This window comes from Sarcophilus harrisii, chromosome 4 (assembly GCF_902635505.1).
Source record: "Sarcophilus harrisii chromosome 4, mSarHar1.11, whole genome shotgun sequence".
NCBI classification, from domain to species: domain Eukaryota; kingdom Metazoa; phylum Chordata; class Mammalia; order Dasyuromorphia; family Dasyuridae; genus Sarcophilus; species Sarcophilus harrisii.
This window is the reverse complement of record NC_045429.1, coordinates 413,197,750-413,268,565: the sequence shown is the minus strand read 5'-3', so window position 1 is coordinate 413,268,565 and position 70,816 is coordinate 413,197,750. Positions and strand designations below refer to the sequence as shown.

The 70,816-nt window shown below is 38.1% G+C and overlaps 2 protein-coding genes across 3 annotated transcripts; both read right to left on the bottom strand.

Moving 5' to 3' along the window:
- Positions 1 to 16,753: 16,753 nt before the first annotated feature.
- On the bottom strand, positions 16,754 to 36,900 carry CD53 (CD53 molecule). 2 transcript variants are annotated; one of them, XM_012549607.3, is made up of 8 exons: positions 36,778 to 36,900; positions 25,990 to 26,069; positions 24,555 to 24,743; positions 22,574 to 22,648; positions 21,845 to 21,940; positions 20,874 to 20,954; positions 18,837 to 18,920; positions 16,754 to 17,892 (listed from the first exon to the last, which is right to left on the bottom strand). In XM_012549607.3, exons 2-8 carry the CDS (start codon positions 26,050 to 26,052, stop codon positions 17,746 to 17,748), a joined length of 735 nt encoding a protein of 244 aa, XP_012405061.1. In that variant the 5' UTR covers positions 26,053 to 26,069; positions 36,778 to 36,900; the 3' UTR covers positions 16,754 to 17,745. The 2 variants fall into 2 exon arrangements, with proteins under 2 accessions (XP_012405061.1, XP_003769809.1); XM_003769761.4 differs by having other exon boundaries at positions 16,754 to 17,817; positions 36,778 to 36,894.
- Positions 36,901 to 47,025: 10,125 nt separating this feature from the next.
- On the bottom strand, positions 47,026 to 48,309 carry LOC100914214 (olfactory receptor 11A1-like). Its single transcript, XM_003769771.2, has one exon. The coding sequence runs from the start codon at positions 48,300 to 48,302 to the stop codon at positions 47,358 to 47,360; it is 945 nt and encodes a 314-aa protein (XP_003769819.1). The 5' UTR covers positions 48,303 to 48,309; the 3' UTR covers positions 47,026 to 47,357.
- Between the last annotated feature and the right edge of the window lie 22,507 nt (positions 48,310 to 70,816).

Genomic DNA, 70,816 nt, shown 5'->3' with positions numbered 1-70,816 from the left:
CAAATATCTGAAAACTATCCACTCACTTTTTGTTCCACTGTTGCCAACTCTGTGTTGGCTCAGCTTTACCTTCAAGTTAGTAATGAACACTTGGAGAAATGCTCTAATCTGTTAACATTAAGAACATTGTCTTGCCTTAAGATTGCCACTTTCCCATTTAGTTTAGAAAAGATAAATCTATCACTAATCCAGCACCCTGTGCCACATAGCACCTTCATTATTCTCACATCCTTGTTATCTCTTCTCTTTACAGTGATATAATTTATTAAATGCCAATATTTTTCTGTAAGGGTGAATACACAAAATTATTGCATTTAGTTAAATGGAAGATAGTATTAGTAATTGGAATTCTGGTCATGAGACTCATAAGTCTTTAGTAGTAAGTGACCATTGCTGTTGCTGTCTCCAGCTCCATTCCTCCCAACAACTCCCTACCATGATAGTCTCTGCCTACTTAGGTGTTAAAGTCATCCAGAATTATAAGCTTGTCATCTCTTGGCACATTGGTGATGATGGCCTCTAGGTCTTCATGGATTTTTTTTTTTTTTACTTCAACAGGGTTTGTCATGATTGGAACATACACACAAATGATGGTAGTATGGTGCTTTCCTGCAAGTGGCAATCACCTTGTCATGAGACTGTTGTTCATTCTTTTTGGGGAAACATACAAGCTTATTGATCAGATTAATTTTGAATGAAAAATCTATGCCACTTCATGGCTCTCCCCATCTTTGTGGCCACTCCAGAGAAAAAATGTATATCCGGTTCCACCTTTGGAAATTTGATCTTCATTTACCAGTCTTGTTTCACTCAGACTGCAATTTGGATGGGGTAGCTACTAAGTTTTTTCTCCCAAGAGCTGCTCATCTTTCAGGTCTACAGGATTTTATGTTGTCCATAAACGTGCACATATTCAATGTACTGATGGTGAGTAGAATTATCTTTGCAGAAGTTTTTGTACCTTTTTTTTTGGTATTTTGACTTCAGGTGGTATTGTCACCTGCTGTGGTAAGCAGCCCAGAGTTGGGTGAAGCAGGCAATTTTTAGGGAACTTTTTCCAGCTCTTTTCTCCATGCCATAAGTTGAGCAGTGCAGACCTTTAAAAAGGCTGCTTAGACACCCAAGGGACTGTTGAATCCTACTTCTGCTTTAGCCACTAATAACAACCCTGTAGTTTGAACTGTCTGGTTGTAAAGTTGTGACTACAGATCCCAGTGTATCTGTACCTGCTGCTTCATCACTTGCCTGTTGCCACAGGGCTTTCAAGTGGGTAAAAATGGCATGGGTGATGACTTTTGATTCATGCATTAACTGGATTTAAGTGAGGCAGAGTTGTGCAAAATTTGTTAGATTACTAGTAATCTAACAGAGATTTAAGTGAGGAAGAGTTGTGCAAAATTTGTTAGATTACTAGTAATCTCTCCCAGTCATTAGAGTCCAGTGGCAAGACACAAGAATAAAAATGATTGGCAGTAGCCTGAGATGCAAGAATGACTCGGGCTTCCTTAATGAGCTTTGAGTGCTCCACAATGCCTGCTTCAGCTGCCTCCATGACCAGTGGAACAAATTGTCCTCATCTGCCCATTCTCCCAGGGGAAGTCTATACATGCTTGAGGGAGACACCCCCTTAACTCACTGATGGATTTGAAACCCCTCAGTTATCCTTAACCTAGTTTAGCCTGTCTGCCAAAATGGTTTCCAGGTTCTCACTGCTGTGCATCCTATAGCCTCTTGGAGCCACAGGTAAGAGTTGGGTGAATCAAATGAACACCAGAGGTGGAAAACAGCTCTAAAAAGGTCGCCAACTGACCTCACATCTCACAAGGTGCTAGTTTTTCCTGAACACCCTATACTCCAGTCAAATGGTTTAAAAAAAAAAAAAAAAGGCTCAAAAATCCATTGAAGAGAAGAACATCTTAAAAAGTAGAATTGTTCAAATGGAAAAGAGGTACAAAATGTCACCAACGAAAAGAGCTCCTTGAAAAGCAAAATTGGTCAAATGGTAAAAGAGGCACAGAAATCTACTGAAGAGAACTTCTTGAAAAGTAGAATTGTCAAAATGGGAAAAAAAGGTAAAAAATCTTACTAAAGAAAATGATTCCTTAAAAATTAGAATTGGGCAGGGGCAGCTAGGTGGCACAATGTATAGAGCACCAGTCCTGAAGTCAGGAGGATCTGAATTCAAATCTGATCTCAGACACTTAACATTTTCTAGCTGTGCCTGGGCAAGTCACTTAACCCCAATTGCCTCAGCTCCCTCCCCCCCCCCCCCCCCCAAAAAAAAAAAATCAAATTGGGTAAGCAGAAGCTAATGACTCAATAAGACATCAATAACCAATAAAACAAAGTCAAATGAGTGAAAAAATAAGAAAATGTGGAATATCTCATTGAAAAAACAACTAATTTGGAAAATAGATTGGGGAGAGATAATATGAGAATTCTTAGACTCTGCAAGTCTTTATCAAAGAAAGAACCTAGACAAGATATTTCAAAAAATTATCAAGGAAAATGATCCTGATATCTTAGATCCAAACACTAATGCAGGAACTGAAGGAATACATTGATCATCTCTTGAAAGACATTTTAAATTGGGATGCTAATGAACTGGTGGAATAGTGAACTGGTCCAACCATTCTGGAGAACCATTTAGAACTATGCCCAAAGAGTATAAAAGTCTGCAAACCCTTTGATCCAGCAATATTACTACTAGATCTGTATCTCAAAAATGAAAGAAAAAGGAAAAGGAACTGATATGTATAAAACTATATCAGTTCTTTTTGTGGGGCAAAGAATTGGAAATTGAGGGGAAGCTCATTAATTGGCAAATAGCTGAACAGATTGTGGCATGTGATTGTGATAGAGTGTTATTGTTCTATAAGAAGCGATGATAGGGTTGGTCTCAGAAAAAATCATGGCAAGATCTATATGAACTGATACAAGGTGAAGCAAGAAGAAATGAATAAATGCAATAAATTAATGATGATCAACTGTGAAAGACTTGGCTATTTTGAGCAATACAACAATTCAAGACAATTTCACAAGGCTTTTGATGAAAAAATGCTAAAAACACCCAGAGAAAGAATTGATAACTCAGTGCAAATTAAAGTTTTTCACTTTATTTTTCTTGCCTTTTTATATATGGCTAATATGAAAATATGTGTTGGAGGGTGGAGCCAAGATGACAGAAAGTAGACAGGTCTTTGAGCTCTTCCTGGCTTTCCTTAGAATCAACAGCAGATGAAGCCTCTGAACTGGTTTTGGAGTAATAGAATACACAAATATTTGGATTTAACAAGTTTCCAGCAGAAGGTTATTTTGGAAGCACTTTGGGAAAAGTCTGTATCAATTGGGCTACAGAGGGAGGCACAGTACAAGGAGACCCAGGGCAGAGAAACCTCTACACACCAAGGGAATCTACTGGAAAACTCTTAGCCAAAATACAGCAGTGTTAGCTACTCTGTCCTGGTTCAGAAGCCAGTGGATAAGCACACGAGCTGTGAGACCTCCAACACAACTACCAAAGGAAAATAGTGAGCCCCTGAATCCCAGCATAAGAAGTGGGACTTGGCCATGCCCACTCAACTTGGGAAGGGAACCAGCAGTACCAGCCCTCCGGGGTAGTGTGAAGCCACTGTCGCCTGTAAAGGATACTTAGAACAATTTTCCCTTTGCCCTAAGAGCACACCTCAACCTTTAAAATGAGCAGAAAAGCAAAAAGAGCTCCAAGGATAGATAGATATTGTGGAAATAGGGAAGAACAGATCTCACACCCTAAGGACACTAAGGGAAAAACATCTCCAGATGAAGCCTCAAAAGGTGATACATGTTGGTCTCCAACTCAAAGGATCTTTTGGAAGAATTCAAAAAGAATCTTTAAAAAGATTTGGAAGAAAAGTGGAGAAAGGAAATGAGAGTTTTGCAGGAGAGTTTGGAAATGGAAACAAATTATTTGAAGAAACTTTTAAAAACACATTTGGTTAAATGGAAAAAGAAAACAACTCCTTGAAAAATAGAATTATATGAAATAGAAACACAGAACAGCTTCCTAAAAAATAGAATTGGTGAAATGGGAAAAAAAATGAACAAAACAACTCATTTAAACTTCAGTTGGCTAGATGCAAAAGGACAAAAAAAAACTAACTGAAGAAAATTATCCACTGAAAATTAGAATTGAACAAATGGAAATGAATGATTTAACGAGACTTCAAGAATCAGTCAAATAAAAGAAAAAAAAGAGAAAAAATAGAAGAAAATGTAAAAAAAAACTAACTGGAAAAACAATTGAGCTGGAAAATAGATCCAGGAGATGTTTTTTTGTTTGTTTGTCTGTTTGTTTTTTATCATGGTTTTCAGGTAATCCAGTAATTCTTAGATTGTCTCTCCTGGATCAAAAAACATTTTTCAAGAAATCAAGGAAAATAACCCTGATGTCCTAGAACCAAAGAGTAAAACAGCCATTGAAAAAAATCCAATAATCTTCTGAAAGAGACCCCAAAATAGAAACTCCAAGGTATATTGCAACTAAATTTCAGAATTGTTAGATCAAGGAAAAAGTATTGCAGACAGCCAGGAAGAAACAATTCAGGTATCAAGGAGCCACAATCAGGATTAACCAGGACCTAGCAGCTTCCACTTTAAAGGATTGAAGGGCCTGGATATGGAATCCGGAAGGCAAAGGAGCTTTGGACTACAAGAATCAACCGTTCCACAAAATTAAGCATTATCTTTCAGGCAAAATTTTAATTTATTTTTGATGAAAAGACAGTTGAACAGAAAATTTGATTTTCAAATACAGAATTCAAGAGAAGCATAAAATAAAAAGGGAAGAACAAGAAAAACTTTTAAAATAAAAAATGTTTTATATATATATATACATATATATGTGTATGTGTGTGTATACACACACACACACACACACACACACACACACACCTATATGTATCCCCATATAACATATAAATCTCTATATGGGAAAGATGATATGTTTAACTCTTGAGAACTGTATCTTTGTTAAGTGTATATTTAGAGGATGTAGGTATGATTTGACTTTAATGTGATGATATAAAAAAGAAACTGGGAGTGGAAAAGGGATTGTACTGAAAGAAGAGGAAAGGAAGAATAAAATGGGGTAAATTAAATCACACGAAAAGGCAAAAAAGAAAAAAAAACCTATTAAAATTGAAGGAAAGAAGGGAGGGGTTTTGAGCATCATGTGAATCTTAATCTCATCAAATTTGGCTCAAAGAGAGAATATTAGTAATATTTAATTAGGTAGAGAAACTTGTCTCACTCTATAGGGAAGTAGAAGGGGAAAGGGAAAGGGGAGGCTAATAGAAGGGAGAAGAAAAATAGTAAAGGAAAGGGATAAGAAAGGAAGGGAAGAGGGACTGTAAAAGGGGAGAGCAAATGGAGGGAAGTTGTGGTCAGAAGCAAAACACTGGGGAGGAGGGAATGGAGAAAGGAAAGAGAAAAGTATTACTTGGGGGAAAATAAGATGATGGGAAATATACAGAGTTAGTAGTTTTAACTATGAATGTGAATGGGATGAACTCTCTCACATAATGGAAGCAGATGGCAGACTGGATTAAAAGCCAGAATCCTACAATATGTTGTTTATAAGAAACACATTTGAAGTAGAGTGATATACCTTAAATAAAAGTAAAAGACTGAAGCAGAATCTACTATGTTTTAGCTGATGTGTAAAAAAAAAATGCAGAGATAGCGATCTTGATCTCAGATTAAGCCAAAACAAAAATAGGTTAAATCAAAAGATAAAATGAAGGAAACTACATTTTGCTGTAGACAGGTACCATAGACAATGAAGTAATATCAATACTAAACATATATGTGCCAAGTGGTATAGCATCCAAATTCCTAGAGGAGAAGTTAAGAGAGCTGCAAGAAAAAATAGACAGCAAAACTATTTTAGTAGGGGATCTTACTTTATACCAGAACTAGGTAAATTAAACCACAAATAAGAAAGAAGTTAAGGAAGTAAATAGAATTTTAGAAAAGTTAGGTATGATATACCTTAAGAGAAAACTGAATGGGGACAGAAAGGAATATACTTTTTTTTTCTCAGTGGTACATGGAACCTATACAAAAACTGACCATGTAATAAGGCATAAAAATCTCAAAATTAATGCAGAAAGGCAGAAATAGTAAATTCATCTTTTCTAGATCATGATGCAATAAAAATTACATGTAATAAAGGGCCAGGGGAAAATAGATAAAAAATTAAAATGAAACTAAATAATCTAATCCTAAAGAATGAGTGGGTGAAACAACAAATCTTAAGAGACAGTCGATAATTTCATCCAAGAGAATGACAAAAATGAGACAACATACCAAATTTATGGGATGCAGCTAAGGCAGTTCTTGTGGGAAATTTTATCTCTAGATGCTTATTTGCATAAAATGAAGAGATCAATGAATTGGGTGTGCAACTAAAAAAGCTAGAAAAAGAATAAATTAAAAACTCCCAATTAAATACCAAATTTGAAATTCTGAAAATAAAAGGGGAAATAAATAAAATTGAAAGTAAGAAAACTATTGAACTAATAAACAAAACTTTGGTTTTATGAAAAAAACAACAAAATAGATTAACATTTAGTTAATTTTATTAGAAAAAGGAAAGAAGAAAATCAAATTGCTAGTATCAAAAATGAAAAGGATAAACTTTCCACCAATGAAGAGGAAATTAGAACAATAATTAAAGAGTTATTTAGCCCAATTGCATGCCAATAAATCTGATAATCTAAGTGAAATGGATGGATACTTACAAAAATATAGATTGCCCAGCTTAATACTGGAGAAAATAAATTACTTAAATATCCCACTTAGAAAAAAATATTGAACAAGCTATTAATCAACTCCCTTAGAAAAAAATCTCTAGGGCCAGATGGATTTACAAGTGAATTCTACCAAACATTTAAAAAACAATTAATTCTAATACTATGCAAATTATTTGGAAAAATAAGAAAAGAAGGAGTTCTACTAAATTTCTTTTATAACACAGATATGGTGCTGATACCTAAACCAGTTAAGGTTAAAACAGAAAGAAAATTATAGACCAATTTCCCTAATGAATATTGATGTAAAAATCTTAAATAAAATATTAGCAAAGAGATTACAGCAAGTTATCACCAGGATAATACACCATGTCCAAGTAGGATTTATACAAGGAATTCAGGGCTTGTTCCATATCAGAAAAACTATTAGCATAATTGACTAAATCAATAATCAAACTGATAGAAATCATAAGATTATCTCAATAGATGCAGAAAAAGCATTTGACAAAATCCAAGAGTCATTTCTACTAAAAACACTACAGAGTATAGGAATAAATGGAGTTTTCCTTAAAATGATCAGTAGCATTTATTTAAAACCATCAGCAAGCATTATAAGTAATGGGGATAAACTGGAAGCATTCACAGTAAGATCAAGGGTGAAATAAGGTTGCCTATTATCATCATTATTATTCAATATTGTATTAGAAATGTTAGCTTTGGTAATAAGAGAAGAAAAGAGAAATTAAGGAATTAGAGTAGGTAATGAGGAAACCAAATTTATCACTCTTTGCAGATGATATGATGGTATACTTAGAATAATTACTGAAAATAATTAACATTAGCAAAGTTGCAGTATACAAAATAAATCTACATAAATTATCATAATTTCTATATGCTACCAAAAAAGCCTAGCAGCAAAAGATACAAAGAGAAATTCCATTTAAAATTATTGTAGATGATATAAAATATTTGGGAGTCGACCTGCCAAGACAAAGGAACTAGATGAACACAATTACAAAACAGTTTCCACACAAATAAAATCATATGTAAACAACTGGAAGAATGTCAAGTATTCATGGGTAGGTTGACTTATAATTAAAATAACAATTCTATATAAATTAATAAAATTGTTCAGTGCCATACCAATCAAACTGCCAAAAAATTACTTTATGGAGCTAAAAAAAAATAACAAAGTACATCTGGAAGTAAAAGATCAAGAATTTCAAGGGAATTAATGAAAAAAATGCAAATGAAGGTGGCCTAGCTGTACCAGACCTAAAATTATAAGGCAGCAGTTAACAAAACCATCTGGCACTGGCTAAGAAATAAGAGTAGTTGATAAGTGAAATAGGTTAGGTTCACAAGACACAAAAGTCAGTGACTACAATAATCTAGTATTTGATAAACCCAAAGATCCCCTTTTGGGATAAGAACTCAGTATTTGAGAAAATTTGCTGGGAAAATTGGAAAATAGTGTGATAGAAATTAGGCATTGCCCAATATCTAACACCCTGTACCAAGATAATGTCAAAATGAATTCATGATTTAGACATAGTGATACTATAAGCAAATTAGGAGAACAAAGGATAGTTTACCTTTCAGATATGTGGAGAAGGAAGTAATTTGTGGCCAAAGAAGAACTAGACTACATTATGAAATGCAAAATGGATAATTTTGATTACGTTAAGTTAAAAAGGTTTTGTACAAATAAAGTCAAATGCAGGCAAGATTGGAAGGGAAGCAGATAACGGGAAAATTTTTATCTCTAAGGTTCTGATAAAGGCCTCATTTCTAAAGTATGAAGAAAACTCTCAAATTTATAAGAATACAAGCCTTTTTCCAACTGAAAGTTAAAGGATATGAACAGACAGTTTTCAAATAGAGAAACTGAAATCATTTCTAGTTATATGAAAAAATGTTCTAAATCACTATTGATCAGAGAAATGCAAATTGAGACAATTCTGAAATACCACTACACACCTCCCAGATTGGCTAAGATGACAGGAAAAGATAATGATATATGTTGGAGGTAATGTGGGAAAACTGGGACATTAATACATTGTTGGTAGAATTGTGAACTGATTCAGTCATTCTGGAGAACAATATGAAACTATGCCCACAGGGCTATCAAAATGTGCATACCTCTTGACCCAGCAGTGTCTCTACTGGACTTATATCCTGAAAAAATCATAAAGGAGGGAAAGGGACCCAGATGTGCTAAAATGTTTATGGCAGTCTTTCTGAATGACAAAGAACTGGAAATTGAGTGGATGCCCATCATTGGAGAATGGCTGAATAAGTTATGATATGTGAATGTTAGGGAATATTATTGTTCTGTAAGAAGTGATCAATACAATGCTTTCAGAAAGGCTTGGAGAGACTTGAATGAACTAATGCTAAGTGAAGTGAATAAAACTAAGAGATGCCATTGTACACGGCAACAATATTATGCAATGATCAATTCTGATGCATGTGGCTCTGTTCAACAATGATGTAATTCAGGCCAATTCCAATAGACTTTTGATGGAAAGAGCCATCCAGAAAGAGGACTATGGGAACTAAATGTGGATCACAACATAGTGTTTTCATCTTTTTTGTTGTTGTTTGCTTGCTTGTTTTTCTTTCTCATTTTTTTCCTTTTTGATCTGATTTTTCTTGTGCATTATGAACATGATAAATGTGGAAATAGGTATAGAAGAATTGCACATCTTTAATATAGGATTATTTGCCATCTAGGGGAGGGAGTTGGGGGAAGGGAGAGAGAAAAAATTTGGAAAACAAGGTTTTGCAAAAGTGAATGTTGAAAACTATTTTTGCATATATTTTGAAAATAAAAAGCTATTATTTTGAAAAAGAAGATGTTTTGCATGTTTTCACATGAATAATGGATATATTGCTTGCCTTTTCAGTGGGTGTGGGAAGGATTGAGAAAGAGGGAGAGAATTTGGAATTCAAAATTTAAAAAGAAAAAAGTACTAAAAATAAATAACAAATTAAATGTTAAAAAAGCCAAAGTTATTTGTTTGTAATGGTGTTATTATGGTATAAATTATAGTTTCTGGTTCATAGTTCATTGTATATCAGCTCATACAATAATATTCCATTACAATTTTATGCCATCATTTTTTAGCCATTATCCAAAATTCTATAATCTTAAAAAAAAAAAAAACTTCTATCTCTTATTATGACACAGAGTAGGACAAATGACTGAATTAATAATGTTCAAAAATTCATGTGTGATTCTGTATCTTGAGTCCATCACTTCTTTGTCGAGTTGGGTAGCATTGATCCTCTTAGAATCAATTGGCCCTCAAGAATCACAATTGTTAACTTCATTGATCAAAGTTCTTAAATCTTTCAAAGTTATTTATCTTGACAGTGTTGTTATTATATAAATTATTTTCCTAGATTCCTAGTTCATCTTTATTCAGTTCATATAAGTCTCCTCAGGATTGTCTGAAATTATACCTTTCATTTTTTCTTATGGTACAATAGACGGCTGGGGGTGCCATAGTACACAGAGCCCTGGGTTTTTACTCAGGAATAACCAAGATAAAAGTTTCAGACACTTGCTAGCTGTATGACTCAGGGTAAGTCACCTAACCTGCCTTAGTGTTGTGATCTATAAAATGGAAGTCAAAAGTGTACCTACCTCCTCAGACTTCTGTGATGAAAAGATGAGATATTTGTAAAGTGCTTACCTAGCACAATATATGACACAGAATAGTAGCTTATTTCTTATCTTCCTACCCATAATATTCCATTACACTCATACTGAGGACCATAATTTTTTTAGCTATTTCTCAATTGATGGTCACTCCCCTTAATTTCCAGGGTTTATTTATTTATTTATTTGCCATCACAAAAGAAGAACTGCTAGGATTATTATTATTATTTGTAATATGGGTTCTTTTTTCTTTGATTTTATTCTTTGAAAGTATAAGTCTGATAGTGGTATCTTAGGGTCAGAGTATATGCATGATTTAATAACTTGTTGTCTTTAGCTTCAAATTGATTTCCAGGATGGCTGAGCCAATTAGTGTACCTCCATTTCCTTAGCCCCTCCAACATCTGTCATTTTCCTTTGTTTCTTTGTCTATCTTGTCAATCTCAGAGGTGTAAGATGGAATCTCAAAATTACTTTGGTTTGCATTTCTCAAATTATTAGTTATATATGGACCATTTTTTCATATGCTTATTGACAGATATTCATATCCTTTAACCATTTGTCAAGTGAGGAATATCTTTTATCCTTTTTAAAAATTTCCGATAGTATTTTATTTTTCCAAACACATGTAAATGTAGCTTTCAACATTCATTTTTGTAAGATTTACAAATTTTTCTCTCTTCCTTTCTTACCTCCATTTCCCCAAGAAAGTAAGTAATCTGATATAGATTAAATATGTGCAATCCTTTTAAACATATTTTTATATTTGTCATGTTGTGCAAATAAAAAATCAGACCAAAAGGGAAAAAAATCACAGGAAAGAAAAAACACAAAAATGGTGACAATACCATGCTTCAACACACATTCCATCTCCATAGTTTTCTCTCTGAATGTGCATGGTATTTTCCATCCCAAATCTATTGGAATTGTCTTGAATCACTGCATTGTTGAGAAAAGCCAAGTCCATCATAGTTGATCATCACACAATTTTGCTGTTACGGTGTAGAATTCTACTTGTTTCACTCAGTATCAGTTCATGTAAATCTTTCCAGGCTTTTCTAAAATCAGCTTGTCCATCATTTTTTATAGAACAATAATATTCCATTACTTTCATAACTTATTCAGTCATTCCCCAACTGATGGACATCTATTCATTTTCCAATTCTTTGCCACCACAAAAAGAGCTTCTACAAACATTTTTGTTCATGTAGGTTCTTTTCCCTCCTTTATGATTTCCTTGAGATACAGATCCAGTAGTAGCACTGCTGGATCAAAAGATATTCAGAGTTTTATAGTCCTTTGGGCATAGTTCCCAAATGCTCTCCAAAATGGTTGGATCATTTCACAACACCACCAACGATGCATTACTGTGTCCCAGTTTTCTCACATCCCCTCTAACATCTATCATTATCTTTTCCTATCATCTTAACCATTCTGAGAGATGTGAGGTGATACCTCAGAGTTGTTTTAATTTGCATTTTTCTAAGCAATAGTGATTTAAAGCTTTTTTTCATATGATTATAGATGGCTTTGATTTCATTATCTGAAAATTGTCTTCATATCCTTTGAACATTTATCAGTTGGGGAATGACTTGTATTCTTATAAATCTGATACAGTTCTTTATATATTTTAAAATATATTTCTTTGTCAGAAATACTATTTGTAAAAAATTTTCCCCAACTTTGTACATTTCCATTTATCATTATCTTTTCCTGTCATCTTAGCCAACCTCAGAGGTGTGAAGTGGTACATCAGAGTTGTCTTAATTTGCATTTCTCTAATGAATAGTGATTTAGAGCATTTTTTTCATATGGGATGTCTTTCATTCAGTTCCTTATGTATTGTAAAAATGAGTCACTTAGAAAAAAAAGTTGCTTTAAATATTTAGTCCCACACTTTACTGTTTATCTTCAATTCTTAGATGCACTCGTTTTGTTTTTTTGCAAACACTTTAAAATTTTATGCCATCAATTTTTTCATATTATTTTCCCTAATTCTCTGTAACATGTTTGGTTACAAACTCTACAAGAAATTTCTTCCTTGCTATTTTTAATTTTCTGTTGATTTAACCTTTTTTTTTTTTCTAAGTTAGGTATCCATTTGGGGTTCATGTTATGAGAGGTCTAAAATGAAATTTATGCCAGACTTATTTCCACTTTTCCTAGAAGGTTTTTGTTAATAGTTCTTAGCCTATCTAGTATTTTGGGCTTATTGAACACAAGACAACCAGCCTAATTTGCACATTCAATTGACTGTCCTATTTTTTAACCAGTACCAAATCATGTTGTTGATTACTACTTTGTAGTACAGTGTGAAATTTGGTACTCTGGGGCCCCTTATTCTCAGTTTCTCCCATTTTTTCCCCTTGAGATTCTTGCCTTTTTGTTTTTCCAAATAAATTTTGTCACTACTTTTTTCCATTTCTTTAAAGTAATCCTTTTGTAGTTTTGATTGGCTCTTTATTTTAGATACTTATTGCTTAACCTATCAAAAGCTTTTTTCTTCATCTATTGACATAAACATATGAGTTTTGTTGTTCTTGTTATTAATATGATTATTATTATATATAGCAATGTATTTTTGGCATGACAAATATAGCAATGTATATTGATAGGTTTTTCTAGTATTTTTCTAGTATTGAATCAATTTCTAGTAATATTCTGAACCAATATTTCTAGTATTGAACCAATATTCTAGTATCCTAATCTAGTAAAAATTCTAGTATTTCTAGTTTTGAACCAATTTATGGTAAAAATAAAATCTAGTGATGGTGCAAAATCTTTTTTATGTTGGTAGAGCTTCTTGCAACATTTCCCTTTATTTAGGTCATTAAATTAAGTATTTTTGTGCCAATGTGTGAATAGGTTAAGTACTGATTAATTCATTGTCTTTGTACTTTTTCAGGAAAATGTTTGTTGTTTTTGCTAGGTATTTTTGTTGTTGTTGGTACTGTTTTTGCTGTTGCCTTGTTTGAGATCATGATTACTATCCCTACTTTGAGTTCAACTAGAATGTAATAGAACTTGCTGTAGCCCCCTTTAAAGATTCTGTGTATTTTTGTTTTATGTGTGATTATTTAAAACAATGTATTGTTGTGTTCCTAATGGATTTTCAATCCATTATATTTTTATTTTGTTGTATGAGTGAATCTATCCTATTCACTGTTGTGATAATTAATAATGCATTTTCCTCTATCCTATTCTCTTATTCTTTTCCCCTGTTCTTCCTCTCCATCCACCTCTTGATGAGGAAAGAGTCTGTAGAGGAGAGTAGACTTAGCACCAATGGTTTATTGTGAATGCAATCAGCTTCCAATCTTTGGCCATACAAAAATCACTCTTCATGTTCTTCAAAACTTCTTTTCAGGACTCACCCAGGTTTGAAGCTTGTTTTGCATATGCTCAATCTCTCCCTGAATCAACACTCCCTCTTATGCTCATGGTCTTCATTCTCTCTAAATTCCATAAAAATTTGATCATATATCTATTCTTTTGACTGGTTCATGTGAAAGTGATGTTCAAGTACCTGTTTCTTTCACCCCTTCCTCCTTGTAAACATTGTCTTCTACTTGCATACCACAATTATGTACAATTAAGTCCTTCCACCTTTACTTCCCCTTTCTTCTCTAGCATATTGCATTCTCTCTCTCCTTTATTCTTCTAAGATCATCAAAACATAACAAAACCCCTCCCAGCCTCTCGGTCTTATTTAACATCTTCTATGACCCCTATGGCATTAGCATTCTGAGGGTACAGGAATCATTTCCAATAGATTGTAAATATACTATCCTTGTCTAGTCCCAATTGCTCACTCATATTTATATTTTATATTTCTTTTTACTCTTGTCTTTGCATTTCCAAGTTTCCAATTAGTTTTGGCTCGTTCATCAGGAAAGCTTGTTAGTGCTCTATTTCATCAAAGATCCATTTTCCTTCCTATAAGATTATACTTAATTTTACTGGATAAGTTGTTCTTCCTTGTAAATCTATCTTTTGCTTTTTGTAATATCTTATTTCAGGATCTCTCTTCCTTTATAGTGGTAGCCAGCAAATCTGGAATGATAAATATATATATATATGCATACACATACACATACATGTATATATTTGACTTGGAATCTCTGAATTTTGGTTATGGCATTCCCAGGAGTTTTCATTTTTCAGAAACTGAGCAGTTGATACTTTATATTTTTACTTTGCTCTCTGATTCAAATACATCTGGGCAGTTTTCATCCCTAAAGAATACTTCTTTTGGGGTCATCGGATCAATTTCACTGATTGCTAAATTATTTCTCTTGACCTTTTTTGCACATCAGTCATTTTTGAAATAAGATAGCTTACATTTCTCCTAATTTGTTTTAGTCTTTGACTACTGGCTATTCCACAAACTACTCCATCTCTCAACTCCTGGCATTTTCTCTGACCGTCCCTCATGCCTGGAATGCTTTGCCTCCCCAATTTCATCTGCTGATCTTCTTCGCTTCCTTCAAGTCCCAGCTAAAGTTCCATGTTTTGCAGGAAGCCTTCCCCAAATTTCTTAAGTTTAGTGGCTTCCCTCTGTAAACCATTTCCTATTTACCCTGGGTTATGCCCTGGGTTAGGATAGTGCCTGACATGTAGCAGACATTTAATAAATGTTTGTTGCTTAATTGTCTTTATACTTCTTATTGTCTCTTAAAGCCATTAACTTTTGTTTGGTCTATATTCTACTTTTCAGGGATTCTATTGCTTGGATAAGGTTTCGTATCCGTTGTATCAAACTGTTAATTCTGTTTCCAAATGTTTCCTCCAGAACTCCCCTTTCTTTTCCAATTCTTTCCTCTAAAACCCTCATTTCCTATAAAATATCTCTAAGTTTTTTGCCTCTTTTGTCTTATCTCATTTCTTCTAAGAATTTTAGTTGACCTTGTAGACAGTGTCTTTTTTCTTTAGGCTTTGCTTATAAATGTTTTGGAGTTATTCTTTTGAGTTTTTGTCTTTGATTTCACTGCCTCCACAATAGTTCTTTATTTCAACTGTCTTTTATTTGTTTGTGTATTTATTAATTTTTTCAAGTTTTACTTTCCACATTGGGACTTTGCATTAAGGACAAAATCTACACACTTCTGAAGGAAATATTGGGGATTAGAGTGGTTCTGCTACTTTCTTCTTTATGTCTTCAAAATTGTGTTGTTCAACAATCTCAGAAATGGCTTAGGCCATCAAATTGCAAGCTGTCAAGGAACCCTAAGCAGTCTGATCCAGAGCATGGTCTGATTACTACCTTTCGGGGCTAATTGTAGCAGCTTCTGGACCTTAAAATAACTATAGTCTTGCCCATATAGAGCACCAGTTGGCAATTGGCTGGCTCTAGGTTTTGTGTACTAGTTGGGAAAGTATAGGTTCTAAACCACAAAACTGTAGGCTCACTCCCAGAGCAAGCTTCAACTCAGATCCTTGAATTAAGTCTTCATTCCTCCTCCACAGGCCAAGCAATAGAGCTACAGGGCGCTCCTCTGCTCACAATTTTATTCTCAAGTCTGAGATCCTGTTCTGGGGACAGATTGACACTGCTTGAGCCTATGTCTCATGCCTGTCCCCGTTCTGTTTATTCACTTGTGGACAGAATCTGTAATTTTGACCTGGAAAAAAATGCCTTTAGATTCCTGATCACTATTCAGTCTGATACTTTTCCTCATTCTTTGTTAAAATAATTTTGGGAGAGTACTGGATTGTATCGCTTCTTCTTTATTCCATCATATTTCTTTGCTGATCACTATTATAATTTATTCTCACAGTAAGCTTCTATGATAGTTTAAGCAAATATTACTATCCTTATTTAAGAAAAACATGTCTATTCTCTGTGCTGATCATCATTATTTGTGCTCTGGGATAACACAGATGCAGGAGGTCCAACCTCAGTGTCTGAAAACTTGGGTGGAATAAAAAAGCAAAACAAAAGAACAAAAAACTCAGACCATGGATTTCACAAGAGAGTCTGCACTTCTCAAATCTTTGAGCCTCCCATTCTTCAAATTCTTCACATAATTCTTTACTAGCTTCATTACCACTGACCTCTGAATTTACTCACTGATTTAGAATTCAAATTCACAGCTTATTGTTAAAATATTCTTGTATCTGACCTGGATCTGGTTTGTAACTTTCCATGTTATTTGTTTGCCTTCCACAGTATCACTCTCCTCCCTCCCTCAATAATTAAATCCATTTTCAATCAAGATTTTGAGATTAAAAACCCTGCCCTTAATAACTTTCAGTGGCAAGAAGGTGTAAGTCCCAAGAAGCCAAAATAATAGAATAAGGAAGATTTGGAACATTTAATTTATTGCAATGGGGGAACACACAAAGAAATCCTTGGTTAATAGACAAAACATAGAAATATCAACAAATTATTTCTTGATGTGATATCTGATATTACTCTAGCAGAGATGAAGAGATCTTCATTCCAGGTAGGACTCTGAATTTTTCATTTTCTTCTGAGGAACAACAGGAGGATTCATTGGCTGGTTGGTGAAAGTCTAATCAAAGAAGAAATTATTCCAGAAGTATTTGGGGGAAATGGGCATGGCCCTCTGACAAAGGGGCCTGAGCACAGCCCAAGTCTCTGCTTCCAGAGGAGGAGCCCACATCTTCCTCCTTGGCTTAGGCCCTCTAGCCAAATGTGGAAGGCTGCCCTGGTGAGGCTCTGGGGGGTTTCGTTCTGGAACTCTGCTCAGGCTCTCTTTGCCTGGGGTGGAGGGGATGCTTGCATTGGACATCTTGAGTTTTTACCCTGGATAAAAAGGGATGGGTGTGAGGGGGCTGGAGGGAGAGGGCTTGGAGAAAGCTGGGACGTTTCAGACTCCCTTCTTTTCTTCTGCTTAGAGGAGGGCCAGACCATTCACATCCAAAGGCCACTGTGGCTCTTTGTGCCCCAGTGTCTCGCTCAGTCAGTGAATGAATGAGTCGGCATTGGAGGAAACACTGAACAAAAAAGTCAGCCTGAACTCTCAGCTCTGAGTTTCTCTTGGCCTTCAGCACCTGCCAAGTCTTCCCAGTTCCCAGGATTGGGGGGGGGGGCCGAATGAGAGCTTTATTCCCACTGACCCACAATCTATTCTGCGCCAGTTGCTTGGGTTGGAGGAGGAGGCAGAGCAAGGCTGAGAGAAGCAGCAACGGAGAGCCAAGCAGCCATTTCTGAGCGTGGTGCCTCAAGGATTTGTGTCCACAAGGAGGATGCAGGAAGGGTTTCCAGCAGGGGAGCTTGTTCCATGGTCGCGGCGTCCCTCCGTCCAGCTTGGATAGTTCTGGTCATATTCCAAGAGACTGGCTGTTTTTCTCAATCTGGCAGTTGAGGGTCAGTGCAAAGGACATCCCGAGCACCTGGGAGGATAAAAGCTGAGGTCTGCCTGGGAGGAACCATGTTCTGCACATAGTCCGTGATGGACCTGAGGAAATCTAAGAAACCAACTCCCCTTCGTCACTGCTTCTGCCCTCAGCAGACAGGGGCTTCATGGGATGGTGTGTATTTTATATGCCCAGATATGACATCTGAGCTTACAGAGATCATCCCCAAAGCAAACCTTACATTTGACATCTGGGGAGCCTTCCTGACGCACCCCTCCCACTGCAAGACCCCAAAACCTGATCCCCCGAGAATTTCCTGAAGTGATCTTAGCCCCCACCATCAAGCAGGGTGTGATAGGTTGGAAAGTTGAAGTTTGGTGTCTCCCATGAGGAACGAGCTCCTGAAGCATACATTCTCCCTCACGTGTTTCCCACAGGGAGAAAAACAGATCAAGGCAGTTGGGGCCAGTCCTTTCTGCTTTTCTCTCTCTCAGGAGAGAATCTCTTTCCTAAAGAGCCCACAACCACAGCTTTAGACCTGGAAAGGACCTGAGAAGTCACTGGGTCCAAACTTCTTATTTTACAGATGAAGAAACCAAGGTTAAGTGGGAGAGAGGGGGTCCCATGACTAATGTCTAGGAGAAAGGGATTTGACCGAGCCTTCTTGACTGCCAGTCCAGTGCCCCATCTGCTACACTAGGAGGGCTTTCCAGGCTCTGAAGGAGGCCCCTGGATGTGAACCAGGTTGTCCCTCAGAGCTGGAGCCAGGGCCAGCGAGCTCAGTGCAGGGGCTTTTGGCCAGACCACCCATCTGGCCCAGAACACTTGGTGACCATGAAGGACAGATTACCCAGCTGGCCCCTGTGCTAAAAGAGTTTCATTTGGCAGAGACCAAGTCAATCTTCTTGGTTGGGCTTCTTGGTATCTGGCTGGTGGGACTTGCTCTGAGTTTTCCCCACCACCCAAACTGGAGCAACTTGGAGTAGGCTAAGAGATAGATGTCAGAAAGATGCACCTTGTTTCATTTGGATTAGTCCTGGAAACAGAATTCTTACCTGGATGACACATACACCAATGATAAGGATTCCAACATACAGGAAATTTGAATGAAACCATAATTTTGCTTTCAGGTAGCAACCCTAGGAAAAACGGAAGATAAAAGGAGTGATAGGGATAGAGCTTGTTATTGCAAGTCCATAGGGAATTCTGATATCAGGAAATTCCTTCTACCAATACAAGTCAGCACCTTTCTCTGCAACTTAAAAGCCCTAGAGAATTGCCTAAGTCCTAGGAAATTTAGTGATTCAGTCGTGTTCACAGAGCCAGATGTCAGAAGCAAACTTGCACCTAGATCTAGGCTCCAGAACCAGCTTCCTATTCTCTACATCACACTTCCTTTCAAAAGTCAGGATATTCTTATAGTATCTGTGGCTTTTTTAGATGATTAGAATAGTCTTCACATTTTCCCTTAGCTAGTTCCATGAAAAACAAGTGTTTTTATTCCCTATCATTTCTCACATTATTACTATACATTTCTTCTTGGGCTCCTGACCTTTCCCTCTCTGGAGTCTATCCTTCATACACTTGCCAAAGTCATCTTCCTAAAGCACACAATAAGAGTACATCATCTTGCTCAAGAAGTTGCACAGGCTTCTGTTTATTTCTGGGATAAAATTAAAACTACTCAGCTTTATGATTCAAAGTCCTGACCTTCCCAGGCTAATTCCAGCCTACCCCTTGATGCTTTTCACCTCACACCCTTTTAAACACCCTATGCTCCAGCTTCCCTTTTCACTTCTACCTCTTAGAACTGCCTTTCCTTCAAGATTCAGCTCATGTACTGCCTCCTTTGCTGATTCTTTCCTGATTTTGCTGAGTTAAGACTCTTATTTCACAAATAATCAGGTAAATATTTGTCTGGTTTGTTTTGTCTTTGTGGTTGCAGTGCCTCACACATAGCAGGTGTGTTCCTTCTTGAACTGGATTGGATAGAGAAACTGAAGCCTACGGTGGAAAGGATCTCATCCTCCAGTTCCAAGGTCTGGAGAACACTGGGGACCCTCAGATTGGCTCAGGAGTGGTAGGGCAGTGGAAGGAAGAAAGTTATCCTGGGAAAATGCCCCATTCTTATGTGGGCAGGGAGTGAAGGGGGAGAATATGCTCTTTTTAGAGGTCTGAAACAACTAGTGGGAACATACTTTGTCATGGACCCCATAATTGCATATTGGAATCTTCAGATTTCCCCTTCATTGAGAGGTGTTTTGCAGGGGCCTTAGGGGATACCTTACTTTGCTTTATCCCTTGGCTCCTACTTCTGAACAGGAGAGGTCATACTACAGGCTCAGAAGTGTTGAGACAAAACCCCATTCTTTTCAGATCAATCTTTTCCTTCTATTCATTATTTTTTGTCATGCAATACATCAAAAATGTGTGATTTTGTTGATGAGGCTGAACTGAGCTCACCTTAAACTTCTTGTTTTAAAGAACTGCCTAAAACTCAGAGAAATTAAATTACTTGTCCATGGTCACAATGCTAGTATATGTCATAGGTAGGATATGAACTTAGGATTCCAAATCCAACATGCTACCTGCTTACCAAGCAGTCTGTCAGTGATTGTCACTAATAACAATGATAACCCATATTTAGAAAGTACTTTGAGGTTCACAAAGCACATTACTTATGTGATACATAGTCACAAGTATTTATTCAGGACCTGAAGGATAACCTGGTATTTTGCTAGATGCTGGGATGGATAGTGCAAGTAAACCAGTTTTATAAATGAAGAAGCTTAAGGAAATTGAATGACTTGCTTTTAGTGCTTCTTATTAAAGTACCAATACAGAGCCCTGGCCATATTCTGCAGGCCTTTCCCTCACTCTAGCTCCAAAATTGCATGGAAGTATTTTTAATCGGCTTCAGTGACTAACCAGTAACACTGTAAGTCTGTTCATCTCCTGTCACATCCCCTTACCTAAGGTCTGCTGTCTCTATCCTGGAGAATTGTGACCTCGCAATTACTTGACAGTTTCCAAAGCAATCATGTTTTTTTTTTTCTAAAGAAACAGAACTGGATGGTCATGACTGGGGTTACCTTTGTATCATCATCTTTGGGGCAAGATTCCGGGGGACGACCATTCCAATTGCTCGTGCCATTAACACCACAGCACTCTAGCTGAAATACAAACCCCAACAAGGTCATTTGTAAGGAATTGGTGACTTAAGGAGTACAGAATAAATAACCCTGTTCCTCTGGCGCAGCTTTGGAGTTTGCCTCCACAGAAGCTGACCACTGGCTGCTTGGGCTAGCGCAGGGCTTCTAGCAGACGTGGGTCAGTGGGCTGGATCTGCATCACAGGTTTGGCTCACAGGGGCCGTGTCAGACTCAGTCTGCCTGCCTTTTGCCTTTGGCCCAGTTCCACCCCCATCTTTGCCCGCTGCCAGCTCCCCATCAGGCAGAGTCAGGGTCAGGCAGTGGACATTAAGCATGGGGAACACTTAGACGCGTTTGGGCATCATCTTTGTGTTCAATTTTCATGTTCCATTTTCAGGTAAACCAGCCCAAAGGCAGAGATAAATAACAATGGCAGCTGATGTGCCCGTAGCACTTTAAAAGTTCACAAAATATTTTATGTGGATGTTATCTCAGTCAGCACAACAATGCTGTGAAGTGGGCACTACATACAGCTATTATCTCCATTTTACAGATAAAAGTGTGAAGCTCAAAAAGGTTAAATCTCAAAAGGACTGATTTGCCCACGGTTATTCAGCTTGTCAACTCTGTCAAGGAGGGGATTCAAAGCCAGCTTTTCATGATTCCAAGCCCATTATTCTCTGTACAGTATTATACAACCATCCACAAAGAGAAGTATTCTGATCCCCCCCTCTGCTGAGCCATGTGCCACTCTGGGAGTTGGGGCTGGCAGAAACTGGAGAGAACTAAATACCAGCGAGTCTTTTCCCAAGTCTCCAGGGCGTAAACCCTCAGAATGCTTCAGCCTAGTGTCCTGCCTTTGGCCCCTTGATCAGGCAAATCTGCCTGGGTATGATGTCGGCTTGACTTACATACTGCTGGATTCCATCCCATGCCATCTTGGTGTTGTTATCAGAATTGTAGCGTCGGATACTCTGGTTCAGGTCATTAGCCACATATTCATCGATCTAAAGAACCAGAAGGGAAGATGTCAGGAAGCAAAAGTTAGGTCACTGAAGGGCAAGGCTGGGGTCTAGTATAGACAAGACAGTTTATCTCCGTTTTACTTCTACTTCCCCTGTAGTCTTTCTTCCCAGAGCTGGAGAGAATGCCAAAGATAAGAGAGGAACAGAAGGAATGTCCTGCGAAAATTTAACTTACCGGCAGTTAGGAGATTTTAGTTTAAAACCATATTTTTTAAAGTGACCAAAATATTGAAGCAATTGAGGCATTGAGATACTGGTCGTTCAGTTATATCATTTCATTTTCAGGAAAAACAATTCGTCTTGTCATGCAGACTTAGATAGCTGCATTAGCATTGACAGTTGAGATTGCTTTCACCACATGCTGGAGGATGTTTGCTCCTGGTGCTCAGAAGGATGACCGCTATCAATCAGTCTATAGGAGTCCAGTACCCGTATGTAAATCAGACCCACAAACCTCTACATGACTTTTCTCTCTCTGTCTCTGTCTTTGTCCCTGTCTCTGTCTCTGTCTCTCTCTCTCTCTCTCTCACACACACACACACACACACACACACACAAAATCAAACTTTTTCCTTCTTATAAATGATACAGGGAACAACATTATACATTACATACCTTCTGTTCATACACAAAGAGCAGGATGGCCACAATCACCTCAATCAAAAGGATGAATAGGAGCAGGACAAAGAACTACCAAGAAAGAGAGAACAGGGTTACCTATGGGGACAATAATGGGGACCAGCACGAATGGAGCATGTTATTTTCAGCATGGGATTGGCCAGAGAATGCCAGATATCCTTCCCACTCTGAGATTCTATAACTTTAAGATCCAGTCATTCCACAAACTATTTTTTTCTGACTATTTATTTGACCTTTTATTTGTTTCATTCTGTCTGCCCCATCACTTAGTATTTATATGGACATTTTTGTTCATCTCAAGTTGTATATTTATTTAGATATTCATGTTTGACCCATATTACATCTTGAAGGCAGGGATCTTATGGTATTCACAAGGGAGAATATAATTAAGAAATGAATGATGCTGATTGGATGGATGTGGCTGATTTATGTTTCTTTATATTTGAGGAGGTTTCTTATTTTAGATATCTTTCTCATATAAGCTGATGTGTGTGTGTGTGTGTGTGTGTGTGTGTGTGAAAGAGAGAGAGAGAGAAAAGAGAGGGAGACGAGACAGAGGAGGGGAGAGAGAGATAGACAGAGACAGACAAAGGAAGAAAGAGAAACAGACAGACAGACTGACTGTTGAACAAGCTGGATAAAAGACAGATAGATACGAGGAGATGGAGAACATGCCCTTTATTGACCTGGGAGATCTGGAGAACAGAAATTTCTACCTTCTCTCCCATATTGGTATTCAAAGACTTATCAGGGGGTAGAATGAAGCATAGGATGATTGGGCAATTTTATGTAGTTGGTTCATATCATGGTTTGAGTGGTCCCTGTGCATAGTGTCCTGTGTAGGGAGATAAAGAACTGTTCTCACAGAGCTCCTCCTGTCATCTAGGGTGTCAAATAGTGAATCACTCCCAGGAATTCTTTTATTAAACCTTATTAGTTAGTCTCGGAAACATTTACTCAATCAATCAAAAAGTCTTTATTAAGGATTTTTTACGTGCCAGTTGCTAAGAGCACAATGAAAATGGAACAGTTATAGGGGCTGATTGCCCACAGTAAAGGGCAGATATTACATGTGGGACAGAAAATTCTCTCCTACCAAAAGACCAGACCAAAGTATACTAGTTTCTCTATCACAAATGCAGATCTTGACCCAATTTTTTAAATAGGACAAGGAAAGTTACCATATAATTTGATGTTCAGCTGTTTCATTCATATCCTATTCTTCATGATCTCATTTGGAGTTTCCTTCTCCAGCTCATTTTACAGATGAGGAAACTGAGGCAAACATGGTTAAGTGACTTGCTCAGGATCACACAGCTGCTAAGTGTCTGAGGCTGGATTTGAACTCAAAAAGAAAAGTTTTCTAGGCTCAGATTTATGCACTGCAGCAGCAGCTAGCTGCCTATATAAAGCTAAGATAAAAAGATAAAGTCTTCATTCTAGAAAGATTTGTAGAGAAGGGGTATGAAGAAGGCTTATTAAATTAAGGCTCATCTTAGAATGAACCCAGGCTTTTTTTTTTTTTAACTATATCTTGAAATATTACAACATACTGTGATGTCTTGAAACTTGAAGAAAAACAAAAGAAAGAAAAGGAAGTATTTAACCTCAATAGCAGTTTAAAACAGTAAAGGTCTGGAATTTATTACCCAAAGAAGTAGCATAAGCTGGAAATATAAGGGTCAAGAAAGGTGTAGCTGTACTTGTGGGTGAGAAATGTGTGTCAGATTGCTAAGGGACCTGGGGGGCGCTCCCCATCTCTGAGAACACATCTCCTGCTTTGAGGTTTCTGGTAATGTCGGAGTCAGCAGCCAGGTCACATTTTGGATCTACAATAGTGTCTCAGGTATTTTTATTTTTTTTTTAACATATCTAAGCCTGACCAGACCCCCTCCCCCATATCCATTTACTGAACCTCAAGAAGCATCCCGATTCCCCACCCAGGCCCGGCACTCACCGACATGAGAAGGCACTTGTTTTCCTTAATCGAGCCCATGCACCCCAGGAAGGCAATCACCATGATGATGGACCCCACGATGACGACGACATTGCCCACAGTGAGGAAGGGAAGGTTGTAGAACAGGACTCCAAAACTATTATTGATCAAAAAGTAGATCCCGAAGCCCAAAATGGTGCATCCACTGACCTGAGACAGGAGAGACCAGGGGGACCTTTGAGGACAAGGTCATGGCCACAGCATTCCTAGGCTCTCCCTTGAGTGGGAGGCTTTAGAATCATCTTTCCATTTGGTAAGTACCCCCTAACTTCCTTGTTTCCCCATGGTGTTCTTGACCCCAAGAGTCTGGCTAGTGATTCTAAGGCCTCAGGATCAGAAGGGACAGAGCATCAGGGAGAAAGGGCAGTTAAGAGAAACCTTAAGTGAACATTCTTGTCCATCTGTCCAAAACAGCTTAGAGAACCTGGCAGGCTTGGTCCCCATTAAAGCATTCCCATCTCCAAGTACTGGCTCTCTTCTGCCCCAAGTTCACCCTCCCTGAAGTATCCACTGGGATCGCCTTCCTTTAGAGGTTTAGATTTGGTTCAAGGGTATAAAGTTTGCCCACATATAGGGGGACAAGGGTAGAAATCTTCCCAGCTAGCTCTTCCTGCTATGCAGACACTTTGAGAACCAAGGTACCAACCCAGAGACTTATGTTCAAGTCTCCTTGGGCTTGGATCACTGAGTTTGACACAGTAAAACCTTTCAGGACTGGATGGCCTGAAATTCAGTCATTCATTCAAGGAATCCAGAACAGTTCCCACTAAGGATTTCATTCCTGAGGCTGGCTCTCAAGCCATGTCCCATAGCAGAAGTAGAGTAGCAAAAGCTAAGAAAAGTGGGATTAATTCTCCAAATCTTTTGAGATCATGGGGTGATGAAATTATTAATATCTTTAATTACATGGGGACTATATTGTGGCACAGAGGGAAGAGAGGAGGGAAACTTTCTCTTCCTCTCCTTCCCTCCCCCTCTCTGTGCGCTCTCTCTCTCTCTCTCTCTCTCTCTCTCTCTCTCTCTCTCTCTCTCTCCCTCTCTCTCCCTCTCCCCCTCCCTCCCTCCCTCCCTCTCCCTCCCTTCCCCTCTCTTTCTGTCTCTCTGTCTCTGTCTCTCTCTTTTTCTCTCTCTGTCCCTTTCTCTCTCCTTCTCTCTGTCCCTGTCTCTCTCCTCTCTGTCTGTTTCTCTCTGTGTCTCTCTTCTCTTTCTCTCATTCTCCCCCCCCTCTCCTCTTTCTGTCTTTGTCTCTGTCTTTCTGTTTCTCTCTGTCTCTCTCTTCTCTTCCCCTCCACCCCCACCATGTACAGTGGGTGGAATAGTTATTTTTTTCAGGATGATAAGAGAGGAGTGAAGAGCCACTGGACAAAAGAAAGTCAAACCAGCCAATAGTGCTTACCCAGAATAGTAGGTTGAAGAAAAATACCACATATTTCAGCGCTTTCAAGCTACTCATGCCCATGCTGAGGTGGTCTCGCCCTAGAGGAGGGAAGTTGGGAGGAAGAATCAATCAACAAGCATATCTTGAAGGCTTACTAAGTGCCAGGTATTGTGCTGAACATATAGCCTAAGCCAAAAAAAAAAAAAAAAGCACTTTTTTATTAAATTATTTTTACTCTCAAGAAGCTTATATTCTAAGGTGGAGAAGACAACACATAAAAGGGAGCTGAAAAGGGGAAGAGAGCATGATGATGAAGTACACAGAATGAAGGATGACTGATCTGAGCTCTTCCTCAGGAAGTTCTGGGAGGAACTCACCAATGGAAATACACTTCCAGGATGGAGGGACAAAACCAGCCAAGGCATCGTAGCCAAGGTTAGAGAGTAAAGGAACCTTGCCCATGTAAAATGGCTTTATGTACATTGGAATACTAAATTTCCTGATATTGAGAATCTGTTTTGGAAAGATCATAAGTCTTCCCTGAAGCTGAATCATCTTTCCATTTGGTAAGTACCCCCTAACTTCCAGATTTTCCTAGTCTCTGAAATCAGAAATATATCACAATGCACTAAGAATCAGAGAATAATAGAATTGCAAGGCAATCACAGAGGTTATCTAGCTTCACTCTTACCGAAAAGAATGAATCCCATATATAATATCCCTAACTCTATTGACAGGGAATTCACTATCTTCCAAGTTATCCCATTCTATCTTGGACAGCTCTGATTATTAGCATAAGAAACTATATAGTCAATCTGATTTTTTTTTTAAAGACTGGGTCTCCATCTCATCAAGCTTAGAAGTCCAGGGGCTATTCAAGGGCTCAATCCCACTACTAACCAACATGGGAGCTCCATTTATAACCTAGGCCAGTTGATCCTCCTTAGATAATCTAGTGGTATCACATTACATAGGGCTGACCATGGTGTTGCTGAACTTAGTGTGACCAGCAGAGACATCGGCCAGTCTCTGCCTCTCTGGCAGTTGTGTTTATGGATGACTTATCACCAGGCCCAGTCAAACTGACCCTGAAACTTCTTCCTATGTTTTGCCACACGAGTCAAGTAGAACAACTAAATCCCTTTTCCACATGAAAATCCACACATTTAAGGCCAGATTTCATGTTCTACCCTCTCCTTGCTAAGACTTTTTCTCTCTAGATAATATACCCATGTTCTCTTAGGAATACAGCAGTAAGAACTACTCTCAAAACAAAACCATGCTCTGACTTTAGGTGCTTCAGAACTCATCTTTTGTCATTTCAACAAACACCAATTGACCCTAATGTCTCAGCCCCGTGAATGAGAGTGTTTACACTACAGGGTCACAAATTTGGGTGTCCCCATACTCACGTGGTGAGGAATGGAGAAATGTAGAGGCTAGACAAGGCTGGGAAAAGGTGATAGATCCCACCACTTGGTTCTTTAAAAGTCCATAGATACATATACATAAGACCTTCCCTTCATGTCAAAGTGCCCTCCTCCTTTTTAGCTACCCATATTCTCTGTATTTTGCTTTGCTCTCATGTCACACAAACTAACCCCCCGGCTGCCATATTCAGGCTTGCACAGAACTCCATGCTCCCAAACAGCTTCGTTTGTTCCAAAGAGCATTAATATGGATCCGTGGGTACTCTCAGAATTCAGGTCATCCCTAAAGGGTCAGAGGAAAAAGCAGTAAGTAGCGAAAGTTGGTTATTCCTTTCTGAGGAGGGCCAAGGTAGCTTTTGTTGATGTGATATCAACAATGGGGACATTGGCTATTTGCGTACAGCTTATGGTCTCACCATAGGATGGAGAGCCTCTCAAGTCTGGTCAAACCTGAGGCCAGAAAGGAGACCGTTATGTACCACAGTAGGAGCTGGTGATTCACCTGGGAATGAATATTGCTAGGAAAAATCTAGAAAGCATTGCTAGCGATGATGAAGTAACTGTCACAGAAAGAGAGGAGAAATAGAGATTCCCAGCAATATACAGAAGAAAAAAAGAGGCAAGGAAGAAGCTATTGGGATAGGTTAGGAATCTCTGAATCTTAGGATAGGGTTGCTACCTTAAGCCTGGATGATAGGTATAGAATTTGCAGTCAGGAAGACTGAGTCTGAATTCCACTATCTGAGTGACCTTAGAAAGGGGATTTAATTTCTCTGGCTCTCCATTGCCATATAAGTAAAATGAGGGAGCAGACTGGTCTATAAGATCCCAGATATCTCCTTCTAGGCTAAATACTCTGATACTACGGTTGTGACCAAGAAATCAGCAGTAAACGCTGCTCTGTGTAGGTAGAGGAAGCCCTTTTGAAGGTGACCTTCACAAAGGAGAAGTTTGGAGTACATAACAGAAATGAAGTATGTCATATTTGACCAGGAAGTTGAATTTCTTCAGAACATTTTGACCACATTATGATACAGTTGCTTTTGACTGAATTGAGACAAAGAAAGGGACAGATTGACAAGGTACCTCCGTGCATTTGTGGGAGCCTCCTGTCAGCGTATGATATCTCCCCTGACATCAGAGGAGCTGAGTTGAACTTAGTGCCCATGGAATGGCCCGGAAAGCAGTAGTACTTGCTTACAGCATGGGGTGTTCAAGGTGCTCAGAATTTCCTAGTTGCTAAACTAAATGAAGCCAGAAACACATGGCCTTGAATATATTTACATAGGTAACAAGCAGAGCGCATTAAAATTTCTAATGCAAAGAGGTTGATTAAACTTTACCGGGATCACTGAAACTTAATGAGATGGAACTTATTACTTGAATGTGGATTTGGAAGAATATACACTATTCAAAAGGAGCAGAATATCTTAAAGGAAAAGAGGCAGTGAAAAAGCGATGCACATTAAAGAAAATGTATTTGGTGGGGAGGCGTTGAAAAAGCGATGCACATTAAAGAAAATGTATTTGGTGGGGGAGGTGGTATTGGAGCCAAGATGACAAAGAAAAGGCAGGAACTTGCCTGAGCTCTCCCAAATTTCCCCTCCAAACAGTTTTAAATATCACCTCAAAACAAATTTTGGAGTGGCAGATCCCACAAAAAGGTGGAGTGGTCCAAGTTACTATGTTGGCAGGGAGAAGAAGACAAAGGCAAAACTGCTACATCTAATGCCTCAAAGAAAACTATGTATTGGTCTTAGGCCATAGAAGAGCTCAAAAAGCATTTTAAAAATCAGGTAAGAGATGTAGAGGAAAAATTGGGAAGAGAAATGAAAGTGATGAAAGAAAACCATGAAAATCAAGTCAACAGCTTGGTAAAGAAGCATTAAAAAAAGGGGGAAAATTGGGAAGAGAAATGAAAGTGATGAAAGGAAACCATGAAAATCAAATCAACAGCTTGGTAAAGGAAGCATGAAAAAAGTTAAAGAAATTAACACTTAAAAATAGAATAGACCAAATGGTAAAAGAGGCACAAAAATCCAATGTAGACAATGCATTGAAAAGCAGAATTGACTAAATGGGAAAAAAAGATACAAAAATTCATTGAAGAAAAGAACTTCTTAAAAAATAGAATTGGCCAAATGGAAAAGGAGGTACAAAAGCTCACTGAGGAAAATAATTCCTTAAAAATTAGAATTGGGCAGATAGAAGCTAATAACTTCATGAGATATTAAGAAACAAGAAAATGTAGGTAAGGAGATCTAGAAATCAGAGAGAGGAAGCAAAATAGTGCAAACTTAAGTTCAATGGTAAGAGAAAGAAAATTGCTCAGAGGAAAGATGTTTCAGTAAGAAATCACAAACCTGCTACAGAGATATGGTCCAGTGATGGAAAACTTTTTTTTGGACACCTTCTGGAGTTCTACGCCAACAGCAAATAAGCTAATAGATTTTGGTTGACTAATAATTTTATTCTTTCAAAAGTAGATAAATCTATTTTAGAGTTAATTCTGACTAACAAAGAGGAATTGGTTATGAAAGTAAAAATGATAGCAATTTTGTGGGGAAATGATGCTCTGTCTTGGAATGCACGATAGAATGAGAGGAAAGCTGAGCAAATGTTGGAAAAAAATTTCAAAAAGTTCTGAAAAAGAATAGGTAGGACTTTATGGCAGCCCCAGAGGGATGAAATATGTGCAGTTCTGAGGATACCAACAGAGTCTTTGGTGCTATTTTAACATTTTTATCAATGACTTACTTGGATAAAGGCATAAATGATATGCTTATAAAATTTTGGGTGATACAGATCTGGGAGAGATGATAAATATATTGGATGACAGAATCCAAAAGGATTAACAGATTAAACCAATGGAACAAATTGAAAATTAAGATAAAATTTAATGTGGTTAGATGTAAAGTTTTATACTTGGATTCCAAAAAATCAACTTCACAAATATAAAATGGGAGAGAGGTGTCAAGAAAGCAGTTTATCTGAAATAGAGCTGGGGATTTTGGTGGACTGAAAGCTTTAAATGAATTAAACAATGTAATAGTGATCAAGAAAGCTAATTTGATCTTAAATTCCACTAAGGGGAGGGCATAGCATCCACAAATGATGATGATGATCATTGAGTCAGTCAAGTCACTAAACAACTTGCCATATGCCAGACATAGTTCTAGTTGCTCAGGATACAATGAAAAGCAAAACCAGAGTCCCCATTCTTAAAAAGTTCACGTTCTAATGTGAAGGAGACAACATGAAAATAATCATGTCTGTCCAAGATGTCTGTAGCCATGGTGACACTTTCCCTCATTCTCTCTGAGTCACTAGGCAAAGTGGAGGAGTTGGAACACTCCTTGCTCTCTGCGGCTGATTCCAAACTCTCTCTGCACCTCCTTATCTAAGCAATCTCTCTTCATCTGAAGTTTACTCATTCTGTATTCACCACCCTATTAAAATTCTAGGAGCTCCTGCTTATTGACTTCCAGCACATTCTCCTTTCCTCTCTGAGTTCAGGGCCAGACTCACCGTCTATCTCCTCTTGCACTCGGGTTAGAGGTCTGATATCATTATCTCCCTCAGCACCCTAATCTCACCTTTGATCAATTTACTCATTTCTCAGGGTCTCCTCCCTCAGCCTCTAGATCTTGCTATCTCCTGCAAATCGACTCCCTTTCATATTCACAAATGCACATACCTCATTCATTCCTCACTCCACCTCCCCAATCCCTTTCTTGTCTAATCTCTTTATCTCTTCATTTCTTTCCCAGGTTCTATCTTGACCCCTTGGTGAAACAGTTCAATTTTACATCATCTCTTTGAACCCCCTTCCTGTTTACTGAATCAATGATCAGCCCTTAGCCCTCAATGAACCCCACTATTTGCTATTTGTTTCCCCATAGGGACCGTTGAACAAAGCTGGATAAAATTATGAAATAATGCCACCTGAATGTGCTACAGATTTATGTTTCAGAATTTACTATGGCAAAGTGATTCTTTTGCACCTCCACTATCCCACTCTCTATAGTGGCTCTTCCAAATCTTTCAATCCTTCCACATTTTTTATATTACTCCCTCCTCTCTGCACCTCTCAGCTAAGAACTTTCATGGGGAAAAGACCAGATTATTTATTTTTAAAATTCTTATTAATTTATTTGTTTTCTTGAGACAACTGGGGATAAGTGACTTGCCCAGAGTCACACAGCCAGAAGGTGTTAAGTGTCTGAGGCTACATTTGAACTCATGTCCTCCTGACTTCAGGGCAGATGCTCTATCCACTGCGCCACCTAGCTGCTCCCAATTGGATTATTTATTACGAGTTCTTGGTCAAAGCTCTCCCTTCTTTCCTCCTCTTCCCCTCCCATCACCCAGATGCTCACCATTGTCCCATATGAAGACAGAAGGGCAGCCATTGCTCTGCAGAGACAAGCCCTTCTGCCTGCACAAGCGATCCCATTCCATCTCATCTTCTCTAGAAGATTGCTCCCTCCACCATTCACTTATCTTGATTTCCTCCTTGTCTACTGACTGCTTCCTACCACATGTCTGCGCCTCCTCATCCTCAGAAATCCTCCATCCATCCAGTCCCATGAGCTAGCAACAATGCTAGCTATCGTTTCTACAATGATGATAGTAACTGCTCGCATTAATATGGCACTTACTATATGCCAGACCCAGTGCTAAGTGCTTGACAAATATTATCTTTTGTCAAGATAATTGACCTTACAATTAATCCTTACAACTCCTAGGAGATAGGTGGTATTACTATCATGATTTCACAGTTGAGGAAACTGAGACTCAAGGTTACAGAGCTAGTATCTGAGTCAAGATTTAATTTCGGGTTTTCCTGACTCCAGGCCACTGAGCTAAAATCTTTTTGTGGTTAAAATGGGGACCCTGCCTGTCATTAATTCCTCCCTCTCATTCTCTTACTTGTTTCCTCTGGCTTCTGGCCTCCTTCAGCTGAAACTGCTGCCTTCAAAGTTACCCATGATTTCCTAATCACTACATTTCGTGACCTCTTTTCCAGTCTTCCACTTGGTGACCTCCCTGCCCCTTCTGGGGCTTCATGACCTTTCTCTGTCTCAGTTCCCCTCTCCCTTTGTCCGCATCCTGTGCTGGGTTTTTATCCATTATATCTCTGCTCTTACCTGTGAGTACCTGGACTCACCCTGGACTCCTGGGGGAGGCTGCTGGCAGGTCTCCAGGCTTCTCCCCTCAGTCTGTTCCCACTCAGCTATCAGGGTAAAAGGGAAGATCTCTATCTGACCAGGCCATTCATCCTGTAAATCTCAGTGGCCCCCTTTGCCTCCAGGACCAAAAAGAAAAATCTGTTGGGCATTCAAAGGCTGACTTTCTATTCTTTTTACATGTTGCTCTCCTCTGTGTTATAGTGACATGATCCTCGCTGTTCCTCAAATAAGATACTTCATCTCCTGAACACACATTTTATTATTTTTGGAGGCATCAGGCTTGAGTAACTAGCCCAGGGACATACAGCTAGGAAGTATCTGAGGCCAAATTTGAACTCAGGACTTCCTGACACCTTGCTGGTTATGAATTTTCACTGACTTTCCCATACCTGGACCCATCTTATATCAAGTCCTTCAGAAGGCCTTTTTTTCCCCCCTGAGGCAATTGGGGTTAAGTGACTTGCCCAAGGTCACACAGCTGGGAAGTGTTAAGTGTCTGAGACCAGATTTGAACTCAGGTCCTCCTGACTTCAATGCTCTATCTACTACACCAACTCACTGCCCTGGAAAACCCTTTTTTTGATCTCTCTTAAGGCTAGTGCTTTCCTTCTGTTGATTATCTCCAATTCATGCTATGTGTATTTTGTTTCTACATGGTTGCACATTGCCTTCTCATGAGGAGGAGAGCTCCTTGAAGGCAGGGACTGCCTTAGAGGCAGTCCCCTCTTATCCCCAGCGCTTAGAGGCAGAGTGGAGGCTCAATAAAGCATTCTGACCATGACCATGCCCATCACCACCTCCAACAGCTCTCTGCCAGCCTTCTCATTGGTCAAAAAAAAGATCATGTCCTGGAAGAACTTCCCCCCAGATCCCTACCCTCTTGACTAGTGAGTACCTCTTCTGAAATACCATTTGAGGAAAGCACCTGCCAGGACTCACTTCACTCTCATCAGCTGCCTCCCTCTCCCCACTAGCATCGACTACCTCCCTGTGCATAATAGCATCCTACCCATTCCCTCCCCTTCCAGACCCACTTTCCAGTTCTGGAAAAGTGAAATATGATTAAATCAACTCTGCTGTTATTTTTGAATAGAGAATGTTGTCAACTCACTATTTCTATAACGATCAAACCCAGAGTGCCTTGTCATCATTTTGTATTTATAGCTCCAGCCCTTAGTATAGTTTTTGGAATAAATGCTTTTTTCTTCACTCTCCTGCTTAAGATTTGATGATTCCTAATTACCACCAGGATAAAATACCAAGGTTTCTATTTGGAATTTATAACCTTTCGCAGCCTTTCCAGACATTGTTCTTTAATCCCCTTTCTAAGGGCTTTATTCCAGTTAAGCCGATCTGATTGCTGTCCCAGTGTAACATTTCATCTCCAGTCTCCTTAAGGGTACGGGATAACTGCCTTCAAGCAGCTGAAGAATTGTTCTTTGTAAAGTTCTAAGTACAACTGAGTCACGACTATAATCACCAATGCCTTGTCTGCTTCTGATGTTCCCCATTAGACTGGGGGGTTCCCCAAAGGAAGGGCCAGGACAGAGTGGTATACCTAGGGAGTGCTTGACAAATATATTTTTGTTGACTGACTAACTTTAGAGTAACAGTCAAACCACAGCTAGCGGCTACTTCCTGTAACAGAAACTGCGAATGAGTGTTCTTGGAACACCCGTGGAGGAAGTGGAGGGACGTGGTTCTGGAAAAGGGCTAAGAAGGTCAAGACAGTAAGCAGTTTAGCGCTGGAAGGAACCTTGGAGAAGGCTAGTCCAGCCATTCTGATAAGGGCACCAAGACCTGGAGAAATCAAAGGACTTGCCTGAAGTCTCATAGGTGCTAAAGACAGAACAAAGATTTCAAGCAATAGTAAGCTTTTGCTGTCAGACTGACTGCTCTCTGAGGTCACTTGATAGTAATCCTTTCATTTTACACCAAGCTGGAACTGACTCGGACACAAGATTCACTCCTTAAACCATGATTTCAAGATTTCAGATTCAGTTCCAGAGGGAGAAAATGAAATGGTCCCGATAAGTAAGCAGCCAAAATTCAGGTCTTATTCGGTTCCTTAGTTTCTTATATGTTGTGCAATTTATTTTTTAACCCACAGAACTATCCCCAACAGATAAAAGCACATTCTATAGATCCTGAATATTTTGTTTATTTTATAAAGATTATCCACACATATTTCCTGAGCTTTTACCCTAATACTATCTAGATTGAGGACATAGGCTCTGTGTAACCTCTTCCTCCTGCCCCCTCCTCAAATCCTCCTGGTTTGAGTAGCTTTGGGCCTGAATCCACCAAGCAGCTTTTAACTCTGCACCCTCAACCCTTGTCTGGGAATAATTCTGCACTGGGAATAATCAGCTTGGATCTTGCTAAGTTCTTTAACCTAGGAGAAAAGGCAAATATTTCACAGGCTATCGTGGTGTTACAGTAAGACAGAATCCAACAAGAAGGAGATCTGTTTGTTAATGGAAGGCTCTCCTCTGGTGCATGATTATAGCTGTAGTTATCAGTTTAGAAGCATTAAATAGAAATTGTTTTAACATGTGATTATTTCCATGGTTCAGAGATTCAAGATTCCATCCCTATGAATAATCCCTTCATGGACTAGAGAACACAATCACACTACAATTTATTAGATGGCTTTTACGACTTACTATGGCCAAGTAATCATTACCCAGGAGCCAAACTTCTGGCAATGAGTCTCTGAAAGTCTCCAGGCAGTTTTTCAGTTGGTAAGACACACACACAATTCGTCGCTGAGCCCCTATTTGCAGCTTGATAAGGCTGCCAGAGCTTTTTCTCAGCTGGCACAGCACTACAGAATCTGATACTACATTGTGCCTCAATGAGGCGTCACTCAGAGCCAGCTACATAGTAAAGGGGAGCCAGTGCTGGACTTGGAATCAGGAAGGTCTGGGTTCAGATCCCGTCTGAGATACTCACTAGTTGCATAGCCCTGGGCAAGCAGCCTCTGCCTGCCTCAGGTTCTTCATTTGTAAAAAGGGATAATAGTCACATCTATCTTACAGGGTTGTAAAAATAAAATCGGAGCAATCTTTTTATAGTGCTATATAAATGCCAGCTGTTGTTATTAGGAGAATCAGTGGATGTTCAGTCTATAATTTTAAAAATTATTAGTTAATTGATTTGTTTGATGTATTTAAAAAATCCGAAGCTGTAACTTCTTCAGTTAGTGACACTCCCAGGATTGAAACACCTTTCATTAATGGAGATGGCAACCTTTGTAATGGCTTCCGACTTAATTCTCTGGGACCCTGAAAGGTTAAGTGACTTGCTAATAGTCACACAGCTAAAATGTGTCAGAAACAGTACCTGAATTTGGGTCTCCCTGACTTCGGGACTGGGCCTCTCTCAAGAGTGGAAGCCCCGCACAAGCTTCCCTCCCTCCCTGACTCCCTCGGGGGTTTCTCAGACAGGTGACTGGCAGCCAGCAGTAAGTGGAAGAAGTGAAATCTGCCCCCAGGCATTTCTGATTCCGCTCTCGGGCAGGGTATGGGCATCAGTCCCTGGCACCCTAAGTGTGTTTGTGGGGATCCCATGCAGCCTCGCTAGTTCTGAGGACCCAAAGGGTCACAGGTCTAGACGTGCTGGAGGAGAATCTACTCTCTGGCCCTGGTGAAAAGCATCTTGCTTTTGTCAATCTCTCCGAAATCTCTGCAAGTCACTGGTTCTGGTCCTCAACAGTGTCCCAAATGGGCAGATCGTGTTCTCTGGCCCTGAGGGGAGCTTTACTGATCGCCAATCTCCCTAAAACCTCCCTGCTCTTTCCTGCCACGTCCTCCCTCAAAGTCTGGAAGCTCGGGGACTCCCCTCGTTCTCCCCTCGTGTAGCTCAGTCCTTGGGGCAGGACGGAACCATCGGTGATAGATTAGCTTCATCAGCATGCAGCTCAGGCCTGAAGTGCCCTGTTCCCCCTTAGTTAGAAGAGCCTCTGGTGGGAGCCTGTTAAGCCCATTCATTTGGGCCGCACTCCCAAGTCTGGCCGCCGGCAGCCTGCCCTCCCTCCGTTTCCTTCTCTGGATACCCAGGTTTGAAGGTACTGGCAACAAGCAGCTTCTGGAAGCCTGGGCTAAATTCCCCATAATAAAACAATGGCCTTGACTTCGCGGTAGCACTGATTGCAAGCCAGAAAACTAAGGGCTGGGACTTACTGTTCCTGGGCAACTCGCCTCCTTCAGACAGAGCTCAGCGCCCCTTCCCCGGGCTGGCGGCCGGGCCGAGGAGGCCGCTTCCGATGCTGCTCGTGAAAAAGGGGAAATGAAGCCCTTCACGGAATTTATCATCCTGTTGAGATGACAGGAAGCTCAAGTCAGAAAGGAGAGGAAGTGATTGTGAATCCACCCACCGCTGGCCAGGGAGGGAGCAACTTCTTATGGTAACCTTCGACAAATCTTTTTTTCTGGAAGTCCTCCCCTCCTCCACACAAGCACACACACACGTGCACACACACACACACACACATCACACATGTGCGCACAAACACACATACACACTCGCACACATAGACACACACCCACTGCAAAACAGTCTTCACTCCCTGGACCACCCTGCGGGCTCAGGCTGATTTCCGGGTAGTGTCGGATATCTCTTTTTGAATTTGGTACAAACCCTTACCAGAGTGACCCGAGCTAACCCAACACCTTCTCTGGGTCTGCCTAGCATGAGCGACCTCGAGCAGTCCCAGGGTTACTGGAAGAAAAGGTCTTGAACAAGCATTTATTAAAGACGATTGCATGCTCTGTGCTGAGGGCTTTACAAATATCACCTGATTTGATCCTTACAACAAACAATCTGAGAGGTAAATACTCTTTATTATCCCCATTTTACAGCTGAGGAAACAGGCAGATGGAGACTGACTTACCTAGGGTCACACGGATGTATTTATACTCAGGTTTTCCTGACTCTGGGCCCGGCACTCCATCTGCTGTACCACCACAACAAATGCCGTAAAAATGTATTATAATAACATATTTTTTGGTCTGACCTCCCCCCCCCCCCCCCGCCCCCAAGCCCTTCTCATTTGATTACATTCATTGCAGTTTCAGATTTATTGTTGTTTGGTCCTTCCATTTTTGAAGAGGCTCCATGACAACATGAGAGTGACTTGGATTGTATGTAAGTGAGGGAGAGTTTGCACAAAGTTGTCGGTCTTACTTACTCTTCCAAAATCTTCAAAGTTCAGTGGCAAGACAAAAAAGATACATTTTTGGCTGGAGGAAATTGAGTAAAGTCATTTGTTCCACTTCATGTTCTCTTCCCTCCAGGCAAATGATTGATATTCATCAACTGTCTGAAACAAAACTTTGGTTTAGAGTACTCCTGGTTTAGTTGTGTAATCAGAAAGTCCTTGGTTCAAATGCTACCTCAGCCATATTTCTTGACTTTTAAGCAGGAATATGCCAGAAGTTCTAGGGATCTTCCCGGAATCCCCCTAGATGGAAAGACTCTTGAAAGGTCTCCAATTTCTAGGGCTCTGTAGCTACCCATCTATCTTGCCCCAAATTCTTCTCCAAGGCCAGAAATGAGAACTACTCTTTTGAGATAAGGCACTGAAGGGCCCTATTAAAATGCAAACCTACTGACAATCATTAACATAATACCTAGGCTTAATTGGCCAGAGAAGTTTGGGAAACAGACACTTGGAGATTAAAAAAAAGTTAATGTGTAAATATCCAAGAAAAGGCAGGTAAAAGTTACGCCTGGAAAGGTATATTGCAGATATATTGTGGAAGGCCATAAGTACCAGATTGAAAACCCCTACACTAAAGGATCAGGAGATGGAGGATGAATAAAGGAAATTGAGGAGATTGAGGAGGATTATACAGGATTATACAGTCAGAAGATACAGGAGATAACCAGGAAAGAATAGTGTGAAGGGAGATAAAGGAGAAGAGAGGATATGTGAATCACCCAACAGCGTTAAAAGCTGCTAGAGAGTAAGGACCAGGTATGGTATATGGACTAAGAAGGGACAGCTGGATTTAGCAATTTAAAGATTATAAATAAAGTTGAAGTGTGCAATTTAGCTGAGTGGTGGAGTTTAATCAGTATTGCAAAAGGTTGAGGAGTGGCTGGTGAGGAGATGGAGGAAACAGTGTGTATGATTCTAGGAATTTTGCAATAAAAGGGAAGAGAGACACAGGACAGTGTGAGAAGATGACAAAGTTAAGGGTTTTATTTTAAGGACTGAGCATTTTTGTAGCCAGTAGGGTGAAGAAGAGAGTAAATATAAGAGAGAAAAAGAGGGAATGATGAATGATGGGGAAAACTAGAGTAGACATTAGGGAATATGGAGGGCACAAGCAAAGAAAATGGAAAGTATCAAGAAGAGTTCTAAGATAATGGGAACTCTGCTCCTTATCAAGTGGGTGGTTTGAAAGTACAGAGAGCACAGTAAAAGGGGAAATCAGAGGAAGAAAGGGACTGGGGACTGACCTGAAAGGCAGAAGAATGTTAAGGAGGAGGCAGGGGAGAGTGGTTTTTTGGAAGAGAAGATGGAGATGCTGAATCATTAGTGTGTGAATTTACTACCATAGGATAGGGAAGTTGTTAGGGTCTCTGTCTTCTAAGGTTCTGTGATGTCCAAGACTGCCATTGCTATACTTGGTTTCTTCCAATATTGGAGAGTTGAGAGTGACAGCAGTGGAGATTTGGGTCAGAATTCTTTGCTTGAGGTCTCAGAATTTCTTGTTGTAGTTATAATATGGCATTCAAAGCTTTCATTTGTTTGAAATCCCAATCTTTTAAAATACAGGTGTGGTATAGGAGACCCTGTTCAGGTGGTCCCCTGTTCAGGGGACCTAAGCCTAAGGTCCCATCTTCTGATTCCAGGCATAAAGCCTAAGGCCTAACTCCAGGTAATAGGCCTTTGTTGGAAGTCCCAGTATTTTCAGCTGCAGGCTGATGTCTGACCGTAGTCCAAGTCTCCTGGATCCAAGTTTGTTCCAGTTCTGTTCACCCTTTGTCTGCTTCACAACTTTACACAAAGGCCAGTGCTACCTGGTGGTTTGATTAGAATCACCTGCAAATTAGGGTGTGGCAGTGAGGATCAGGCCAGAACTATATTGGGATATTTAGGAACATTGCCCCATTTGAGAATTCTAATCTCCTTTTAAAATATTTTCTTTTCCTACTCCCTGCTGGTTCCTTACATTGTTAAATGTTCTATAAATGCTTAAGGCGCTTCACCCATCAGGCAAAGAGTTAAATTACCTGCAAAGTTCTTTGTATGGTCTTGTATTCTGTGTTTCCATTTTTGGGTTCCATGGTATAAAATCCCAGGCCTGGGGGACTTGTAGATTGTTAAGAGTTGGACAAGATCTCAGAAGTCATATAATTCAACTCCAATCTAAAGTATAAACCCCCACAAATTATTCAGCTGCCCTCAAAGATCTTCAGGAATAAGGAACTTACTACCTCTCAAAGCAATCCATTCCATTTTTGGACAACTAATAATTAAGAAGTTCTTCCCTGTATTAAGCAGAAGCTCTTAACTTTTCTCCACTGATCTTACCTTTTCCTCCTGAAACCAAGCAGAATAAGTATATTCTGTATTACATATGAAATCTTATCAAATACTTGATACCCTCTCCCTTTAAGTATTCTTTTCTCCAAGTCTTCCTCAAGATGAATACTTCTCCCTGTTAATCTTTTTTGTTGGAAAAAAAAAAATTTCTAATCTGACAGTGCTATTCCTTTTATAAAAAGTCTTGTGTTTAGTTTGAATATTTGGGTTGCCATAGGTTGGCAATTTGCTAGGTTATTCCACTGATTTGCAGAAGCTTTCCTGGAATAGGTGGACTTGGAAGGGAGTGAGGTCATCCCTTAGCACCAGAATTTTTAAAGGGAAAGATGATGGACGTAGAAGTAGGGAAAGTAGGTAGGAAAGGGAAGAGTGATAAGAAAGGGGAACATGGGGGAGGAAGTGAATAGCTAAGTCTAGAATGAGAGCACATAAGACCACAGCCATAATTCCTGGGAGAAGCCCAACAGATTCAGTGTTCTCCTTTTCTGAGTCTGGAGAATCCAGAAGAGAATCAAGAAAACAGTCAGGTTGCAGTGCCATTCAGCAAGGATCTTGACTATTTCACACTCTTTCACACTCCAGTTTTTCCTTGGCAGGCTGGATATGACTAGAGATGGTTGTTCTTTCTGCAGAACCCAGAACACTTTGACATCTCTGTGAGTTTTACACCAGAATAGGAGGGAAATTTGCTACTGATTGTCAAACAACAACTGTAATTGGGGAACTTCAGGGATTGAGATATGCAACATTATTCTCTCAAGATAGCTGGCAACTCTGTGGAACAGTGGACCCATCTGTCTCAATTTCTTCAACTGTAAGATGGGATAATAATAGTACTGATAATAATAGTACTGATCTCCTAGAATTGTTATGAGATTTAAAGGAAATATTTGTCAAGCATTTAGCACAATGATTGGCAGATAGTAGATATATATAAATATTTACTCTTTTCCCTTCCCCTAAAAACGTAAGGGTTGGAGAAGGCTTTGATTAGAACGTAGCACTTAAGGTGAGTTTTAAAGAAAGAAAAAGATTTTGTATTTTTCCCTAAAAGCCTTCCTCATATAAAATTTCTGTATACATACATATATGTATGTGCATATATATATATACATATATAAAGTCATTCTTTCAGCTTTGTAACTTAGAGACATTCTCAATTCTTCCATCTCTTTCAATTTTATCCTCAAATATGATCAGTTGCCAATTGTTGTATATTCTACTTGCCATAATATTTTTGACATACATTCCCTTCTCTTCAGTCATTTACAAATTATTTATTTTTACATGTATTTATACTCTGTCCTTCCTGTAAATCCTTCACTCCCAAGAGAACCAAAGGAGGAAAAAGAAATAAAAAAATCCTCTCATCATAATTATGCATAACCCAGAAAATCAAATTGCCACATTGGCTATACCTGAAAATGTCTATCTCTCTGGAAGGAAGGAAGTGGCTTGTTTGCTTTTCAGTGTTCTAGACTAAGAATTTATTGATGTTGATCAGAGTTCCAAAGATTTTCAGAATTGTTTTTCTCTACAATATTATTGTCAACATATAAATTATTCTTTTAGTTTTGCTCACTTTACTCTGTATCAGTACAGAGAGGTCTTCTATATTTCCTCTCAAATTATCTATTTCATAATTTCTTATGGCACAATAAGAAATTCCATCACATGCATATACCATAATTTATTTAGCCACTGTCAAAAGGAGAATACTCCCTTAGTTTCCAATTGGGGGCTACTATGAAAAGAGTTACCATAAATATATGTACATATAGGACTTCTTTCTTTGATCTCTTTTGGAGGGTTAAGCCAGTAGAAGTCAGAGGGATGTCCAGTTCAGTGACTTTTGGGAAAAAGTACCAAATTGCCTTCCAGAATGTCTGGATCAATTCACTGCTCCCCCAACATATTAATGTGACTGTTTTCTTACAGATTTTCCAACATTTGTTGTTTTCCTCTTTTATCTTCTTGGCCAATAATATGGAACCTCAAATTTGCTTTAATTTGCATTTTTATAATAATAGTTACCCAGAGAACTTTTTATTTTAATTGTTGATAACATGGACTTCTTTCTTTAGAAAACTTCTATTCATATAGTTTAATCATTTATCTACTGGAGAATAGTTGTTAATTTTATAAATCTGAATCAGTTCTTTATCTATCTTGAATATGAAACACCTTTATCAGAGAAACTTATAAAAATTGTCCTCCAGTAATCTATTTCTAATTTAAACTACACCAGTTTGTACAAATTTTTAACATTTTGTATAAAACAAAACAATTTTTGTTATACAAGCAGTTCCATTGATCAACCTCTTCCTTAAAAAGAAACAAAGAAACAAAAAACATTACTAGGTCATTTTAATGACCACACCTTTGTAGTATGATTTGAGATCTGGCACTGTTAGACTTCTTCATTCCATTTTAAAAATTATTATTACTTGATATTTTTGGCCTTTTGTTCCTCTGAATGAACTGAATAAATTTTGTTATTTTTATTTCTAGCTTTATGAAATTTTTCTTTGGTAGTTTGATACAGTATTGAATACTAAAATAATTTAGGTAATATTGTCTTTTATTATATTGGCTCAAAGTAGCTATCAGCAATCATTATTTCTCTAATTATGTAGTCTGTCTTTAGTCCTGCAAAGGTGTGTTATGGATAGATTTATATAAATCTTTGATACATCTTTGTAAGATATACTCCCAAATACTCTATAGATTGTGAATGTGACTTATGAATGTGACTTATCTTTGTAGTTCTTTTTGCTGGATTTTGTTAGTGATGTAGAGGAAGTCTGATTATTTGTGTGGATTTATTTTATGTCCTGTAATTTTGCTAAGTTTAATAACTATTCAATTATTTTTGGCTGATTCCTTAGGTTTTTGAAGCTAATTGTTGTTGTTGTTGTTGTCTAGTCATTTTAGTCACGTCCAGTTCTTTGTGACTCCATTTTGGGATTTTCATGACAAATTTACTAGAATAGTTTGGCATTTCCTTTTCCAGCCCATTTTACAGATGAGGAAACCAAATAGGGTTAAAGTGACTTTCCTAGGGTTATACAGCTACTAAGTATCTGAGATCAGATTTGAACTCATGAAGATGAATCTTCCTCAAGCCCAGTGCTCTATCTATAAAAGAAATAATTTTGTTTCTTCATTTTTGCTTATGGTTCTTCCCTTGATTTCTCTTTATTGCCTTATAGCTACAGTTGGCATTTCAAACATTATGTAAAATAGCAGTGATGATAATGAGAATTTTGGCTTTATTCCTGGTCTTATGAAAAAGTCTTTAATTTTCTTCTATTACATATAATATTCACTTTTGGATTTATGTAGATATAATTTAGTAGATTGAGGAAATATCAATTTATCCCTATGCTTTTTAGAATTTTTAATAAAAATGACAGATTCTATCAAAAGCCATTTCAGCATCTATTACTATAATCATAGAGCTTTATTATTTATATTAACAAAATTTATTATATTTATGATTCTTCTTATCTTGAAAGCCTGCATTCCCAATAGTAATCCAATCTACTCAGAGTATAGAATCCTTTTAATTTATTATTGTAAATTTGCCAAAATTTTATTTAAAATTTTGATGTCCATGTTCCTTAGGGATATTTGGTCTATAGTTTTTTTTTTTCCCTCTACTTTGTGCTCCCTCTTTGAAATATCAAGATTAAATTTATATCATAGAAAGGAATTGGAAAAATATTCTTTTCTTAAACCACAATTTGTGTAGAAGTGAAAATGATTTGTTCTTTGAATGTTAGGATTTATTTGTAAATCCTAGAGAGTTTTTTGGGGAGGGGATTTTTTTTTTTTTGTCTTCTGCAATGTCTTTTTCTGAAATCTGTCATCAAAATAGTCTAGTTCTTTTGTTAATCTAAGTATTTTATAGTTTTATATGTTCATTTATATTCTTATTTTAGAAAGTTTTTTTAAATGATTTTCTTTATTTCTTTTATTTTTTAAGTTCTTTCTTTTCATTTTTGATATAAACATTTTGGTTTTTATCTTTTTAAAAAATAAAAAATTAAGTTGTCTATTTTAAAAATCTGTTTTATTATTTCCACTCCCATCTTCCCAAAAGAAAACTACTCCTAGTTACATTTATCAATTCAATGTTATTTTTTTTCTTAAATTTTATTAATATTTTCTTTAATTTTCCGGATTTCAATTTTGTTGCTTAATTGGGGATTGTTGATTTGTTATCATAAAAGGACTGGGGTTTTGAGTTGTGTCCTCATTTCATTGATTTGTCCTTTCTTTTATTAATGAGAAATATTCACAATTATGCAATTTCCCTTACAATTGCTTTAGACGCTTTTCATGTTATGATGTCCAATTATCACTTTTAAATAACATTTTCTTCTATAATTTATTTTTTTTTGGTTTGCTAGTTCTTTAGGGGTATGTTATTTAGTTGCCAACTGCTCTTTATTTATTTAATGGTTCTTTACTGAATATCAGTTTTATTTTATCATGATGAATAAATAATATTTTTAGCTTTTTGGTCTTTCTACATTTTTGGTGAGTTCTTTATGCCACAATATATATTAGTTTTTATAAAGGTGCTATGTCAAGCTTAAACGTATGTAAATTACTTCTTGTTCCAATTCTGTAAGCACCAGAGAATTGTGATCTTTAATTTTTCTAATGTTCTAGTCAGGTTTTTAATTTCTTTAATTTTTTTTTCCGCCTTTACATTAGATTTGTCTAGGTTTGAAAAGAGTACATTAAGGTTCCAAACTATTTTTCACCTTTACATTAGATTTGTCTAGATTTGAAAAGAGTACATTAAGGTTCCAAACTAAAATCCAAATTGATTTTTATTATCTATTTCTCCTAATTTGTTTAATTTTTCCTTTAAGTATTTATATGACATGCTATTAGATGTGCATGCCTTAAATAGTGATGTTGATTTTTTATTTTTGGTGCCTTTAAGCATAATATAATTTTCTAGCTTATCTCTTTTTATTGCATTTAAACTTACTGTAATCTTATCTGAAATCCTGATTGCTAGTTATCCTTCCTTTTTTGAGTTAAACTGACACATAATAGATTTTACTCCAGTCCCTCATTTTAACTTTATATAATTCTTTGTGTTCAAAATTGTTCTGATAAACAATGTTGTCAGATTTTCTTTTCTAATCCATTCACTCTTTTTCCAATTTATGCATGAATTAATACTACTCACATTCACAGATATTATTGTTAAATGTGTACTTCATTATGACTTGTATTTCTTTCCTCTCTATGTTCTTACAACTTACAACCTCTATGTAGAAACAAGAATAGTATTCAATAAAAGGTAGTAAAAGAAAGAGAATTTGCCTACCCCTTGTGATTTATAAGTTAAATGGACTATTTATTCCCTGTTAAAGTTCTTCTCTTTCTTTTGTCCCACCTCTGATTTCAGGTTTTGATTCTTTCTTCCTTTTTTTCCTTGTATAGCTCATATAGCCACTGTCTTAAGCTACAACTTCACCACATCTTGACAGGACTATTTCTAATTGTTTTTCCTACTTCCAGACCTTCCCTCCTCCAATACATTATTCATGTAGCTACAAAACTAATATTTCTAAGACATGGGTCTGATTATATCACTTCATTACTCAAAACTTTCAGTGACTCTCTATTGCCCTAGAAAAAAGCACAAACTCTTCAACCTAACATTTGAAGCTCTTCATGATTTGGTCTTCACTTACCTTTGTAGACATTTTATATTGCTCCCTTTCATTCACTCTGTTCCAGGTAACTGGAACTAGCCACAACCTACAATTTGCTATTTTATTGTTATTCTCTGTGTTTCCCTTATGCTTGGAATGGATCACTTTTGCCTTTTAGGATTCATAGTTTTATCAAAAATTTGGCTCAAATGCTTCCCCTTTTTTGGGAAACCTTTTCTGTTTTCTTTCCTGCCACTTTATTAAGAGTCTGCTCCTTCCTAAGTGAAATTACTTTGTATTTACTTACCTGTGCACATGTCACACTCATCATTAGAATGTGAGCATCTTTAGAAAAGAGACTTTTCAATTAAAAAAAATTTTCAGTACTTGGCATAGTGGCTTTCCCATAATACCTGAATTTCTCACCAGATTGAAGGAGAAAGAAGAGTAAGCTAATCTATCTAGAGCTTAGCCACCAATAGTAAACTAAGAATTTAATCTATTCATTGCAAAGAGGTACTTTTTGAAAAAGCCTTGTTTTATAGGATGGTAGTTGGTATAGAACTGGGTTGAAATCAGGAAGATCTGAGTTTGGTTCTTGCTTCAAGTATTTGCTTGTTGTATGAATCTAAGCAAGTCGTTTATCCTTCTCAGCCTCTGTTTCCTTATTTATAAAATAGGGATAATAATAGAGCACTGGACTTGGAACCAGGAAGACTCATCCTCAAATCTGGTCTCAGGTATCTACTAATTGTTTGATCCTGGGCAAGTCATTTAACTTTGTTTGCCTCAGTTTCCTCATCTGCAAAATTATCTGGAGAGGAAAATGGCAAGCCACTCCAGTATCTTTGCCAAGAAAACCCCTAATGGGTCACAAAGAGTCAGACACATCTGAAATAATATAACAACAGCACACATATACACATAAATATATATATATATATATATATATATATATATATATATATATACACACACACACACACACACACACACACAATATATATATATATATATATATATATATATATATATATATATATAGTTGTTGTGGTTCAGTTGTGTCCAACTTTTCATGACTTCATTTGGGGTTTTCTTGGCACAAATATTGAAGTGATTTGATATTTCCTTCTCTGGCTCATTTGCCAGATGAGGAAACTGAGACAAACAGGATTAAGTGATTTGCCCAGGATCACATTGCTTGTTTGTGTCTGAAATCAGATGTGAACTCAAGGAGGATGCTCTCTCCACTGTACCACCTGACTGCCCTAAGGTCTTCCTAACAATTAAATGGCCAAATATGGAGTGGACCAACCACATTGGGAGGTAGGGAATTCCCTAGAACTTCCTAAAATCTCCAAAGCAAACTATAAATAGATATGTGTGTATATCTAAGTATGTGCACATACATATAAAGAATTCATATACTCTGTTATTCGAGAAACAGGTCTTGTTTTGTTTGTTTGAAGCCCCAGGCCCTTCATGGGATACCATTCCTGGACAAACATCTGTTTCTGTAGCCTCAATGAAGTGAATTTCTGCTCAGATATCTCTTCAGGGCCTCGTGGATGTCTCTGTTCCTCAGGCTATAGATGATGGGATTGAACATAGGGGTCAGGATGGTGTAGAGCAGAGATAACACTTTGCGGAGAAACTGGGATGAATGGGCTGAGGGGGCAAGATATGTGGCGATTAGTGTCCCATAGAACATGGTGACTACGGTGAAGTGGGAGGAGCAGGTGGAGAAGGCCTTGTGGCGGCCAGCGTTGGAGGGGATCCTCAGGATGGTGGCGAGGATGCAGGAGTAGGAAGCTATGATCAGGAGAAAAGGGACCAATGTCACCGCAGAGGAGGTGGCAAAGGCCAGGGTCTCTGTCAAGGAGGTGTCTGTGCAGGAGAGCCGGACGAGGGGAGCGAAGTCGCAGAAGAAGTGATCGATCTCGTTGCGTCCACAGAAAGTCAGCCTGGACAGCAGGACGATGGAGAAGGCTGTGAGGAGGAAGCACCCGACCCAGGAGCCCGCGGCCAGCCCGAGGCAGACTTGGGCGTTCATGAGGACGGCGTAGTGAAGAGGCCGGCAAATAGCCAGGTAGCGATCGTAGGCCATGGCAGCCAGCAAGAGGCACTCTGTGGCTGCCAGGGACCCAAAGAAATAAAACTGCGTGAGGCAGCCAGCCACTGATATGACTCTCTGCCCAGCTAAGAGACTCTCCAGCATCTTTGGGACAATGTTCGAGGTGTACCCGATCTCCAGGAAGGAAAGGTTTACCAGGAAAAAGTACATGGGGATGTGAAGATGGTGGTCGAGCAGAACAAGGAGAACGATGAGCATATTCCCAGTGACAGTGAAGACATAGGCAGCCAAAAAGGTGGTGAAAAGGGCAAGGTTCAGCTGCCGAAGGGTTGAAAAGCCCAGGAGCACAAATTCCACAATGGCTGTCTGATTCTCCCAGGGAGGACGAGCCATGTCTGACTTATCTACAGAGGATTATAATGACAAAATGTGAGCTTGGCAACGACACTGAGCCTGAGAACCTTCACAGAATTTTCTCGTTTTAAATTCACTGAGGTCTTAGTCTAGATGGGAAGATTGCTTGTCTCATTGCCATGAGATAAGCACTCAGGTGAGAGTGAAGAGCTAGAAGGGGATGCAGGGGACAGAGTGCTGGGCCAAGAAGTCCTCAGTTCAAATCCGGCCTCAGATACTGACAAGCTGTGTCATCCCGGCCAAGTCATTTCACCTTTTTCTATGTCATTTTTCTCAATGGACAAGTGGGTTTAATAGCAGCACCTGACTTGCAGGGTTATTGTGATGACACAGTGAGATTACAATGGCAAAGTGCTTGTCACAGGGCCTGACACATAGTCGGTGCTTATTAAATATCGATTCCCTTCCATCTATGTGCAGGGTGCTTGCGCAAGGCCCTCAGACTGAAGCAGGGGAAGTGCTCTTTCTGGCTCCTGATTTTAGATCTTTCATGTATTGCTTTTACTTTCAAAGCTTAACATAGAAATTCAATTAATAGACATTTATTAAACTCATACTTTGTGCAAGGCAGTGGAGATAACAGTGACAAAAAAGGAAATGTCCTCTGTCAGTGGAACACAACATGAATAAGTATAAGTAAATATTGATAAGTCAATAGAAGGTAATTTAACAACTAAAGGGATCAGGAAAGGTTCATAGAAGAGCTAGAACTTCAGAGGAGACTTTGAAAGGATTCTGCAAAATGGGGATAAGAAGGCACATATACCAGGCACAGAAGGTTGCTTTTGAAACTGCATGGAAGTGATGAGCGATGGAATGTTAAGTTTAGAAACAATTGCAGGTATATTTTTTGCTGGGACATGGAGTGTGAAGAATAATGATATGAAAAGAGTTGCTCAATGGCCTCCTTCCTTTTCCACAAACAAAACTCTCCATCTCTCTACCTGTCTTCCATGCCTGGAATACTCTTGCTCCTCTCACTACTGGCTTCCCTGGCTTTCTTTAAATCCCATCTAAAATCCCACCTTCTACAGGAATCCTTTACCAATCCCTTTGAATTCCAGGACCTTCCCTCATATTTATTCTGCATATAGCTTGTTTGTATACGTTTGCTTGTTGTCCTCCCCCTTAGCTTGTGAGTTTTTTGAGAGAAGGGACTGGTTTTTGTCTTTTTTTGTATCCTCATTGCTTAATGTCCAGAACATAGTAGGCGTTTAATAAATAGTTATGGACCATAGACTTAACTACAGGAAAAGCACTGAGAAAAGACAATTTCTATTACAGTTAAAATATCATTGATAACATTGGTGAGACTAGCTTTGGTTATATAAAATCATCAGAAACTATACTACAAGAAATTGAGAAGTAAGTGAGTGATGGTAAATTGGAGACAATGAATGAAAACAACGCTTTTAAATTTAGCACTGAATGAAGATCAGTAAGAATGAATGTTGAAGAGGAAAGAGAAGAAAGTGGAGTAAGAGCTACAATTAATCTCTACATTCTTGCATTCACTTATAGCTCTCATATTTCAGAAAGGTAGAGAAGACAGAGAGAGAAAGGGAGGAAAACATAAAGAAAAGGCAGAACAGAAGAAAGAAATGGAGGGAATGTGAAGAGGAGTCAGAAAGCAAAAAGGAGAGGTTAGGGAACAAGATTTTATTAAATATCTTGTATACACACAGTTCTATGTAGACACTACCATGGATACAAGGTAAAGGAAGATATCATGAGTGTCCATTAGGTGTTCAAAGTCTAGTTGGGATGACAGAATTTATACATGAAACAGCTAGAGAATGATCAAAGAAAGGGATGGGAAGAAGACAAAGGAAACTGAGAAGAGGAAGTTAGGCAGGCAACATAGTAGATAGATATTACACAAGATTTTTTTAAAGCATTTTTTCCCTTCTAACTTAAAAAATGTTTATTTATTTGTCATGTAATGGCCATCTGCTAGGCTGCCCATTTGATGTCCTTCCTCATTTATATTATTTTTCCCATTATGGGAAAGTGGGAGATAAATCTCTTCACTGCCACAATTGCTCTGCCTGAGGAAGCTGGAAGTAAAAAAAGCCTATGTGCACTAACATTGCCAAGAAATTGGTCTGATAAGGCCTAAAAAAGATCTTAAGGTCACAGATTGAGGGTTAGAAGGGATCTGGGGTTATCTTGCCCATTAAGGGATTCAGACTCTCAGTCCGTTCCCACCCCCAACATCATGCTGCTCTTTCTGTGGGATTCTTTGACCCAGGGTCCATAATCATGTATCCCTATGGAGGGAGGGTGTGAAAGATGTTGGCAGGGAATACCAAGGGTAGTCTTCCAGGGGAAAAAGTATCAAAGGGAAATCTGCACCCTGGGGGTGGTAGATCAGAGACTACTCCTACATCTTTGACTGGATGCTGGGCTGAGTGATTTATGAGCTGACTAAGTGTATGTGAGCCTCACTTCTTTCTTAACTAACTGGAAGCTCCTTTCTTTTCCATTTCTCCTTAAGTTATTGTCTATGGCAACCACTCTAGTGTGGGGCCTTCGAACATTCAGGGCCAGGCAGGTTGATTATCACTAGGAATGGCTCTTTCTCTGAATATCTCTATGAGGTGGCAGCAAGGAGAATTCTTTTTCTTATCTCTTTGAACAGATAAATAAACATGGGCACAGTGTACCCTTGTAACTTCTGCATTGCACAAATCCCTTTTTATAGAATACGAGTTAAGCTATTCATGTGTACTTGACATTACGTGCATGTCCATGAATAATACAATAAAAGGGTTAAAACTGCTTTGCCCAGATATTGAAGGCAGCTATAAAGCACAGGCCCAGAGAGGAGTAACCGCTGAGCAGAACAAGACTTGGAATTACAGATAGGCTGCACTACAGCATTCTAAAAAGGCCACTGGGCAAAGATAATAGACCAGGAAGATAGACACGGCTCCAACAGATAAGGGAAAGGAGAGCACCATGACAAGGAGAATAACCATAAAATGAACAAGCTAGCAGAGGAGTCTCATTTTACAGTTACAAAGTTAGTCTAAACTGATTAGATCGCAGATCTTTTTCTTGCCCTGGGGTTCCGTTCACTCTTATCACACTACAGGGAAAGCCCTTATTTTAGCTTGAGACACATCTTTAGGAAAGGGTTTTCAAGATTTCATTATAGAAACAAGCAGCTTCATTTATTCCACTTCCAGTATCTTGAACTCTGAAATTCTCTTCTCTACTTCATCCTTCTCGTCTTCATTCAAACTCTTCCATTCATTTTTCCAATCCACCACACCAATTCTGCCTCTGTTTGCCTCCCATACTCAGCCCAGATGCCATGCTCAACCACTTCCAACAATGCTGATCCCTCTTTAACCCTTCTAACATAATATATCAACCCTGGATTATATTCTCACCACCCATTTTATCTGTATTCACTCTAGATCTCCAAAAAATTGCCAGAGGAAAAATCACAGAACATGCTATTTATTATCTGATCCTAATCATTAAGTCATTTCAAAGTTAGTGTTCTTGATTGTGGACAAGTCACTCATACCATGGGGAGCTGATTGCTCATCTGTGAAAAGGGAAGAAGTCGTACTGTGGGATGTCAGACAATATCTGACATAGGTGGTATACAAATAACCTTTTCTCTTCTTTCACTTTTTAGTATTAAAGCAATCAGATTTTAATAATCCAGCTTGTTCATTGAGGTCCCTTCTGGATCTAGTCCTTTGACTTTTTTTTTTCTAAGACTAACCCCTTTATCTTCTCCCTTGAAGAATTCACTCCTTTGAGGAATCACTATATCAATTCTGATCTAAAGGAGCCAGAGGCAATTAGGTAGTGTAGTGGACAGAGCTCTGGACCTGGAGTCAGAAAGATTTCTGTTCAAATACAGCCTCAGATACTAGCTGTATGAACTTGGGTGAGTCAGAGCCTTAGTTTTCTGCAAAATGGGGATACTAATAGCACCTACCTCCCAGATTTGTGGTGAGGATTACATGAAATAATATTCATAAAGTCCTTAGCACAATGTCTGGCATACAATGAATATTTTTAAAATGCTCGTTTCCTTCCTATCAGAGGAGACAACACATGCATATATAATAGGGATAAAAAAATTTTTTTTTGGAGGGTTGAGGACATTAGCAGCTGGGACATCAGGAAAGGCCTCCTATAGAAAGGAGCACTTGAGCTGCATCTTTAAGGATAGTAGGGATCCAAAGGTGAAGGAGCACATTCCAGATATGGGAGACAGTGAGTCCCCAGTGACCCCAAAGGGAAATAATATATGATAGGTAGAGGAAGGCATGTTGGCGCTCAGTCATGAAGGGTTTTAAATGTCAAACAGAAGCATTTACATTCAGTAACAGGAATCAGACAGAGTCATTACCATTTATTGAAAAGGGGAGGTCTGATCTGCCCTTCAGGACAAACTGAAATCGGGGCAGAGGATGGAGTGGAATGAGGAGAGGTTACAGTGGTTGAGGGGGAAGGTGATGAGGGCCTGAACTATAGGAGAAAGATATGACAGCTGATGGAAGACATAGGGAGAGGAGAGTAAAGAGCCTAAACTAAGTGACATTGCTGAGGATGGCAGAGAAAGGGACCTTGGCCAGAGGAGAGCACAGTGTGGGGGGGAAAGATGAGGCAAAAGATGGTGAGTTCTGTTCTGGTCATATTAATTTTGACTCACCTGTGGGACATCCAGTTCAAAATGTTTAACAAGCAGCTGGGTGATAAGGGATTATATAGTTCATGGAAAAGACTTAAATCTGGGAGCTATCTGCACAGAGCTGATATTTCAACCCATGGGAGGTAATGAGGTCCTCAAGTGAGAAAGAAAACGAGACAGGTCAGAGCCATGGAGCATATCCATTTAATTAGGAGAGGTGACACAAAAGGTGAACCAGCAAGAGAAACTGAGGAGGGACAGTCATAGAGGGAGGAGAGAACCAAGAGAGAACAGTCATAAAATTCCAGAAGACAGAGAGCATCCAGGATTGGAGAGTAGTCAGCAATGTCGCATGCTGTTCAGAAGTCAAGAAGCATGAGGGCTGAGAAAAAGGAATCAGATCGGAAAAATAGGGGGTCATTAGTATCTCTGAAGGAAGCAACTTCAGTTGAGTGATACCGTTGAAAACCAAGTTCAAGTGGTTAAATCGTCAGTGAGAGGAGAAGTTGTGGCAAAGTTGGCAGACAGATTGTTCCCCACCTTGGGCTTTGGCAAAGGAAGGAGAGAGATGAGGTGATAAAGAGGATAATGGGGCAAAATGAAAACAAATTTTAAATGGTTGACGCTCAGACTCGTTTTCAGGCAGTAGAGAAGAAACTAAAAGATAAAAAAAAGAGAGAGGATCACAGGGAGAGAGGGCATAATGATGGGGCAATTTGCTGGAGAAGATGGGAAGACATAGGATTAAGGGCATATGTAAGGGCCTGGCGGTGATCAGAAAGGGCAGGTCATCACTAGAGATTAGATTAAAGGAGGAGAGAATGGGTGACATTTGAGGACAGAGACTGTATCATATTTACCTTTACTCCCCCTCAGTGTTTAACAAAGTCCTTTGCATGAAGTAGATAATTAAATGGATAATTCAAATGGAGAGTTAAACATTTTTCTAAGTCCTTGGGTCCATCTCCTGGGTATGCTGGAACAAGGATTCCCATTTGACTCAAAAAGTGGATGATGGTCATAGTCTCAGACACCCCGTGAGTAAGGAACTTTATCAGTGTCCGTGTATGTGTCGTGTGCAAATGCAAATAAAATGCAAGTAGTGATTAGAACCAAAACTTTTCCCAGCTATAACTTTCTGTTATTAAAGCAATCATATTTTAAACAATTTAGACTGTATATTGGGTTTTTTTTAATACTCTGGAAAACTTAATAAAAAAGATTTCAGTCAATAAGGAACTGATGCCAGCCATCATGTAAGCAGCTATCATGGGGGAATCATTTTCTGTGCAAGCAGACATAAGATTGGTTTGAATATAAAATTTTTGAGGAAAACATTTTCCCCTGAACATTGTTGTACTCTCTGGAATTGGACCGTGAACAAACAGTCCTCAGATTCAGAACCTTCACATCACACTGAAAAGGTTTTTGTCTAGGCTGCCAGTCATGGATTTGGTTACCATGGATACTGGGCACTGAGCAGTTTGCTTCTTCATTGAAAAACCGTGGACATAATCTGACAAAGGCAGTGTCTATACACTGAAAATGTTATATGGTTCATGTGATTTGCTGGAAATGATGTAGAAACCAGAAAGTATGATTAAATATAAACAAACCTGTTAAAGGAAGAAGTAAAAGATGAAACGTCTCCTATATGTGAGAAAACTAAAAAAGGGTGACATGCACGAACAGGAAAAGACTGGGCTCAGGAAGCCATGACAAAGGGAAGGTGCCAAGCCCAGAAAAGCAAAGTAATACCCAAGATGTGTGGATGTGGATTATGCTATGGACTGCCTTATACAACTTCTTTCTTTCTTTTCTTTTTTTTTTTTTTTTCTTTGCTGAGGTAGTTTGAGTTAAGTGACTTGCCCAGGGTCACACAGCTGTACAACTTCTTTCAATAATCTTAATTGTTATCACTCAATAAGTGAAATTGTCCTCATTGCAACAGAAACCTCTTCCCTGTGTTTCAATTTCCTATGGAGGAGAAAGAAACCAAACGTGGATGGACACTATGGTTCAGTAGCTGGCTAGCCAATCTTATCTATCAGTTGATAAAAGATTAAGGATCATATCAAGCCAGTATTTTCATCTGTGATAATTAAAATAAAAAAAGAAGCATCTTCTTTATATAACACTCTATAATTCTCAAAATGCTTTCCTCATAGTCAATCTGTGCAGAAGGTCATTTGAATGTTATTACCTTCATTTCTTTGTATAAGAAAATTAAGAATTGGAGAGTTCAATGAAGTAAATAAGGCCATGCATCTAGCAAGGGCCAGAGATGGGTCTTCCATCTGGACCAGGCCCTTTCGCACTACATCTGATTGCTTCTGTAAGATGAAGGGAATGGATGAGATAATTTCAAAGATCTTTTTGCAGGGTCTAGCACAAAGTAAGTTCTTAATAAATGTTGTAATATATAATATAATAATATAAAGCTCTAAAATAAATTTTTCTATCAGCATTAACAATCTGGGATACTATGGCTTAAGACATCATATTTTCACAAAATATTCAATTTTTAAATGAGAAAGTTATCTGCCTAAGTCCAAAGAGCTCACAGAGGAAATGGTTTTGCTCCTACATTTAGATACAGAGGGACTACATGGTGGGTAGAAACTGAAAGTGAGTCATTTGGGGGCCAGGATGCAGCTTTCCACTCCCTTCTGAACGATCTATGCTTTGTCTTTGCTTCTTTGTGCTTAGGGACAGCCCTACCAAGGATCCATTTGCTCTTCATCTATGCTAAAAGAAGCCTGCTGGTCAAACAAGACCTGGGGGACCTTTTTCTCTTGGTAAAGCAGAATTCTGCTTTCAAAACATAAAAGTATAATAGTACAATTTGGATCTCTGCTATAAACAGTGGCAGGTGGGTGTGAATTGTAAAATGTGCTAGAAAAGCATTTCCTCTCTGCTTTGTATTGCTAGGTAGGTTTTGCTTTTGTACTGTCAATCATCCAATCAATCTATCAACAGACATTTATTTATTTACTGGCGTTATGCTAGGAGCTGGGGACATCCAGAGAAAGAAGCAATATGTGCATTCAAAGAATTTACGTTCTATGAAGGAGTCTACATATATGTACATATATATATATATATATATATATATGCAGAACAAATGTAAAATGAATGAAAAGTTATTAAATGCAAGGCAAGCAAGGAGGGAAGACTCTAGCTGCTGGAGGTATTTATAGAGATGGAGGTGCTTCTATGAGGCAGTGATAGGAAGCGAGGGCATCATGGGCCTGGGGCACAGCTGGTATAAAGGTGTGTAGATGGGAGGTACAGAGCATCCTGCATGAGGAATAGAAGGATGGCTAGATTATAGACTGTGGAAAAGGAAATGATATATTAGGCTGGAAAGAAAAGATCAAGCTGGGTCTCAAAAACCTTAAAAGACTTTTAAAAACCAAGGAGAAAAGCTTATATTTATTTGATCCCAGAGTTGACACGGAACAATTGGAGTTTATTGAGTAGGGGAATCACACATCATCTTTGTGATTAAGGCAATCATTTTGACAGCTGTGTTGGAGAATGGCTTAGAATGGGAAGACCCTTGAATCAGGGAGACCAATTATGAGACTATTGCAAATTGTCTTGCTCTGAACTAAGATGGTGACTATGGGAATAGTGACAGCTAGAGAAAAATATCCCCTGGACACTCAGCATTCGCCTTACCCCCTTTCTTCCATAAGAAAAGCCTGAACCTAATAAGTTAAAAATTGGACACTTAAAATCCCAATAAGAGCCCTGCCCATCTTAGTCTGTGTAAGTCTGTTCTGTCCCAGAGCTCCCTTTACATACCAGGTGTCAAACATCTCACAAAACCTGCACTCATCATGCTTTCATTATGAAGAATTTAATGCAGACTGACACTGAAAACATGACTCCTGGGATGCTCATGGGAACTATGCAGACCAGGAGGAGATGGAGCTTTGACTAATCTGAAGTAAAAACACATAGCTTCCATAAAGAGATGATTAATAAGCCGTTTTCAGGCATTTTTAGGAAAAATAAGGACACATAGAAGCACAAGGTTGGCAGCAGAACAAAATGATGAGTCAGGCAGTTTCTACTAGGGATTGATTTGTTTGGCCACTTTCAAACAACCAGTCGGATTCAGTTGAATAAGCTGATTTAATTAAAATCAATCAGTTTAGGCAACAACCTCTCAAGGCTGTCTAGCAATTGGTCAACTTTAGCAAACAAGTTCAACTGATTTTTTCCATTGAAATTTCCCGGTTGACTGCTTAGTTCAAATTAAGACTTAATCTAGGAAAGGGGAAATTCAGAGAAGAGGAGCAAGAGATGCAGAACTGAAGACGCACATACCTTTAGTTGCCCCAAGAATAAATATTCATATTTCTTGGATGCAGATGCAAAATGGAGCAGCTTTTCCACTTTCTACAGCAAATGAAGTGAAGCATCTAGGATCCCAATTACACCTAAAAATAAGAATGAGAATGTCTTGTGCTTGTATAACACTATAGTTTACCAAATATTTTTCCCACTTCTGAAACTGTGCTAAGATTCAGAAAGAAACCTAGTGCAGATAGACTACTATCCTTGGGAACAATTGAGTTTTGGCATCTTTTCTTCCTCCTCCAATCAAATGTGTGTCCTCTGTGGGCAAAGCTGGTACTTCCCCTGACACTGTCACTAATGGGCATTCTCAAAATGACTCTGATGGGGAATTGTTGTTTATCTTAGTATGAATCCATATTGGTATAACTAAACCTAATCTCAGAGGGAAAGTTAATTTTAAGGTTTCACTTCTACTTTTCCAATGAAAAGACAGATGTTTATGTTGTACTTTGGGAAAATGTAGTTCATAAGATCATGGACATACTATTGTATTTTAAATTTTGATCTGAACATGGTCTCTTAGAGGAAAAAAATAAATAAAAACACTTCCCCCCCAAAACCAAAGGCTAAGAAAAACAGGAAACAAAAATTAGCAAATTTGTTAATTGGGTCCTGTTGTCATTCTGTCCTAAAAATTTGAATTTTTTTTATTTTTGGTTAAAACCTTGCATTTCCCCAATGGTTCTTATTTGAAAATATTGAGAGAGCTTGAAACCTGGTTAGAAAAAGTGAATGTGTAATTTATATGCTAAAAAAGTGGTTGTATGATAGAAAGAACATTAGAACAGCTCCCAGGAGTCTCTGCTTGGTTCCTTTTCTTAAAAAGGAGAAAAATGTATGTTTCTAGTCTGCCTATCCTCATCCATGGTGATTGTGAGGATCAAATGACATATTGTGAAAATACTTTGTACATTCTAAATTGACATAGAAATGAAAGGTAATATCGCTACTATGAAATTCAAACTCATGTTCTTTTACTGACAATCAATGAGATTTCATTAAATTGAAATGGCCCCAGCCAGATTTTACTCTCTCCATCATCTTTCCAACAGCCTTCCTGCTGTTCCATCAGCATAGAGACCATAAGTGGAGAACTTAATTCTTTCAGCTCAACAGCTCCTGTTCTCAGTTACCCCTGAACTGATTGGTGAGTGCCTCATGTATTCTCTCACTATGCGTTTAGTCCCCACTATTTTTTCACTAGCCATTTTGGTACAAAACATACCTTTATGACACTCCATCCCCTTTCCAGTTCTGGAAGCATAATCCAAGCAATTTTTCCATTGCTATTGGAAAAGATGTGTTAGTTTATTACCCTATGGCTCTAGTTATCATCCTTGTTATATCTCAAATCAAAATACCCCTTATTCCTTGGTCACCATTATATATATATACATATATTTAATTTTGCCTCTCCCATTAAAATGTAAACTCCTGGTTAGTAGGAATTATCTCTACTTTTGTACTACTTTTGTATTTGTTTACCTAACACTTAACATATTGCTTGGCATATAGTAAACACATTAAAGTATTTTTCATTCATCTCAAACAAAATGTAATTAACAAAGAAGTTAAGCAGAGCACTAATTAAAAGGTCATTAATGCTTTCTCAGTCTTTAGATTTAATAACATATCAGTTCCCTAAAGGTAGGGACTGTTTCCCCCCCTTTTTTTCTTTGCTTTGCATGAGACAATAAATAAAAGTTGAATTTAATGGAATCGATAGATTTTTCTCTCTGTTTTTTCAAGAAGTTAGAAATTCCATGTTCTCAAATATGAAGCAATTCAGTGGATCTAAAAGTGAACCAAAAGCCACACCCACAAGTTTTCAGTTATATTGACAATTGAAAAACCATAATCCACAGTAGGTTATCTTGAAAGAAAAGATAATAGAACCACAGGTCCATCCATCACTGTAGAGTGGGAAGGGACATGAGGTCATAGAGTACACCCTATTCATTTTCTACAGAAAGAAACCAAGGCTTAGAGAGTGATTTGCTCCATGTCACACAATTAAGAACCATCTGAGAAATTCCCATTTCTTGAAAACATCTTTTGAAAATGTGATGATCCAGAGGTCTGTTCTGATGAAATTGATGACTTGTGCTGTTGACAAAACTTCCTTCAGGATTGCTGAAATAGTCTTTGTTGACAGTGCATATATGCATAAAAATCAATGAGTGATACTAATGGGAGAAAGAGAAAAAACCATATGTGTTAAACATCACAGAACCTCCTTTGGTGCAAAGAATAGTAAACTTTTCTTTCCAGCCAGAGTTTTGCTTGGAAAAAACAAGACAAAACTAAAAGAAACAGAAATAAAGAAACAAAATCAACTTTTAAAAAACCATTTCCAAAGTGCCCGTGAATTTCGTGGTTTCCAAAAATTATTAACAAAATCAAACTCTTTCTTTGATGGCATCAGCATGTTTAAAGGGAGATATGATGAAAAAGGGGAGGAATTATTCCTAAAGAGTAATTCTAACACACATGGATAGAACTCGGGAGAACATCTGAGGGGAACAGAGTAGGATTGTGGGCTTCCATTGCCCCTAATTCCATGGGATGGACACGGAATGAGATGTAGTCTCAGAGCCTCTTGGGGCTAAAACCTGGCAGAGAGCTGATGTGGCCCTCTGTCAGCAGTGCAGGGAAACAATAAGGCAGGCAAATCACTGAAATGGTGTTGTACTCTGAATTGCCAACAAGGAATGAGTCCTACAGTGCGGAAGCCAGTGGGGGAGATGACGGGTCTCGTCTTCCAACTAGTTATTAGTATACAGGCGTCCTGGGGACCAGGCTGAACCAGTCAAAGGGATTTCACTGGCTCATAATCTTCTATCCCCTTCTGCCCTGCCACAACACCTGTGAAGGAATAAGTGAGTGGGTGATCTGTTTGCTATAGGTGTTAGCTGCTGGGGGAGTGGGAAGGGCAGCCCATCTCTGCCTGCTGTTTCCTGGCCACCTGCCCCTGGGACAATTACGATCTCTCCCTGCTGTCCAGGTGCCCAAGGTTCTATCTATAAGTACATCTGGTACTATCATGTTAAAGTTCCATAAGGTGATGGTTTTAAAAAAAAAAAAAAGATCTTTGCAGATCTTTTCTATCTTTTAAATATTTGTTATTCTTCTAGCTTTATCCTGAAATGGCCTTAGGATGACTTTGATTAGCTGGATTTCTTAGTGATTTATACCGGCTAAATATAAAATTATTGTAATTGGTTTCAGGGTTCTTTATCTACTTGCATCTTATTTTTCAACATCAGTAACTTATTCAAAAGGTCATGTTAGAGCCGTTTAATTGCAGAGCATAGTCTTTTTCTCATTTTATTCTTTCTTCTTTGTATTAATTTTGACTTTAACAATGTGTATGCATTGCTTGTGCATAGACAGTCATGTATAAGTAATGAGTTATTTCATTATTTTTTATTAAGGCTTTTTAATTTTCAAAATATATGCATGGATAATTTTTCAACATTAACCCTTGCAAAACTTTGTGTTCCAATTTCACCCCCACTCCCTCCAATATATGTTAAACATGGTAAAATATATTAAATCCAATACATGCGTACATATTTATACAATTATCTTGTTGCACAAGAAAAATCAAATCAAAAAGAAAAAAAATGAGAAAGAAAATAAAATGCAAGCAAATAACAAAAAGAGTGAAAATGCTATGTTGTGATCCATACTCAGTTCCCACAATCTTCTCTCTGGGTATTGATGGCTCTCTTCATCACAAGGTCATTGGAATTGGCCTGTATCATGCATTTCCAGTGATGTTATTTACTGTATGCCATGTCTAGCTCTTTTTAACTCTTTTTCTTTATCAATGTATTTTGAAAAGTATATATGTATATAAATATGTATATATTTAAATGTGTATACACACACATACATTTATGTGTATATATACACATATGTATATATACACACACACACACACACACACACACACACATATATATATATATATATATTTGTGAGACCTTGTAATAGTCACCAAGTCTTTGATCCTTTTAATTTCTTCTTTCTGACTTATTTTCCCACATATTTTTGTTAGTTCTGCTTATTTCTACCTTTATATTGAAGCCTCTGCGTATCAATATGTCAAAGCAGTAAAGTCTTGAAAATCCTCTCTACTTATAGAAGTACAGAGTTAGAATTTTAAAAGATCTTATATTGAATAAGTCTAATTGTGGTGTAATGGAAAATAATTGGAATCAGAAGAGATCTAAGCCTAAGGCCTGATTTTGAAATTTAGTAGCTGTGGGATCATGCACCCACAAGATATAACTCCTCTAGGAATCAGTTTTTTCATCTGTGAAAGAAGGATAACAGAACCTAGAATAACAGGTTTTAGAGTTAGAGAGAACCTCAACATCCATCTACTCCCACCCATACCCCAAAGAAATCCTTCCTATAACATCTGTGACAAGTGACCATTCAGCCTTTGCTTGAAGACCTCTAATAAAACAATAATACCTACCACCTTTCAAAGTATCCCATTTCACTTTTTCTTATCTGTAACGGTGGAAAGTTTTCCTGACGTCAAGCCTAAATCTTGTTTTTGTGACTGCGACCTATTGTTCCTTGTAGTTTCAGAACAAATTATGCCCAATTTAATTCCTCTTCCATATGCATCCAGATATTTAAAAGCAGTTCCAAAGTTTTTTTTCTGAGTCTGCTCTCTGCTGAATATTCCCTATTATTCCCAGGGTTATTTTGAGGGCCTAATACAATGATGTATACAAAGCACTTTGCCAAGCTTAAATGTCAGCCCAGTAGATGAGACAACCAAACTGGCAGCAGTTCCAAAATATTAAGTGGGTCCTGTTCAAAGGCAACAGATTTGTAGCTTTCCTGTGTTCAAGTTCTCATTTTGCTACCTCCTAGCTGCATGATCTTGTGTAAGTAAATACCTCGGGGTCCTCAATTTTCTCGTCCTCAAAATGAGTGGACTGGACTAGCTTACCACTTCTAAAGCAAACTTATGGTTCTTCCAGCTCTTTCAGCTCCTCAGCAGCCAATTAGAAGATGAGCCTGAGGGTGGCTAAATGGCTCAGTGGATAGAGCACCAGCCCTGAAGTCAAGAGGACCTGAATTCAAATCCAGACTCAGACATTTAACATTTCCTGGCTGTGTGACCCTGGACAAGTTGCTTAACCCCAATTGCCTCAGGAAAAAAAAAAGTTAAGCCTGTTAACTCTGTTCCAGGAAGGGAGGAAGCACAGTCACGGATAACAAGGAGTGTCTCCTGGAGGGGAGACTGCAAATATAAGGACTGGCTCAAACTAGCCCAGACTAATGCTGGGAGTGGTTAGACAGTGCAGTGTGTAAGTAAAATATAAAATGAATGATTAGCAGAATTATAGAATTTCTATATGTCCTGGTTAGGATTAAATCTTAGCTTCCCAGATGATTATAACTATATTTTATGGGCAGATTTATTCGATGCTGAGTGATAGAATTCTGTTACGCTCAGCAACAATTTTTTTGCTGCTGTTAAAAAAATTTGTGGTGTTCTTCTTCTTTAATATAATGGTTCTCTGTGGGAGCAGGTTTCTTGGGGAGGTTTTCTGGAGGCAGCCTTAGTTTCAGTTAAAAGTAGTAATCACCCAAATGCAGCCAGGTGCTAAAAGTTCAGATCTTTTATTGTCTCCAATATAGCCTGGTTAGTTTTCTTAGAGGCCTCTCTCTCTGCTTGGTTCCAAGAGCTCTTGCAGCTTTGCCCTTTGCTTCTGCCTCTGCTTTCTTCAGCCTCCAGCCAGCACAAAGGTGGAAAATGGAATGGATCTGACTCCTCTAACTCAACTCCGAATGTCTCCAGCCAGCACCAAGGTGAAAGTTGAATGAATCTGACTCTACTTCTGAGAGTGGGATTATGGGTTTCCTCCCAGAGTGCTCTCTGGTCCTAAGAGCTTCAAGGGAGGTATGAATTCACAAAGTTACAAAGTTAACTTTGTGAATCTCCCATACTTGTGAACTCCAGTGAGTAAAGGTGTGAACACAAGCATTGTTTCTCAGTTCCACTTAGTACCTTGTTTCTTCTGGCCCATAACATCTCCTTGTAGGATCAGATTAATCATACTGAACCATGCTAAATTAGATAATTATTGTTTCTATCAACTCTAATGACTTAACAGTTTGAAAAGATTCCAACAAAAAATGATCTGTCCCATGCTTAATTCAAATCATACACTGAGTATTTTTGTTAATACTTCCCTTTTAATGAATTTTTGGCATCCCTAAAAGGTGAGTTTGTGGCCAATTATCAGAACTCTAGTAACAGAAGCCATAATTTCAATAACTATCATTATCGTAATTATTGGAATGCTGAGGTTTAACTTTTTCCCCGCCTTAGGCAATTGGTTTAAATGACTTGTCCAGGGTCATACAGCTAGGACAGGTTAAGTGTCTGAGACAAATTTGAACTCAGGTCCTCCTGACTTCAGGGCTGGTGCTCATCCACTGCACTACCTAGCTGCCACTTTAAATTTTAATTAAATAGGAGAAAAGCAACCTTCCTCTAACTAGAGGACAAATTTTCTAGAAATTAACTCAGTCCACAAACAGCAATGTTTGGAGACCCATCACACTGGCTTAGCCAACCAGGGTATCAAGTCTAGACAAAGAAATATAGAAAGATTTTTATGGAAAGCATATAGCAAAATAGTAGAGTCAGAAGAAATGGAGTTCACGTTAACTAGCTATAGGGAGAGGGATTGTGATATTGATGAAGAACCAACAATACTGAAGAGTGAATGAGGAGTGGTTAGACACATGTAAGAACTAGGAGAAAATAGGGTTTCACCACTCACACAGACTCTCTGTCTGTCTCTTTTTCTCCCTCCCTCCCTCTCTCTTTCTCCCTCCTTCTCTGTCTCTGTCTCTCTCTTTCTTTTACCTTTCTCCTTCTCCCTTCTCTCTGTGTCCTGAAGGGAGAACAAGAAAGATGAGAATTGAGAAAAAAAAGATCTGATAATTAAAAGAATATTGGCAGATCCTTTATGAACCATAATATAATAAAAATAGTAATTAATCAGTTCAGAGAGCCTAAACAAACCCAACAAAAACCCAAATGGAGATTTAATAATGTGGTACTTAAGGAAGAGTTAAAAAGAATAAATTATCTCCTTCATCTTATCCTCTTCTCATCCATGACATTACAAAACCCATTACTAATATGAAATCATGAAAAACAAATTACTGGATTTCCTATGTTCCAAAAAAAGAAAGGAAGGAAGAAAGGAAAAAAGGAAGGAAGGAAGAAAGGAAGAAAGAAAGAAAGGGAAAAGGGAAGGAAGGAAGAAAAGGAAAGAGCAAAAAAGAAAAAGGAAGGAAGGAAGAAAAAGAAAAGAAAAAAGAGAAAAATGCTTTAACCCTCACACTGAATTCATCAATTTTCTATTTGTGGGTGAATAGGAAGTTAAACTTGGGCTGATCTTAAGTTTTCAAACAGGAAGAAATGAGGAAAGAAAACATTACAGGAATAGGGGGACAATTTGTATCTTTACACATGGAGGTGAGAGGAAACTTCATTTCCAGGGAACAAGAAGTACATCTGGCTAAAATATAGACTGTAGAATTGATAGCAATCAGAAATTAGTATAGAAAGGTTGGGGTCAAGTTGTGATGAGTTTTAAATGTCAGACACAAGAATCTGTATGTTGAGTTATATGGGCACACCATTCCTTGATATAGTTATATAGCAAAATTTACTTCAATATTTTAAGATCCATCCTTTCCTATTGTATTATCAGATATATTTTGATTTTTAATGCTATTGGTTGGGGTATCAATTTATATTCTCTGTTAAAAAAAAGCTTACCTTGTCTAAATATGCTTACTTTTTAAAACTTACCCTTAAATTGTAATTAGCAAGCATTTGTTTTTTTTTCCCCAATCCCACTGAATAAAAGAAAAAAAAATCTTATAAAAATATCCATAAGCAAAATGAATTCTCACACTGGTCATGGAAAATATGTTATCTCATTTAGCTTCTTGAGTCCATTATCTTTCTGTCAGAAGATGGATATCATTCATCACTTTCAGACTAGTGGAATCACAATTGGTCATTATGTGGATCAGAGGTTTCAAGTCCTTCAAAGTCACCTTTTTTTTTTTTTTTTTTTTTTTTTAAACAATGCTTGTTGTCATTATATGAATTGTTCTTTTGGTTCTGCTGGCTTTACTCTGCATCAGTTCATATAAGTCTTCCCAGGTTTTTCTGAAACCATTCTTTTTGTATTTCTTAGGAGACAATGATTTCTACTTTATTCATATAATTTATTCAGTCATTTCCAAACTAATAAACACTCCCTTAGTTTATAATTCTTCGGCACTCTAACAAACTGCTATAAATATTATTGATCCTTTCCCTCTTTCTTTGATTTTATTTTGAGATATAAGCCTGGTAATGGTATTATTTTGCCAAATGATATGTATAGTTCAGTAATTTGGGGCATATTTCCAAAGTACTTCCCAGAATGTGGACCAATTCACCAACAAGGGATTAATGTGTCTGATTTCCCACCACCCCTTCAACATTTGTCATTTTCCCTTTTTTTTTTTTTAAATGTTTGGCAACCTTGCCAATCTAAGGAATATAAGATAGAACTTCAGGGTTGCTTTAATTTACATTTCTCAATTCTCAAATAGTTGTGATTTGGAGATTTTTTTTTTTCATGAGGCTATTGACAACTTTACTTTCCTTTTTTGAAAACTGTCTCTTCACATCCTTTGACCATTTATCAATTGGGAAATGGCTGTTAGTCTTATAAATTTGAATCAGTTCTTTACATATCTTAGAAATGAGACTCTTGTCAGAGAAACTTGTTACAAAGATTTTGGTCTACTTTACTATTTCTTTTTAATTTTAACTGTATTGCAAGGTACTAATCAGTTAATCATTTTGCATATACCTGTTTATATTATACTTGCATATTAATAATTACTGTTATCATAAACTTAGACTGAATAAAATTAGTTCACTGTAAAAAAAAATTGACTTAACTATCCAACCTACACTTTAAAAAATTTAATTTTTAAAGAACAAAAATTAACCCTCTGTCTCTCCAATCTCCTTCCTCCCCAGAAAAAGCAAAACAAAACTATTGTAAAACTATGCATGGTAAAACAAAACAAATCCTTGTATTGAGTATGTCACATCATATCTATCTGTCTGTCTGTCTGTCTATCAATCTATCAGTATTTTGAGTCAGGAGATGACTGTTATGTTCCATCATGAGTTCTCTGAATCATAGTTGGTCAACATGTTGATCAGAGTTTCTACTTACCCAACCTTTTTACAATGAAGAAGCGAGTGGAAAGAGCGTGCTCAGCACCAGTACTCTAGGTATGGTGCAATTTGCTTCTCCTCTTTTAATCTTCTTTTCTATCCTGTCCAATCTGTCCACAAGTTCTTTATCCTTCCATTTTTTCTTTCCTTTTAAGTGTCTTATTGTGATATACTGATTAGTTAGCATTGTTAATCCTTCTTTTAAACTACCCTGTTTTACCTTCCCCTGTTTCCCCGTTGAATGTAATGCATGCAGCTTTGTATGTGTACATTCTTTCTTCCTTTGACCAATTTAGATGGAAGCTATATTCAACTGTTGCTTTCTCTCTCCCCCCCCCCCCTTTCTCCTTGTGTGTAAATTTTCAACTTGACCACCCTGATTACGTAAAACAATTGTTTCTATCCTCCCTCTTTCTTTCCTTCCCCTATTGTATTATTTATCTCCTCCTTTTTCTTTCTCTAAGATCCTTAAAACATAAGAAAACCACTTCCAGTTCCTCTTGTCTTACTAGACTCTTCTATGATTTCTAAGAATGATAGAATTTTGAGGGGACACATATATCACCTCCCCATATTAAAATGGAAACAGTTCATTCTTTAATTCTTTGTGACTGCTTGCTCATATTTATATTTTTATGTTTCTATTGATTTTTGTGTTTTATTCCAAAGTTCTACATAGTTCTCGCCATTTCAACAGAACTGCCTGAAATTCTCTATTTCATCAAAGATACATTTTGCTCTCTATAGGATTGCATTCAGTGTTGCTGAATAAAGTATTTTTATTGTAAGTCTATATGTTTTGTCTTCTGGAACACTGAATTCCAAGCTTTCCATTTCCTTGGTTTATAGTCTGCTAAAATCTTGTGTGATTTGGAGTGTGGCTTCTCAGTATTTGAATATTTTCTTTCTATTTGCAGTATTTGTTTTTTGACCTGGGAATTCTAGATTTGGATACAAAGTTCTTAGAAGTTTTCATGTGGGGATTATTTTCAGGAGGTGACTGGTTAAATTATCACCATTTCCACTTTGCCCTCCGATTCTAAGAGATCTGGGCAATTTTCTTTTGTGATTTCTTGAAATATATTGTCTAGGTTCCTTTTCCCCTAGAAAGCTAAATGACTCAAGTATCTATCCTTCATCAATATTTTTGGCCAGTTGTTTTTATATTATATCTTTATATGTTCTAATTTTCCAATATTTTGACTTTTTTAAAAAATATTTTTTATTGTTTCATGGCGTCATTAACTTCTGTTTGGTCCATTCTAATTTTCAAGGGGTCAATTGTGTAGGTAAGGTTGTATGTTATTGCTATTGATGCTATTGATTCTATTTCCATTTCTTCTTCTATACCTCTCATTTCCTTTCCATTTCTCTCCACCCCTCAGCATGCTAATTTCTTTGCCAATTATTTCTTCTGTTGCACTAATATTATTTATAAGAACCTTTTAGCTCTTTTAATACTCTTGCTTCATCTCTTCCAGGGGTTCTAGTTGACCTTGTGCCCCAAACTTTGTTTTTTCTTTGAAATTTTGCTTGTGGTGCTTTGTAGTCATCCTTTATTTCTGAGTTTCTGTCTTGAGTATTTCTGTCATCATAATAGTTCTACCCTATGGTATTCTTTTTTGTTGATTCATTTATTCCCATCTGACTTCCTGACTTTAGACTTCTTTTTAGAGGCAGGTTTTTCTAGGGAAAAAGGATGATCTATGATTAGCCTTGTTTTGTGTCCTTCTGGGTTTTGTGGTTATTTTCTAAGTATATTGAGTGTTGTGTTATTCTAGAATTTCAAAGACAGCTTGGGCTACAAACTTCATGTTTTTAGCATATCCCAAAAAGTCTAATCCAGGGCAAAACTCAAATGTTATCCTCCTTTGCTCAGTTCTGCAAGTTTCTTTTGGATTTCGATCTGAGCAACATAAACTATAGGTTTATCTTTGATTTGAACTGTAATAAATTACTGCTGTTGTCAGTCCCTATTAAATATCTGGAATACTTCCAAGGTTCAGTGACCAAACTGTAGGCTCTCCTTAGGTCTGGGCTTTCTGCCCTGTTATTCTGCTCCATGCTTCATATTGGACTGAGACCTTCATCAGTGACTGTTCTACTTCCAGAGTTGATGTTGTGGCATTCTATCTTCACAATGGAAAGCTCTATATGAAGCATGCTCTGGCCAGACTGCACCCCCAGTAAGCACCTCTCTCTGTGTCTCCCTATTTTGACATGAGTAGGAAAAACAATTGTCACTTTTTCTTCTTTAATTTCCTTGCTCAGAAATATTAAGTGTAATCCTACAAAGGGGAAAATTAGAGCTTTGATAAAATAGATGATTTCAGGCATTTCTGTTGAAAAAGCCAAAGCTGTATAGAACTTTGGAACACAAACACAAAAGTCAAAAGAAACATAAAAAGGGAGATATGAACAAGCCATCTGATGAGTATTTCAGATTTTTCTGTGGTACAGTTCAGCTGTACTATTTCTGACTATTCCACCATCTTGGCTAGATTCTTCTAAATATACTTCTCTTAAAATCTAGTATGCACTCTCACTCTGGACAGCATTACCTTTCCTTCCCTTGTGGATTCTAATAACATGTATAACTTTTTTTTAAGGTTCCTCTACTTGACAAAAACTCATTAATCCCTTTTGTGCATCTGCTATATTTTGCTCTCATTTCCTCTTTAACTAGTTATTCTTTGTTGTTCAGAATAAAGTCAAGATCTTCATCAATTCTTTTACCTTATAAGTAATGAATTTATTAGTCAGATAAAGAGTTAGTCAAATTAGTCAATAAATATAACAGACACTGTGCTAAACACCAGGAATACAAATACAAAGGAACAACACTTCTTTTGTGGAGTTCACATTCTAATGTGTGTTTGGGAGAGAGGCAAGTAAATCAATAAGTATAAAGAAAATAAATGCAATGTAATTAAGGAGGGAAGGCGTTAGTATTCTGGGCTATCAGGAAAGGTTTCATGTAGAAGCTTGGACTCTGGCTTAGAGGATAAAAGAGATTATGTGGCTGAAATGAGGGATGCAGAACTGTAGGAAGGAAAGAGCAGGGCTGAATATGTTGGCCTGTGTATCACCTGAACAGAAATGATCATTAAACCCCACAGCCAATGAGATCACCAAGAAAGGAAGCCCAGAGAAGATGCCCAGGACAGACTCGGAGACCACTGACAGTGCAGAGACATGCTTCGTAGGGCACTGAGGGCACTCAGGTAGGGAGCCAGTCACAAGAGAGAAGGTGGAATGTCCAGTGAGTGGGGTCCCATGCAAGCAGCAGGCCAAAAGGGATGACTGAACAAGCCGTGCTCTTTGATTCTGCCACAAATATGTTACCAAAAGTCTCAGTAACTGCAAACTCACATCTACCTCCTATAACACCTGAAATGGCCTGGATATGTATGTGTGGACATAGACTGCAAGGTTTTAAACTTTGTCAGCAAGTAAAGGTGTTTGTTCTAAGGCCGTAGCTAGGAAAGGAGACATTGGGCAAAGTACTGAACTTTCTTGGTGTGGGGGAGGAGGGAATGGCAGCTGTCTAATCACTTGTCAATTCTCCATTACAGGGACTGAGAGACAAACGTCAAGACTGAAAAAATGAGCTAAACATTAATTTATCTTGATAGAGCCATATAAATTTATGTCTGTTTAATAAATCTGGAAGTTTCCTTTAAGGAATAGACTACTGCACAAAGTTCATGGTTATTTGTTCATTGCTAGATGATGCAATGGATAGAGCACCAGCCCTGAAGTTAGGGGGACCTGAGTCCAAATCTCGCCTCAGACACTTAATACTTATTAGCTTGTGACCCTGGCCAAATCACTTAACTCCAATTGCCCTACACCTAAAAAATTTTTAAAAAATGTTCATTGTTAAATTTGTGTCTGTGTGAGGGGGGGAGGGAGAGAAAGGGAAGAAGGAGGAAGGGAAAGAGAAAGAACATTTGCATAGTAAGCCTGGGGTTTAATGTGTATACCAAAATATATCAAAGATTAATTTAATTTGGAGAAGTACCTTTGTGTGTAGGAGGAAGTGGTTAACTACTGATACTTTCTGTAAGCAGTAGAAATTCCACTAGGGTTGAACTGAGGAAATCAAATTTATTTTTAAATTAATTGTTTGCATCTATTTTTAGTAATCTTTTGTTTTTA

Coding starts and splice junctions, on each gene's coding strand:
- CD53 (XM_012549607.3), bottom strand. CDS start 26,052: ATGGGCATGAGTAGCTTGAAAGCGCTGAAATATGTGGTATTTTTCTTC. Junction 20,955..21,844: donor GGGATGGAATCCAGCAGTAT/GTAAGTCAAGCC, acceptor TTTGTATTTCAG/CTAGAGTGCTGTGGTGTTAA. Junction 17,893..18,836: donor TTGGTGTATGTGTCATCCAG/GTAAGAATTCTG, acceptor TTGGTTTCTTAG/ATTTCCTCAGGTCCATCACG.
- LOC100914214 (XM_003769771.2), bottom strand. CDS start 48,302: ATGGCTCGTCCTCCCTGGGAGAATCAGACAGCCATTGTGGAATTTGTG.